The sequence below is a fragment of the Homalodisca vitripennis genome, unplaced genomic scaffold (genome assembly GCF_021130785.1).
Source record: "Homalodisca vitripennis isolate AUS2020 unplaced genomic scaffold, UT_GWSS_2.1 ScUCBcl_9130;HRSCAF=17517, whole genome shotgun sequence".
Lineage (NCBI taxonomy): Eukaryota > Metazoa > Arthropoda > Insecta > Hemiptera > Cicadellidae > Homalodisca > Homalodisca vitripennis.
The window spans coordinates 43,563-107,126 of record NW_025785303.1 but is presented as its reverse complement, the minus strand read 5'-3'; the positions used below and the strand labels follow the sequence as shown (position 1 = coordinate 107,126).

The 63,564-nt window shown below is 31.3% G+C and overlaps 1 protein-coding gene and 1 long non-coding RNA gene across 2 annotated transcripts; one reads left to right on the top strand and one right to left on the bottom strand.

The window, feature by feature from the left end:
* Positions 1-3,470: 3,470 nt before the first annotated feature.
* On the bottom strand, positions 3,471-14,385 carry LOC124374585. The gene is made up of 2 exons (XR_006923575.1): positions 14,103-14,385; positions 3,471-3,553 (listed from the first exon to the last, which is right to left on the bottom strand). It is a non-coding gene; the product is annotated as an uncharacterized LOC124374585 (long non-coding RNA).
* A 143-nt stretch (positions 14,386-14,528) lies between these two features.
* On the top strand, positions 14,529-34,300 carry LOC124374584 (zinc finger FYVE domain-containing protein 1-like). Its single transcript, XM_046832779.1, has 10 exons — positions 14,529-15,332; positions 16,586-16,870; positions 17,703-17,925; positions 24,708-24,916; positions 26,173-26,339; positions 27,050-27,187; positions 28,043-28,160; positions 28,339-28,509; positions 32,418-32,579; positions 34,161-34,300. The coding sequence occupies exons 1-10, from the start codon at positions 15,066-15,068 to the stop codon at positions 34,296-34,298; spliced, it is 1,878 nt and encodes a 625-aa protein (XP_046688735.1). The 5' UTR covers positions 14,529-15,065; the 3' UTR covers positions 34,299-34,300.
* The last annotated feature ends 29,264 nt before the right edge of the window (positions 34,301-63,564 follow it).

Sequence of the window (63,564 nt, the reverse complement as noted above, 5' to 3'; positions counted from 1 at the left end):
CTGTACTACATATCCTGTACTCCAGTCTATCTCCACTGCCTCCTGAATTTTCTGATAACTTGTCACCTTGCTTGAAAATCATTTTGCGTCCACCAGACTTCTTGTCAGAGCGGTTTTAATTTAATAACAGCTTTCAAAGTACCCGTATAATTATCATTAGGCCGCTTGGGTTTTTTCTTCAACACTATGGAGTGATTGTAGTCCTAAGGCACTGAGTAATTCCTTTGAAGGTCTCTCTTCTGTACTTCCTTCAATACTCGATTTCCTTATGAGCTTACTTTGATTAGATTCCCCTATTTGATTTCCTGTCTCTAAATTAAAAGATGCTGTAAAACTACTACACTGAGCTGGAGAACAAGTATTCCTTTCATTCACAGTAACTTTCTGTGCAATTTATAATTTCTTCATCTACCATGCTATTCTTAGGAATGTCTCCAGTTTTAGTCAAGCTTTCATCTTTGGGTTCAGAAATTGTCATTGTTCTTGTCGCTGAATCAGTTTCTAATGATGCTGACATAAGTTCTGACAAATTTGAGTTGCTATCACTTGTCGATGATTCTTCAGTACTTTCTGGCACTTTGTCATGATTATCAAGATCAATTTCCATATTGTTTGTAAAACAATCTTCAATTTTGCTATTTTCAGAATGATTTGACAGGACAGACATCTTTTTATTAATATCAATGGATGCAAAACTTGTTTTAATATTTTCACTTATATCAACAGCCAATTTTTTGCCAGCACTTTCATCTTCTGGTTTCATTATGTAATCCATGTCAACTTTTCCATTTTTCTTCTGTAAGAGTCGATTGGGGTTTGTTATCTAAATTACTCATCTTGGAGTTTTTATCAAGGCAAATAAACTCTTCTGTATTTGATAATTCTTCAAGGCACTTGTTTTCAGCAACCTTATCTTCTGCTGAAAGAGTAACTTGATTGGAAGGACAACTGGATTTTATTTCAATGTTATCATTTACAATGACCGAAGATTTTGCATTCTCTTCATTAACTGGCAAGCTAGAGGAATCGGACTTACAAAAACTGTCAATTAATGATAAAATCTTTTCATCAGATACAAGATCTCTATCATTATACCCTTGCTTGCTCAATTTTTCATCGATTTCGTCAAACATTGAATCTATAGAGTCATCCTTTGTAGTGATACTTTCACTACTGTCCTCATCATTCTTCTTAAGATCTACATTCTTATCAGTTGCATTTACAGAATTACCATCTATTAAGACTTTAGAGTTATTGCTCTGAGAATCACACAATTCTGACTCTTTAACAGAATCTAGCTCTTCATTATTTTGAAGCATTTCTTGTTTCAACATCAGGCTCTTGCAAATCTGATTTAGTAATCAAATTTTCGCTTGATGAATCTATTGTTGGGATTGTAAAAGATATGGGTTCCTTACTGAGTATATTTTCTAGAGGAACTGTACGTATTGCATGGCTTGTTTCTGACGATGATGCTACAGAATGTTCAGGTGAACTTTTCATAGGAGATTCTTCTAAAGCTAATGAAAAATCTACTAATGATTCATTATTTGTATTCACAATTTCACTTTTAACATTACATTGATCATCTGATTTGACAACTATGTCATTTGCAGAATACATACTTTTTTCATTAGTCTCTACAGACCTAGCTAAGGTGCTCAAATTATCACCAACTTCATCCGATTTTCCAGTTGTAGAATTATCTAGTCCATTTTTTTCAGATGTACTAGCAGCATCCTCTAGTTTTACACGTACATCATTGATTGTATCACCAGTATTTAAGGAACTTTTTGAATTACACTCTAAATTTACGGATCCATCTTTCTCTTTCAAAAGCTCTTCAATAGCAACAGCATCAGATTCAGCTTTATCAACATTTTTTCCAATTGACCTTGTTGATCTTCTAACCCATAACCCACCGGCAGTTTTACGTTTGTAACGCTTCATATCTTGTTTAGGAGATTTCGAATTCTCTTCAGTCCAGTCTGATGAGTCTAATGAACAATCTGAATCTTTAACACTTGAGTCAGATTGTGTGACTAGCTTATTGCGTGACAAAACAAGTCTTTTGCGACCTCGCCCAAACTTTTTTGGTCCCAAGTCTAATTTACATTGAGGAGAAGATGAATTATTGCTTTGACCATTACTGTCTGAACTACTGCTTGAAGTTTTTATTTTATTTTTTGTTTTTGTATCATTCTTAAAAACATTAGAATTTGAGTCTCTTGGTTCAATGGTTTCATCTTCAGTCTCATCAATTTCAACTTTTATTTTAATCAATCCTGCACTGACATCCTCATCATCACATTGCTTCAATGAGTTTTCATTTTCATAAAAGCTAAGTTCACTTGTAGTTAAAAAACTAGAATTTTGATCGGAGAAAGAATCATTCATTTCTTTCTTTACCCTTTCCATGCCTCTCTTTTTTTTCTTTATACCATCTAATCCTTCAATTAAACTGGAATCGCTGCATTTCCTACGTTTACCACTTCTCATTAAACCAGTTTGTGAGTCTCTAGTGTTGTATCTTTCTGATCGCAAAGGGCCTCTTCTGATTCCTCCTCTAAAAGAGGCTTTGGTTGAACCTCTTGGTCTTCCACGACCTCTAATTACCATACCCGTGCTTTTCCAACGATCCACAATATTGCTAGGAAATTTTCTAGGTGAGCTCTTGATATCATGTAAAGCTAAAGGATGTGTCTGGGAATTAAGTGGAATTGTATGTGGATTTTTATTTTGAATTAACTGTTGTTTAACATTCTTTATAGTTTTAGTTCTTCCTTTTGCAACAATTGTTTTAACAGATTCACTTACGCTTGGTGATAGACTTTCTGGGGAGTTTTTCTTTCTTTGTTACTGTACGAGAACGCTTTACATTTTCCGTTTATAGGACTCTCACTAGAACTTCTTTTTACTTTTGTGATTGATCGGGACTTCTCTTAAAACCTTTTTTGGAGAACCTGTTTTACTATTGTCTGCCACTTTTTTTGCAGTCACAACTTTTAAAGTACTATTACTCCTTCCAGAAGGTCTTCCAGGTCCCCTTTTTTATAGGGAATTGGGATCTTGATGATACTTTTGATCCCAACACAACTTTTTCACTTCTTCTTATTGGAGCCATTGTTACAGAATGTTGGACAGATGATACGATGTTACTATCTTGACTACTTGAAGAACTTTCTTCACTATCTTCACTCAGTGACCCATCACTGTCTTCGTTTGTATAAAGTAAAGTGTTCTGAATAGAAGATTTTGTTTTTTGAAATTAATTTGTCAATTACTGTAGGCTTGATATTAAAGAATAATGTCTTATTTTTGGAATTCAGCTGAGCTAGCATTGCCTTCCCTCTTTTTAAAATGAATCAGAAGTGATAATTTTTGTTCTATTCTACAAGCCTTCCTGCTGGAAGGCTCTCGTGTTTCAATATTTTCAATCCTATTACTGATAAAGTCTTCATCTGTTTTTGTTTTCTTTCCTCTTCAAACTAAATTAATATTTTGCAACTTAATGCATGTAGAAAAATTGCAGTCGTGCGGATAAAGTTTATACCTAAAACAAACAATCATTTATTACACAATATCATAACATTATGCTAATTTAATTTACTTTTCCTGGATGAGAAATACTTTCATATCTGAAAAACGTTATGCTAATTTTTTATGACTTACTTTTCATTAACCCTTTCCGGGCCAGGCGGCAATTTATTGTCTCCTTAATATTCGTCGTTTTCTTAAATAAATACGACGTCAAATGATTAAAGTTTTATGTTTTTTTATTCCCTAGTATATTTGTAGATAATTAAATATGAATATAATTTTTATTTTGGAAGTCTATGCATTTTTATTTCGTAATTGTCATGTGACATTATCAGCTGACTCGATCTTTCGTTGTTAATTCTTTATGCTTTAGTGTAATCGTACTATTGTATGCTGGATTCTTCTTCATTATTTTATTTTGTGGTTGTAAATATTAGTAGTTTTAGTTGTTATGTGCTTAGCTATTGTGTGTAGTAGTTACAATGACTGACAATTTGCGAAGGAGTGAAATTGTAAATAGCATATTTGTAAATAGAAAAAGTGTAAATAAATTTCAAATAAAATTGTGTAAATATTTCTTGGTAAGTAGTGTTTTTTAACTGTATTGAAACTGTTTATGGATCCTACAATCATCTGTTTACTGGTACATCCATAATGTGAATATTTATTTTAAGTTTCTTGCAGTGTAAGAGTGAGTTGCTTTTACACTTATAAAATGTTGCGAAGTACAATTATGCGTATTTATACAAAATGTGTCATAAAAAATTTATTTATTAGAGAAATAACACAAAATTTTGTATGGTTGTTCCTTTCTAAATGTATAATATAATAAAGTAGCTTCCCACAGTAAAATTATTTTTCCTTTTTCAGTTATTTGCAAAAAAATATAAATTTTTGTAATGTAATCTATTAAAACTTTTTTTTTTAATTTTAAATTACTTAAAAATACAGCTAACATATTTTGTTGTTGTTAGTATAATATATCTATACGAGTAATTTGGTGCAACTTTTAGATAATTCTCTAATTTTTATGAAAACTTATAGATTTTAATATAAGAGACTGCCAATTTTAGCTTGGCACTTTTGACTAGTCACAAGGGGATATGAGATGTGAAAAAATTTTGCAACATCTCATATTTGCTCCTGGCCCTGAAAGGGTTAATAAATTAAAGACAGAAAATGCAGAATAACTTACTATACAACAGAACCGAGAATGTAACTTGTAATCACAATCCTGTAATAATTAAGCGAGCGATAATAAATATGTGGAAGCAAGTATTGTAATTTAGGGTTAAATGGTTATTAATAGAAATGATATTTTAAATTGTGTAACTATTTCTATTTAAAAAAATTCAAATAAATAAATGTTAAAATAAATGTTTAATAAATTGTTAAACTTTACTGTTTTTAGAACTTCAAAATTAACCAAAGCTAAGCTGATATCTAGAATAATACCTTAAATAGGCATTCCACCTGAATAGAAATAAGATTAGTATTTAGTATATGCCAACTTGAGATTTTATTGTAGTATCGATAAATTAATCAGCATAAAAATAGATAGTAAATACAAGTTTAATATACATATAATAACCATAGACGTGTTAGCTAACCAATTTTGGTCTTTCAAACATGCTCTCACATAACTAACTACAGTACACTCCATCAATGTAATGATGTGAACTATGCACCAATGGATCATAGCTATAGTTCTTTCCTCTTTGTTAGTGGAGATGTGACTTATTACGTCGATTGTTGCGAACATAGAAATAGAAGTATTTGTGGTTTCCCTATTTGCTATCTATCTGTACAAGAAATTAAATATTTTGAGGCAGAGTTAAGGAGCGTATAGCCCTCTCTTCCAATCAGCCTAGAGGAAGACACACACAGGTAAGTAGTGTTATAAATGAATTATGAAATTTATTTTATTGTTAGTGTATCATGTATTTCATTCTGATATACAATATAACATATATTCATGTATATTTTAAATAACTTAAACTATTACCAAACATTATGTTTACACCTGTTGTTTATCATCTATATACATATCTGCTTTTTATATTGTAGCTTAAGGTCCCAGGTATATATAATAAAGCGTATATTTCTAGAAATTAGAAGAAGTTAAATATAATATTTCCCACAATAACTTCATTTTATAAGCCTCCAAATGTTGGACATATTTGTCCAAAAATATTTGCATAGCCTATATCATTTAACAAAATATTTGAAACTTCTTTATGACATATGGTAGTTCAATTCCACATATTATTCTTCACTTCATTTTATAAAACTTCATATGTATTGCTCCGTATTTGAATTTGTAGAATTTTCTTTTACCCTGGTGTGATACTCCAGAAGGTCCTGACACTAGACTGCCTCTTAAAGGAGCAATATATAATAAAGGAATTATTTTATGTCTAGAGTATTAAATATTTGATAGGATCACTACTGGTTATTATCTGCTATTTTTCAGTTGGAACAAACTATGCAAAATACAGCTACATAACACACAAAATTAATTATAAACAAAACAAAGTAAAAAAACTTTACTGAACTCCAACCTCCTTGTCTGATATAATGAATCATCTTAGCTGTAAGAAATAAATATGTAGCTGAGTGACTGATCAAGTATTAGCTCAAGAGTGTGTTGAAACTGAAAACTGATATGTCAATATTAGGAATTAAGGAGTCCAACATAAGCAAAACAGTAGATTAGGCATTTATTATTTCTAACTGTAAATACATTTTTTTAATCTGATCCTCTTTATATATTAAAATGTAGTATTTATATATAAACCACCACTCCTTACACTAGAAAAATCCGCACCAACAATTTTTAATTTTTCAATGAAAATTGTATGCGAGTGCTTAGGGTTATTAAAAAAAAATATTAAAACTACCATACAATATATTAAAATTGTGTTTCGTTACTAATATTTCAAATTACTCAACTGTTTCAATTCATGTAACTTATTTCAATTTATATACACCCAAGTTTTAAAGTTAGGCCTTGTCATACGATTTTCTTGAATTTCTTCTTCACCAATTTCACTATTAATTTTGCACAAAATATCATCATCAAATTATGGTCATCAGATCAGACTTCAGTGCCAACCCATACTTCTGGTAAAAAAACAAGAACATCCCTTGTGATAGTACCTAAGTTCAAGTTCAGATCAAATGAGCGCTCCGCAACTATTTAATTTTAATACTAAACAGTAACTATTTCAGCCACAATAATAATACATACACATGTATTTACCTACTTATACAGTCTAATAAATAATAGTAGAAAGAGACAGAGCGACCTCCTTCTCACTGGCATTGCTTCTGTTTGGTAGGCAGAAAACATGAAACTGATCGTCTTATGACACATTAAGTCAAACAAAGTCTGTTCTTTCAGGTCCACAGTAAGAAAAACTTTAAAAAAAATAGTGGCCTCTGGACAATACCAAAGTACCCACACTTCCATAGTTAACCATAAATCTTGGTTACTATTTTGTATTAATTGTAAGGAATGACAAATAAAGCAATCGTAATTAAAACATGGGATTGTTGTCCCATATTTTCGTCAAATTACATTTTTTTTAGCCTCAACATTAGCTATTCTGTCTTGGAAGTACACTGATTTATCATGTCTGTATATGGATTGGATCTCCCCGGGACTTGTACACGTTATTTCTCAGTTACAGAGCTGAGACTACCCATTAGTCTATATGGTGGAGGACATTAGAATTTTAAGACATCAAAATATTAATTTAACGAACAATAAAGATTTTTCAATGTTAAATATTTGAAACAATAAAATAAAAAGCTTTAAACACTACATTCACCTTCCTTAGGAAACTTGGCAGTTATGAAACTGAATTATGATAACATTTTAGTGTTAATAATATAAATAGCCTGTAGGTATTTAATTTTCATTCTTGTCATTTCTTTGCTGTTGTTTATGTTGCAAATATGTAATATTATTTGAAGTTATTAATTAATTAACCCTTTTACTGCCAATGTCCGACATATCGGACGTCGGCATTTTTGCCGAAAACGCCAACGTCCGATATGTCGGACGTCTGTTTTTTTTATTGTTACTGGCTACTGTTATGTTCAAATGCCGAAATATTCGGTATTTTGGTTGTTTAGGAGGAGGAAAGGATAATGAAAGAAGCCATTTGAAGAACTTTGGATTTCTATTTTCGTCGTCTTTGACTAGAATTGACGAACTACCTAGACAGCTGTCAAAACCAGATGATCGGGTTAGATTACTGAAACCTTCGTTCATTGTTGTTGTTTACAATGTTATCGAAAGTTTTTTTGAAGTGTTACTTTTGTTGATCAAGGATAAAATGAGTAAAAGAGTTACATCTAACTCTCCTGTGAGTGAGGGAACAATAATTAACAGTCTAATCGATGGTGGTGTACAAGTGCAAGACGAACTGAGTGACAATTTCCTTCAGAATTTGTCAGATTCAGATGCCGAGAACGATTCTGATATTAGTGTTAGGGCTATTGATGACAATCAAAGTGATGTGGATGACACTGATGACGATCCTGACTTTATCTTACCATCAGATAATGAGGAGTTATTAGATAGTGAGGGGGATGTGGCACAGATAAGTTTACCTTCAACTTCCACTGGTAGGCCTAGAGGAGGCCTACCAGTTTTGGGAAAATCCTCATAGTGCAGCTATGTTTCAAGGTAGCACCTTCAAATTTGGTATATGTTCTAAGCAATTGCTCTAGTTTATAATGATATCATGCTCAAAATTTTAGTATAATTTTAAAAATAAATTATCAGATGCCAAACACAATTTTTATTTTTTTTTATTTATTTTTTATTTACATAATTTTTAAAATTAAATAATGAGTTTGTTTCGAATTAAAATTTCTTTTTATTACTTGAAAAACAGCATTTAAATACGAGTAAATAAAGTAAAAAATTAATGCAAATCTAATGAAAAATAAAAAAGATACAGCATTTTTTGTAAATGAATGCACAACAGCGATTTTTCCCCCCCTTGGCAATTTTGACTGGTACGATAAAAAAATGGCCGGCAGTAAAAGGGTTAAGTGGTATAAACATGTTTTGAAAGTATTTCTTTTCCACAGGAGTGACGTAGTTAAACAAATAATTAGTGTTTTGTTTCAAAATAAACCAAGTTTCGTAATCTATATAGGCCTAGGTTAGGAGTGTTTAGTTTGTATTTTAGCATGTTTTATTTATTTTCTATGCTGAATTTTACCAATATTATATGCATTATAAATGGATAGAAACTATTTAGATCAATCTAGTGATATGCGAGTTGTTACAAAATGAAACAGTAGACCATGACAGCGGTGTGAATCTGATTAGGCCTAGCGTAATATTTCAGTGCCCCAATCAAAACTAGGTTATAATTGTACATTTTTGTAAATGAATACATTTTTATAACAATTAGGGATCTGTTCACAATACAGAATGTTTAGTGGATAAATAAAATTTTATTTTTTCAAATGAGATGAAAATTTGAACATAGGTTCTAACTTTAAAGTTTGACATGTAATAAAATGTATGCTTTCTGGATTCATAAATATGAGTTATGCTACATAATGTTGTAGCTTTACTTTTTATTGATAAATTATATGTTATTGCTAACTCTAGATGTGATATAATACTGTTTCTTGTAAGGAATAACTATTATTGTTGTAATATAGTATGTTACCAAGGTAGGCCCTAATTTAAATTTTCATTAAAATGCTCTGTTGCAAGTTTTACCAATATAAAATTAAAAATTTAATAAATAAGTTCATTGAACTATATATTTTCTTAAACTAAAGAAATAAATCTACTATAATTTTGATTTAGTACAAATACACCACTTCTGTATGTATGGTCCCACCCCCGTAAAACAAAAATATATATAAAAGTTTTAAAAAACAAACAAAAATAAATTTACTTATATAAAAGTAGGCATAAGTTAGATAAAATACATATTTTAATGAAAAAATATTGTATGCCAATGCATAATCAAATAACGGTACTTTGGGATTATACCGACCACACCAGTATGAAGAACACAAAAATATACATTTATAGAAACAAACATGATAGAACGAAAAAAAAAACAACTCTTTAATTACAAAATTACAAGCATTTCCAGGTATTGTGATCGGTATTGTTGTCGCTGTTATCTTATCTTTCTCGAGAATCCTGATTACGGCAGGCCGCGCGGCATCACATGATTTGCACGGTACATAATTGCCTTTCCATTACAATTCAATTTATATTTCTGATTAGACCCTCTAGAATTTGATATTTTACTGATAGGTACTATCTGGAGGGATGTTTTTCTTTCTTTGACATCAGCGCGGGCTTCGGCAGCCCGCGCTGATGGCCGGAGGCACTCGCATTTTGGGTGGCGGAGTGTGATCAATAATAAAAACAAGTTTTTTCAATAAAGAGTTTAGTTTTAGTTTGGTAATGTTTGTTTTTATTGAATTTTTGGTTTTGGAGAAATGTAGAGGTAAAACACAGAAGTACAACAAAGCGACGCACCAGCTGAACGGGCGGCGAGACTCTGCAATCACGTTATCTACTAGACCGCTCGACTTTGACCTCTGTCTGAGGATGGGGAGGGGTTTGCGATAAGACAATTCCAGTTTTATATTGACGAAATATTGTTCTACGCTAATCTAGTAATCAGTAGAATCAAAATGTCAAATAACGATTCATGTCTGGGTGTGGTCGGTATAATCCCAAAGTATCCAAATAACTGTTAGTATTTCTTATATGTTTTATAAAATACCCCTGCAAAACCTAGAAAAGTGGCCTGCCCATAGGCCTAGAGGTAATTTAGTTGCCAGTTCCTGGGTTAAGAGTTCTTTTATGTCTTAGGTAATATGTATAAGTAAATAACAAACAAAACACCTTCTTAACTCTTAGAGTGTTCTGCAACAAAACATAACTGTTAATGTGGGTAGGGTACGATAAGTGGACCCGGTTTTTTATATTGAAATTGGCAAACAATATTATTACTTAATCATAACCATTGATACTGATTTGAACAATTAACTTAAATAATATATATCAACAGCTTTTAACACTCTCAAATAATACACATAGGGTAATATTTCAATTTTACATTTAAGTAACATTTGATTATTAAAAATGCCAGTCAATTAAAAAAAAAAAAATACACAGCATTGCCTAGAAAGATGATAAGACATGATTTTCATGGCTTCAACATGTTGGACTTGTAACGAAAAACTTATTATGTGAAATTTGTGCGAAAGAAACAACTGTAACTGTGAGAGGAGTAAATATGGTCGTCTTCAGTTTTCCTAAATTTGGTTAAGTTATAATAATTTGATCACTGTAAATATTAAATTTGCATATTTTAATTTAAAACACATGATTGTCATTGAGGACTATTGATACTTTTATATCGATTCATAGTCTAGGATTTGAGATGCGAATATTAGGTATCGATAATTACATTCTTCGATATAAAAAACCGGGTCCGCTTGTCGTACACTACCCGTTAATGTGGGGAGACCATAATAAGCGGCCTACACTCGTTATTCGATTGCTATTATCAAACAATTCTATATACCTACTATCTAACTTTTAAATGTAAAAATCATATACAATAAGAGTTATATATAAGCGTAACAAGAAAAATCTCGTACACTGCATTTTTTAAAACATGTTAAATACACGTCAAATACAATAACATTACAAAACAACACAGTAACCGCTTTTTTGAAATGGAGGAATGAATTATCCGGGAACAAATTCACATGTTGAAGCCACTTAAACAGTCACTTGTGAGAAATATCTCACATATTTTCTTCATATTCATCGCTATTTTCAAAGTTTAGAAATATTAGTTACTTCTTGCTGTATTATTGAATTATTCCTTAGGACATAAACAATCAAACCATTCGATAATAGCAATCGAATAATGAGTGTAGGCCACTTATTAAAGTCTACCCGTTAATGTTTTAGCAAAAACTACTTTATAACAATATTTTGTTGAGACATAATTTTGGCTTATTATTAAATTGATTTAATAAAATACTATACCTACTTAACCCTTTGAGTGCCGCAGCGTCTACATAGTAGATGCTGTGAAATGTGCATAAATTGCCGGCATCTACCCAGTAGACGATTTGTATTTAATTAATATCACATATAATTCATTTTTGTTTTGACAAATAACTTATTTCGTTGCAATCTACAAGTTTTGAACAATCAATTGTGGGTAATTTCTAAGCAATATATGGGTCAACCTCGATTTTTCTCATATTACTATATAATGTTCCAATAGTCAATTAGAAAAGGAAATGACTAGAATTTCTTGCCGGAAAGCAGTTATAGGGAGGCAGGCAACCGCCAGACGGTCATATATTGCTTAGAGTTACCCTATTAAGTGATCAGGGGCACTGACGTGATCTGGGCTTCAAATTTGGAACTACTCGAGTTAATTTTTTTTCTAAAAGAGCAAGCAGCGCGAAGCGCTGCGTAGCGGGCCGGCCATCGTGCGTGATTCTTTTTTTTTATTAATAATTTCTGATAAATTGTTATTACATATTACAATATAATGTAGGTAATGTATGTAAAACAATTTTAAACACATAATTACATGCTGGAAAGCAAAGTAAACCAATATAATTCCCCCCAATAAAAAATCTCCGTAAAAATCTGGTAAAGGAATCTGCGTCATTCCTTTGGCCTGAAATCAATTCAGTATATACGAAAGATCACGCACGATGCTTGCCCGCTGCGCAGCGCTTCGCGCTGCTTGCTCTTTTAGAAAAAAAAAATTAACTCGAGTAGTTCCAAATTTGAAGCCCAGATCACGTCAGTGCCCCTAATCACTAATAGGTAGTTCTGGCGGTTGCCTGCTCCTATAAACTGCTTTCCAGCAAGAAATTCTAGTCATTTCCTTTTCTAATTGACACTATTGGAACATTATATTGTAATATGAGTTGCCTGCTCCCTATAACTGCTTTCCGGCAAGAAATTCTAGTCATTTCCTTTTCTAATTGACTATTGGAACATTATATTGTAATTTGAGAAAAATCGAGGTTGACCCATATATTGCTTAGAATTACCCAATTGTGATTGATTTGTATTGTTTACCCGCCTCCTTGTAGTTATTTGCCATAAAAAAAAGAGATGACGCAATAGTTGGTCAGCTGTTACTTGTTGCCATTAACTACACAGTTTGGTTCGTTGGGTGTTTACATTGTGCTAGTTTCGTGTGTTTATGCTGAAAAACTGTTGTTATTACTATTCTGCAACTGTGTTCAGTAAAACTTACAATGCATTTATAAACTTCTTTTTTCGTGTTTATTTGGTTTAGTGATGTGTATTTTATTGTTGGATTGGTGATGAAGTAAAACGCAAAGTTCCAATCAAAACTATTGATTTTAGGTGAAGTAAGGTTATATTTGTAGGCCTGTGTATATTTTTATATACTTTTTATATAATTAGTATTTTTACAGTCGTCTTACTTCATTGAGTGAAATAGGATAGTTATAATATTGTTTCTAAACTTTTGACAAACTTGAACAAAAATTGCTTTCTGTTGTATTTTGTATATATTGCAGTATCTGGTTAAATATTACTGTAAAAAACTATATTATGCATGATTTTTTGTTCAGTTTTTAATGTTCTTATCTAATGGTATAGCTAAAAAAAAATAAAAAAAAATTATTGTATATATAAAAATTTTAGTTCAAACTTAAAATTTATTTTTTTCATTTTTTTAGTTTTTTGTTATAACCTATATTCTTTTTGTGTAAATAAAAATAAAAATTATAATATTATATGGAAAAAATACGTAGTTTTATGACACACAAACTAAAAAAAACACATTATTCAAATCGGTTGAATAGTTTTTTTAATATAGTTTTTTCCCCACACGCTTGCAAAACAGAAGGAAATGCTCCGGCAATTTAAGCGCATTGACTTGGAAAATATGCTGTGGCACTCAAAGGGTTAAAAATAAATATAGATAGTTAAATTCCCTTCATAAAACATTCTTAAATGTTCTGTTTAGTACTGAGCCTTTTGGGACTAACCTAATTCCAATGAGAAGTTTCTTACCTTTAAAGTTAACAAAAAGAAAGGATGAAATATTTTTTTATCTGAATGTTAGAATTGCAACAAAAAGGTTTTACTTAAGTTTTGACTGGCCTTTAACTATGTCAATGTGTAGTCAAATATAAATTTGACAAGCTAGCCTAGAACAGTAAATAGGTTGAGCTAAAAATGTATATTTTCAAATAGACTTACATTATTATTAATTGCCAGTCTACAGTTTAACAGGTCATTGTAGGCTAATTTTACTTACTTCCAATATAATTGTACTTAAATATTAAATAGGTTGATTATTCGTTAGGACTTCTACTATCCCATAACTAAGGCTTTATAGTAGGATAACTTAATATTATTTAAAGGAATTATTAAGATTAACATAACAGAATTTGTTACTTAGCTATACTAAAATTTAAAACCAATGATAAAATCACACATCATTATTTTATATTACATTTATTATGAAGTAAACTCAACTCACCATCTTTCTTTACTATCGCAACAAATTGAAAAAAGGAAAGCTCTATTTAGAGAAATGTCACTATTACTAATACACACTATTTCACTTCAAAAATATTCCTCAAGTACTACACTAATGAACAAGTTTGATATTATTCACTAAAATTAGTACTTTATTAAACTCTATTACACTCACAGTCACTTTATGTCCAAAAATAAACTTTAATATTTGTGTAAAGAACCACAGCCATTACGCTTTGTTACATCCATGTTGTTTAGGGTTATAACGGGACGTGACGACAATCGCTGCCATTTTAAATCTACTGTGTTATACAGAAAGCAGTGATCAAATCAGATGTTTGGGATTCTTACTGCGAAAAACAAAACATATGTTTCAGTGATGTCGGCTGATGGACAGAGATTATAAAATTCTTTGTTTTGGTTTGGTAAAAAAATCGTAAAAATAAATACATTATTCACGTTCAGTCATAATTGGAACGTGCGTTGTGGTGTAGTATTTACTAAAGAATAGTGTAACTCACTCGTGATTTGGTGTTAGTGTGGTTTAGTTATCCTATTTTGTACATTATTTTGTAGTTTAAATAAGTTTTCAAGTGTCTGTAAAACTACTTTAATTTAATGTACATTGTTAGATACCGTGTAATAAGTTAAATTGTGAATGACTCATACGAAATTTCAGATAGTTGCTTTTTAGGCCTATAGTATCTGAATGTATTACGTGCAAGAAAGCAAGGAACTCACTCTGAAATCAAGTGTTAACAAAATTTTTAAACTTTCTAATATTTCTTAGATATGTAGAATCAGTCAAGTGGTTTAGACTAAGTATTATATTATTTCTCTAATTTAAAAACATTAATATAAAATCACCATAGTAAGAAATTTAAAAATTCCCTCGGTTTTTTAAAAATATAAAAATAAAAGTCTAATAATTTATTATGATTTAAGTTATTATTCAGTAGCATTAATGGATCAGACATCAAGAAAGAAGCCTAGTTCCCCTTGGTCACATCAATCAAAAACAACACCAGCAATAATGCAATCTATTGACAATCCATCATTAATCCTAACAAGTAGAGATGCCCGCCGCAATTCAAACGCATTTAATATTGTTCCTCCAGATGTTACATTGAGTAGTGGTTGTGAGTTCCAATCACTTAAATTAGTACCAAGTCTGGATGAAAACATGATGCTCAATAGTTTCCTGTTACTTGATAAAGATGAGAAATTGCAGGTAAGAATATAGCCTACATTTTGTGTAGTGAAATCTTGGGTAGACTTTAATAAGTAGCCTACACTCGTTATTCAGAAGTTTTTATCAAATGTAGCCTATTGATTGTTTCTATTAAATTAAGGGTACAGTATAATAAGCGGCCACCAACACAATCGGATTATGACTATTGATTTTAAATATTGATATTATAGAATACAACATTTGACCTATAGATATTCATAAATAATCATTGCCAGCTTTCTTTATTTAGACTAGTGATGTCATTACCAGCTGTTGTTATTTTGTTTATCTAGGAGAAGACTAATGACAATGACAAGAACAATGATGATGAATATGCAGATATTGGCCCGTAACATTTTTTAACACTGAGTAATGTTCTAAATGGTTACAAGATAATGACCTTGCTCCTTTAAAGCGGAATTGTCCAGATTTTTATTGATGAAATGAAAACTAGAATTAAAGATAGAAATCAAATAATGTTTCGCTGCAAGAAAAGTGTTCAGTACTGAAAAATAAATTATTTTCTTCATTTTTACAATAGTTTTTTCCAGATTGCTTATCTTTGCTGTATATTGTGCTAGCAGTTTAATTTGAGACTGATCATGGTCCTCAAAAATATTTTGTAGCTCTACCTGGTGTTGTTTACTTTTCTCTAGCTGTAGAAGTGTGTCTTGTAGTTTATTTTGAAGCGCTTCAATTTTAGTTATATATTTTTCCTCACTTGTTAAAAGTTCTTCCATTTTGGCTTCCATGCTGGCTAAATTGGCTTCTAGGGTTGTCTTATAATTATGTAGTACTAATGGTATTTTGAAGCTGATGGGAAAAAAGGGTCAACTGGATAAGCTTGATTTAATTTGTTCAAGCTTCAATGGCCAAAAATCATTTATTCATTTAAGTGTTATAATAATACTTATTATTAATTTTATATCTGCTGAAACAACAATACTGATATTTATAAATCTGGTTCAATTTCCACATATATATGATCAGTTTTGGTTACACATTAATAATAATTATAATGAATGAGTGAAAGCTCTATTTATTTTAGAGGTGAAATAAAGAATTATAAAGTATTTGCTTCAACTCAATCTCTTTAAAAATAACAGCAATTTTACAAAATTAAAATTAATTTAACTAAGTATTAAAATAATTTATAGTAAAAACATTTGTAACTTAATTTATATTTATAACTATTATTATAGTAAATCTGTTTAATGTATAGCATTGAAACGTGTCATCATGTGTATTCCCAGGTATCATCTGTTGAAGAGTTTTTGAGAGCCTTGCGCTGTCAAGATCCCCTAACACGTGTTAAGGTTGTCTCTATCTTTGGAAACACAGGCGATGGCAAATCCTACACTCTGAATCATACCCTCTTCAATGGTGAAAATGTCTTTCCTACTTCTAATTCACAAGACTCTTGTACCCTGGGGGTGTGGGCTGCTTTTGACCCACAACTTAAAATTATTTGCTTGGACACTGAAGGACTTTTGGGATCAACAAAGCACAGAAACCAGAGGACACGACTCTTACTAAAGGTATGTAAATAATATTTAAAAATAAAAAACTTCTGGTTATTTTTGGATTATAACAACCCTGGAACTGATATGAATCGTGTATTAAATTTTTGAGTTATAAAGTTTTAAACAAATTGTGAAAATTGCAAGGATTTTTCAGGAAATAAGGAACGTTTTCACCTGATGCTAACACGTGCCAATTGCATTTATATATATATATATATATATATATATATATATATATATATATATATGTATGTATGTATGATAAGTCTATACAAACCCTAAGAGTGATAGAACTGATGGGAATGGTAAAACATTGTTTAGGAACTGACACTATATTGGATTATCATTCTGTTTTCTACTTTGGTTTGGAAAAGAGTCTAAAAATAGACATTTTTTCTTCAATTTTGTCAATGTTGGAACAAAATTTCCTTCTGGACACACTATCCAGGTAATCTGACAGAATGAAATCTTGAGAGGAAAGTAGAAGGTTTGGGTAGTGTTGGAGATCTGTTCCTTTGAATTTTGGAGCCATAATGTGGAATGTCTTTTTTTATGAAAAGAAAAACTTTTTCAACCAGTTTTGGTATGGTACCATTAATATGGTACTAACAGAAAATAATCTGAATACGTAATAAGGATCAGGTATGCCAGTCTGATTTGTAGTTTCTAAGGTTATTGAGTAAAAATCTAATTTAATTTTGTACTAACTGGCTGATTGATATGAAATATTTTTATGTGTAGCACAATCTGAGGATGTACTGGCATTTGTATCCAAAACTATTGCATCGTTATATTTCTCTATAAAATATACCATACAAAATACTTTTAAAAAGAGATTAAATTTCAGGTGCTGGCGGTATCAGACATAGTGATCTACAGAACACGGGCAGAGAGATTGCATGAAGACATGTTCACATTTTTAGGATCAGCCTCACGTGCCTACACCCATCACTTCCAGCAAGCCTTACAGGCTGTTGGCAAGAGAGGGGAGTTCGCTGTCCCTCTGTCTGCACTGGGACCGGCCGTCATCATATTCCACGAGACTCGTAACACTTGCACATTGAATACAGGTCATTTTTACACTATTCTACATGTTTTATCATAGCATAAATGGATTACTTGGTTTTTCATATTTTATGGAAAATTTTATAATTATTTGTATTCTCTACACATTAGGCTTATGGCAGTGAAACTGTACACACGGCAATAGTGTAAACTGTAAGTGTGGTATTTCTATTGTATATTTCATATAAGTATAAAATTTATGATTTTAAATTTATGACTTCTACTATAACTAAATATTGATTTAATGCACATAAAATTTTGTTGCTAAAGTAGGAATGACAATTTATTTGACAACTTCCACTCACTTAACAAAGATAATACAAACCAATTAAATAAATTAAATCGATTCAGTTAAACATTACTAGTAAAGCTTGGTAAAACTTAAAAGTGTATTAAAAATGTGTTTAATTAATTTAAAAATTTCTAGAACTCTTATTTTTTAGATGTTTCCAAAATATATAATGAATATGTCAGCCATACTTTAAATCTTTTTATTATAAATAAGATTCACACAAATCACTGACATTTATTCATGTGGCAAAAAAATCTTGTCGTAAATTGAACCATAAAATATAATAAAACTCAAAAGAATATACGTTATGTAATTTTTTATATTTTCAACAGTTATAATTGTGATTCATGTAAATAATTATTGTCTTTAACTTTATTATATATACCATAGTACATTTTTTTAAACAATTATATTATAAGGAATTTTTAAAAAAGCTAAATTTTAAATTTTTGTTTAATAATTCTGTTTTTGTTCTATTTAAAAAAAGTTTATTAAATTAACTCTCTTAAAAAAGCTTTGAAAAGTTTGCATAATGATTTAATATGAAGTTTTTATTATTGGTGAAGATAATAAAATTGTAAGCTACATGATGGTATAAACATTGGCAACATTGGAACATTTTATAAGAATTTTAAAATTGGCATCAGATAAAGAAAAGCAGCTTGCCAAGCTTAAACATTGCCTTGACAGTATACCACTGCCTGTTTTATGGTCATCAGTACTGAACTGTTGAGGCTTGTTAGTTCAAATATTGACTAAACACATCCCGTATGACTTATTCCATTGTTTTGTTGTTCTTCATTGAACGTTCAAACATCATTATCAAGGTTGACTATGTTATCATTTAGGCAAGACCAAGACCTCTTTACACTCAAGTTCAAACTTAATAAATTTAATACATTTTCTTGTAGTCTTTGATACATTTGAGTTTCAAAATGTTTATTCCATTTTAAGCATTTCCCATGCTTTTATATATTAAAAATATGATCTGCCTAGAAGTTATTATTACAATTAAATTAAATGTTTTGTCATATAATTTATATTTTAGTTATGTTATGGAAAATAATATTTCATAGGCCCTATTTATTGCATAGGAGAATGACAACATAAAATTGTCACAAATTATCGTTCTTCTTAGTAAATATATTTTTTTATTTAATTTCATTTTTTTTAATTATTCAGCAAATGGAAGAACATTGTGAATGTATAGCATTGCTTAAAGTAAACTGTATGAAACTGAACAAATATTAAGTAGCACAGGTTTGTTTGTTACTAAAAATAAGGAAATGAAAATACAATTGTATACAGAATGAAATGTTTTTATATTGTAGAAAACATTGTTTATACTAAAAAACATTACAGTGCTGTTAATATTTTTATCCCTAATCGTAAGGGTTGTAAAACTATATGTACAATAAAATTAAATATTACAAATTATCTAAAAATAACAAAATAAAAAAAGAGGATCCAGACTAAATGGAAAAATATGAGATTTGCTTTTAAAATGAAATGTATATTTTTTGTATAAAAGTAGATAATTCAAGTTTATAATTCTTATTTGTAGTTTATAGAATGAAGAGTCATCATTTGAAGGAGTATTTCATGCAAATAGATATACAAAATGTCAATGAAGAAATAAATTTTTTTAATGTAATACAACATTTCATGTATTTCATTAAACAAACAGGTTGTATTTCATACACACACAACAGGTTGTCTTAAACTATGCCCATATCTATGCAGCAGTAAAGTTATTTAATAATTTTTGTACTAAAATATTAATTCAATATTATTACGTAAGGGAGTTTGGAGTTAATTTCCCTCAAAATAATAATTCAAGAGGTCATGAATGTAAATTTTTAAAACCAAACAGCAAAAATCTATTTACAACACACTAAATTTAAATACAAACAATAATATTGCAGTGGTAAACTCAGATCCACTCAACAAAGGAGATGAGTGCTCACAATTGCATCAGCAAGTACATGATAACTGTTGTGACGTTTGTTTTGTTGTGAGTGGTTATGATTATTCCGCAGAGTTATTGATATCACAATTAGCTTGGTTTATTATGTAATTCTTATCCTGAACATGATTGTTATTATCTGGCCAGTAGACGAGTTGTTGTATAGTACTAGAATTTAAAGAATGTTAGATTTGTTGAGAATGGTATCTGTAATTAGCCTGCCAAACATCACTCGATAATTTTTTAGGTAGAAATAAATAAGAATTGTCTTATAATACTCTAGAATTCTAATTGTATAAACACACAACCTTGATTTTTATGAAATCGATACATGAATTTTCTGTAATAAGAAATTTATCATCAGCCATACTAGTTTGGTGGATGTCAAAATGGAGGTTATATAAAAGGTAAACTACGGGAAAATAGTTAATATTTTCTCAGATCATCTTCTTTTAAGTTGACATACTTTAAACCTACCGTCAGTTAAAGAGATTGAAAGGCACCACTTTCAGTCAAATAGTCGGTCTTCATATGGTTTATTGACATTTCTGAGGTCAGTGTTAAGTGTATCAAGCTACAACATAAGTTTTAAGAAAATGTTATTGTTTGAGTTATTTGTTTTTTCGTACCCTCCCATTTCGTCCTCTACCAAAACTAACAACACTGATGGTCAATATCCTTTTGAGAGAAAATGTCGACTGATTTTGTGAAAAACTATGTAGGTATCTTATATAATACGATTTGGCTCTATGTTCCTGGATTACAAAATATTTTTTCTCGAAAATTGTAGTGTACTTAAAGTGTAAAACTTTTATTGTAAAAATAAAAAAAAAATATTACTGGTTTCACATATGACAACATTTAAAAAAGTCGTGCCAAATTTCACAAAAGATTAAATGTTATACTTAACTTTTTGTGATTGGATTTAATTAAATAACAGGCAAAATGCAATTTCAGAACAATCACTAAATAAACAGAAGTATGCTGATTCCTTCAAAGTAAAAATACACATGAGAAGTAAAAACTTTAGAGCCGTTTTTAATAAATTATATTTCAAATCAACCGTGATTGTTTTTATAAAAGTTATAATAATTTTGTTTGGTAACTTACCTTTTGAATACAAATTTTTCAAGAGACACAGTTTGTGTTAGTGCACAAGCATTTTATCCGCTAAAAATATTGAAAGTTTGATCTCTTCATATGGTTACAATTAATAATTATATACAAATTTAATGTATTTTTTTACTTGTATACCAAAATTCTATTTTTTTACCATATCTACTTTCTTGTACACAATGTGTACAATAGGAAGTGAAAAAGAAACCGGTTAACAGTATAAATGAGTCAACATTGCAATCAATTCTATCCATTAACATATTGATTGTGTGGAACCATTAGAAAAAATAATTAAATAATGTAGTATTCTGTAATTAATCACATATAATAGCTTGTTGGTGTGTTTAGTTAATTTTCTTGCAAGTTTTAAGAATAATGTTTGAAGGTTAAGATTACAGCTTTATTTATTATTAGTGAAGTTGAAAGGGGCTTGTCTGATAATACTATCAATAAAACAACTTTGAACCTTGGGTCACGTTTTGACCAATTGTGATAACTTTAAAGATTGCTTATCTGTAAGTTAAAGTTCAACAGTGGCATGCATGACTAATAAGGATGTCAATAGAATGAAGTGACAAAATCTTGTTGTGTTAGTTTTTCACCAAAATCAATTTAAGATCGTAATCTACATGATAACATAATATACAGTGAACTGTTCATTATTTAGAGCCAGATTTAATTAAGTCAAAGTGCTCATATTACTTCAAACAAGCACTGATTTCATCCCTATTTTAGAGTACCTAGCCATTTCTGTTTTGAGAATCTTACAGTAATGTTTGACCCTCCTGGCATCCATTGTATACATTGTTTCAACAAAATAAATTATGGTCAAAGAAGCTTGCCATTAAAAATAATTTAACATGTACTATTACTGACATGATGGTGTATATATTATATAGATCGAACAATATATACACCCCATTTGTCTGTGGGTTGTTGTTATCCATATTTAGTGAGGTTTGGATTTCTTATTGACTGTTCCAGAGGCAACATTGTTACATTGTTTTCATCAGGTGTTATTTTTTTAGAAGCCTATGTTTTGAAGTGGTTTGCTTAGTGTATAAATATTTTCAATATGTACACACACATTCACCTGGCAAGTGAGATCGGGGTTCGAGTTCCGGCGGAGCAAGTACTTTTTGTGATTCAATGTTTATTGAAATTATATATATAAAAGATTAACAAAAGTTGAATGACCTATGAGACATTTCTTAATCAAATCTGTGTTTCTAATTTTGTGATTTTTTATAAAAAGCAATTTTTAAGCAAGCTCCGGATAATGTTTCTAATATTTTTTTTATTATCTTTGATTTTAACCAATGGCACAGTGTAGTGGGTACGGCGGTTATCGCAAGATAACCAGATCAAGCAACGTCGAGCGTGGCTGCTGCTTGGATAGGTGACCGCTGAGCGATCCTGTCCTTGCAAGCGGCCCGCCTGCCCGGCCATTTGTGGTGGTTTGGAAGTCACCTTATAGCCGTTGGTCCTCAGGTTGTGTTAGAGAGGGCTTCTTAGCCCTAACTTCACCTGGTAAAATAAGACATTCTTCACTTTTTTTAAAAATTTTATTATATACTTATGTGTCTGACTCTTCAATCAGTTATTAGGCCTGTTCATCATTTTCTCATCAATAGGCTTGTGTATATATGATATCCTCCATTTAAACCATTCAACATTTTAAACGTTATCATGTATTATTCACTCTTTTATCACTTTATTCTTTTTTTTTCCTTGTATTTATTTGAACGTATTGGCTATATTGACTTTTATAACAATAAATTTGTGAAAGAAACAGGATTTTCCAGACATTCTTCATTGTTCATCGGTTAAAAAACTATGTATGTCACAAGGCACTTATATGATTTGTTTATTATAACCTATATTGTAGTTATGTGTTAGTTTAGTTATTCATGTGAGGAAGAGAACAAAATGCAAATCTTGTAATGTAGTGTTATTACTGAATAATGGCAAATGTCTGGAAAATCATGTTTTCTTCTCAATCCTTCTATTGTCAAAAACAAACTTCAAACAAAGAATACATTTATTTAATCTTTCACATATATTAAATAAACCGATATAACAGAAAATTTAACAGCCCAATAGAATATAACGAACAACGGAGTGAATAGACAGAAAGACAAACGAACTAATAGCTATTGACGTAAAATCAATAGCATTCATCCTTAAACCAAGAGGTCTAGTTTTTATAAATCAAGTCTCTAGGATTCTAAGGGTTATTGCATTGATGGATGTTTAATGACATGATTTCAAGAAGGCTCTTTTGATTCCTTAATAATTATTATTTTATTAAGTTCTGTTTATTTACAGGTTGTAAATAATAATACGTAAACATACAGAAAAAGTTATTTAATATACAAAATATGATTAATAAAAACAAAATTGGTGAAATATGTAGGTTGTAACTAAAAAGTTTACATGTTAAAGTTATTATATCCATCATAAGTACCAAAACATACATCACATTTGTTAGAGGTTGATGACGTGTGACCTTTACTGTCAGTAATTTTTTGCAATTACCACACTAATGAGGTGGAAATTTGTTTTTCCTCAAGGCATAAAAAATACATTTTACCCCTTGGACACATAGTAAATATTGATTCGGCCAGGGTAGATTATTTTTCATCTATCTTATGTAACTGTTATACTACCAACACAAAAATCACAATTTTGAAAACTGAATAAGGAAAAACCAAACAAATATATAACAAGATGACTCAATGGAGCTTGTTCTTCGATAACATTTAATAATTGCAACATATTACATGTTTTCCTAATTGAGTCTGTTATGGACTAAAATGCACTCAAACAGTTATTCTCAATTTTATACAAATTTTTGTTGTGAGGCTGCTTTTGATAGTTGCAATGTAACGAGAAGCCAGGAAGAAAATTAAGAGAAAAATTACATACAGTAGAACCCTACTAATCTAAACTGGATTGAGAGCGGATCCTGTTTTGAGGACAATATTTTTTTATTGACTGAAGTCATTGCAATAATGTGAAAAAGAATGGAAACTCAGAAAAATCAACACCATTCTAAAGTGAGATAAGTACGTGATAGAGAGTGTATAAATGTTTAAAATAACATAAATTTATAAGAGATTTTTAATATATTTTCCCATGAATTTTAAACATTTTGCCTTTTCTTGCTCAAATAAAGAAGACATGGATTTTTGGCAGTGGTTTCTTGTGAGAATGCTATACGACCTGTATGTTTACATGTGCTTGGTCTATTGACTGGACATTGCTGGTAGTGCTTGTTCTAATTGCTATAGGTTTCCGACATTGCCTACACTACTCCAAGAGGTGAAATTATTTACATTACATTTACAGATTAGGTTTGTAATTATGAGTTAGTGAGAAGTGATGAGTGAGTTGTTTGATGGCTTGAGCAGGTCGTGAGAGCCCCGAAGATGTGATCCGGGCAAGGTTTGCCCAGTATAACTTAGAGATGGATGCCTTCAGCTCAGTCCGTTATATCGGAACACAGACAGTCAACTTGCCCACCAACTTCAAGGACCTGCGGGCTGCCATCACTAGGGAACTGGAGAACACCACAGTGCGTAGTCCCCGCAACCCACAGCTTGTCTTCTCCACACTCAAGGTCAGACATAGTTTTATATTTGTGTCTATGGTAGTTCAGTTTGTGTAAGGTTGAAATGTGAAAGCAGCAGTCAACTACCTAGTAATGTACAGTGTCCCCAACCACATCACTTCAGCATCCTTCCTAGCATTGATTTAGACCCAGCTGTACCATTTTACATTCATACATCCTGTTTTATTAAAACTTCTCCTTATCATATTTAAGTTGTGTTTTTCAAAGTAATATTTCCTAAAAGGAAACCAACTCGAGATTTCAAACTATAGACTACAAGTATTAATCCTATCATTACCCTTTTTTAAGAGTTTAAGATAATAATACATACTGTATTAACCTATGGACAGGCTTTTCTGCCCATGTAGGCTCATTTCCTAGGCCACTTACATGTGTACATATTACTTATGTGTGTAATATTTTTATGTAAACATTTAACTAGTATAGTAATGAGATAATGGAAATTTGATAATAAATTTGTACGCATGTAAATATTTTTGAAAATAAGCTATGATTCTATTCAATTCAATTGTATATTTTTAATGCAAAAGCAGATATATAAATTACATCAACTTTGTATTTTTTATTATTATTTAGTAAGTACAAACTTAGCAAATGTTATTACTTCTCATGCGATTTATTAAAATAATAGTAATGAACTAAATTGTTATTTATTTTCTTGAAACTTTTTTAATTTAGTACTTTTCTCACACAGTATTTATGGTTTCTTGCATCAACTAGAACTGTCAATTTTATTGTCAACTTAAATTCAATTAAAAACTAATATATTGAAATCTTACAGTTTAAAATTTGTTTGCAACATTTGAAGGTTTGTGGATTAACAGAACATTTCAGACGTCTGCTATTGTTTAATAATAAGAATTATATAAAGCAACACTGTGTTTTAAGATCTGTAATATAACCATATAACTACAGATACAGATTATTAACCTAAATGAAAAGAAACTATATTTATGTAATGTTAAAATAACTTAATAGTTCTCTGAAAGTATTTATAAATTTTCTGTATTGATCAAATTTTTACAGCGCGCGCACACACACACACACACACACACACACACACACACACACACACACATATGTAGACTACATTTTGTAAAAATCATATATTCTACTTGGTTGGTTTCTCCCAATTTCTGGACTGTTACAATGCGTTTTCCGTTTACTTGTAAAGTGGAATGTAGAAAGTTGTAATGGTTATATAAAGGAATAAAAATGGATATTCTGCTTTTTGTGTTATTCAGGTGTTGAACGAAAAATTCAGTGGACGTATGAGTGATGAGCAGACCTCACTGTTCCCTGACCAGTACTTCACCTGCTCTGTCGTGTGTCTGGCTTGTGACAGGCGCTGCAATGGCAGTATGGGTCATCTCAACGAGAACTTGCCTCACAGCAACTCCTACAAGTGCAGGTCAGCACTATTATTACAGGTTCTCACCGGTAATGGTTATGTAAATAGTTGTTTAAGCTTTATAATCTGGTACCCTTAACAAAATATTTAATGCTGTTATATTTAAATTATGGAGATAATTTAAAAAAAAAAAAAGTTTTTGGTACTATTTTATTTAACACTTTTAAATCAGGTAGGATATTTATTTATAGCCCACTGAAAATTATATGAAATGTATGAGTGGACGAAATAGTCTGCTACTATTTTAAGCCAAAGTATAGGCTACCAATTTTTCTTGATTTTTCATTTAAATTTAATTATAACAGAGTTGTTTTTAATCTTTTGGTGGTAGCATAAATATGATTTTGAGTCATTTTAAGGGATGCTTCATTTTTTTTAATTGCAAATAGTGGAATTATATTGCGACAAAATGAAACAGCTGTGTTTAGTTATTATACTGAATTGTAAAAGGAACATTTTTCAAGTGAGGGCCGTTTTTCTCTATAGTATTATGGTATGCATGATTGTGGCAACAAGTGTGCACGCCACCCAGCATTCCTTGCAAACACACATGTAGCTCATGTCCGGCATTGTTGTAGCTCTGTAGCTAATCTAGAAACATCACTGTGCTTATTTAACATGTTTAAGATTATTGAATCACTGGCAAGGAGGTGATCATGGTCCCTGAATATCAAATAGAAGAGATTAAATATAATGTTTGATGGTTGCAGATTCCAGCATCAGTTTGGGAACCGAATGTACATCTGTAAGGCCTGTCACGTGAATGGCAAGGAGGTGATCGTGGTCCCTGAATACTATTCTTCAAATGATGCGTCTTGGTTCGGCATTGTCAAATACGCTTGGTCAGGGTACGTTGGCCTTGCCTTCCCTAAGAGTCAAACTGCTTTCTAAATATTAACTTTAAGTTTTAATCGTGAGGACTTGCGTTATCAAAGAAAACATCTTCAAATGCACATAATATTTTCAAACTGTTTTTTGTTCTGTTTATCCTTCCGTTGTCAAAATTATTTCATTAACCTTATTTCTCTTTTTAAGAATGCTGTTATGATTGGACTGCTTTTTATCGTACATAGTATTGCTATCTATTAAACATTGAGATTTAACACTATATATTTTCAATATATCTTTAGTTAACTTAGTTAACAAAATTACTTTAGTATGTTATTCAGTTCACTCATAATGTTTTTGTTATTAGGTTATTGAATAAATTGTATTTGCTTCATTAAAACCATTCATGTGTAATAAATGAATAAAGGTGTTTTTAATTCTCTTCATTTGTCCATAGCATGAACATTTATTTTTCTAAATCTTTATTAATCTTTCTAGCCTTTGAACAATCAGTTGTTTTATATCAAATTTATAAATATTACTTTTTAAAGTAACATCCAATTGAATAAATCTTTTTTCTGTTCTTTGTAGCCACTTTAAAAATTGTATTAATTTTGTTGTGAAATGTAACTGCGAATTTATGCGTTAAATGGTTAAATGTGTTGGTTAAATACGTTAAATGTGTGTGATGGTTAAATTCTCAGTTACATTTAACTTACAAGTTTAGTTACATATATAAAAATATTCTTACTCTTGCCCAATAAAAATGGTATTTCCACTACAATTTAACCATATAACTAACAAAATATTTTTGTCATGATCTGACTACCTCTGCTTTTTATTCTCATTCTTTTGGACTTGGTTTCTGCCTATAGATACGTGATTGAGTGTCCCAACTGTGGAGAGATATACCGCAGCCGTCAATTCTTGTATGGTAACGCCCAGCCAGAGGCGCATGCCGTTCGCACAGAAATACATCATGTTTGGCCTGGGGTAATTTTTATTTGTCTCTGATTATATTCTGATATGTTCATTTAACAATGTAGTGTTACTTTTTATATTCAGTTGATTTTCTCTCAGTGTTTTGTCATTACAGATATTATTAATTACGGATACTCGCTTATGTAACGAAAATAAAAGCAAGTTTTTAAGAAGTAAATATTGTCCGTAGAGTAACTGCAGTGGACTGAGCTCCCAGAATTCTGCCCAACGGGTGGTAGATGGCGTCAGTTATCTATATGACGGAGTCGTCACCATCAGCTCTCAGCCAACCAAGGCCTTCACATCATTCTTAGCAGACCAGATCGCTCCAAAGTACTGGAGGCCCAACAGCGAGATACAGGTATTGGCTGATTTCCCCTTTTAGTTTGTATTTTTCTCTCTAAGCAGCAGACTGTTTAAGGGTAATTTATATAGTATTTGTACAAAATCTGTAAAATATATTTTGTTACTGAAGTTGACCTATCTATATATGCTATAATTCTGTTCACAATGAACTTAAGAACACGTTGACATGTATACCTAACAAAATATAAAAAAGTTGAAACAACGCATCAAGTCAAAATTAAAAATTGTTGTAAAAAAGTGTGGGTCTAGAAAAGATAGTTACACAAACGAATTAAACATTCTAAGATAGCCAAAACATACCAAATTTAATCTAGTATTAGAAAATATATTGTATTGTTTTGGTTGTGTGATAAATACATTTGTTTCAATGCATAAACTCAAAGTTGTACATAAAATAAAATTTTATTAACCAAGGTTAAATTACCTTTTTTTTAATTATATAATTATTTATATCGTCTTCAGAGTAAAATTTTTGAAATAGTTATCTGACTTTGTTAGTAGCCTATAAATAGAATTTTGATCAATATTTTACTTATTTATAGCCATAAAATATAAGTATAAACTTTAAATGCGTAATAAATTTCTAATACTGGATCTAGTGTATATATATATAATTGACTATCCTACAAAAACACTAATAAAAATATGTATCTAACCTGTATTATTGCACAAAACGTCAGAGATCACAACACATTATGTAATAAACACTACACTCATTTCAATATATAATAATAACTATTTATTAAACTATATTTTTCCTTCAAAATATTGAACAATAACAGAAACAAGAACAAGGTAACTGGCACAAATGGTACTGATGATTCATTTCATCTACGTTTTGCATAGCATTTATGTGATTTCACAATTGACATAGAGAAATAAAGCATTACAATATTCAGTGTTTCTTCCTGTTTCCAACAGAAATCATATATCGACATTCAAATGTATAAGCACTAGAGCAATTGACGAGAGCTAGTAATGCATAATTATGGGTGTTCCGTTGATTGCCAGTTGAGACAAGAAATAAACAACTGGAAGTCCACTAATTGCTGGTTGCTGGGTTAAAAAAAATCTTCAATAAAATAGTATGTATAAAAATCTGTAGAAAACACATTAAGGCAACCTTTTAAAAATTGTATGAAACATCACAAAATATGTATATTAGTAACAACTATAATTTGGAACAAGTATGGTCAGTTTTCCTGGTATCCTATGACTAAGGGTGGGCTACTAATTTTAACACCGGAATCAAACCTGTTAACTTTACATGCCACTAATAAATTCCATAATTTTCCTTTAACACTAAGACATCTATAAAATATATTTGTCTTTTAAGTTTTAAGCTAATTTTTATTATAAGTATATTGAAAAAAAAAAACCTAAACAGGTCAATTTAGGTAAAATTACCATATTTAACCCTGCAACTGGCTTTAAGTGATTATTGACGCATTAACTACAGTTTAAAAATGGCACATCGACGCATTAACTATGTCGTAATATGATCTCTCACAGCAAGTCTATTTTTTATTTGTTTGAAGTAAAACATACTCAAATCTAAAGATAAAGATCCTAGGTTTCACATTATATCATAAAACTATCTATAGTTACCTTATATCTTTCATTAAAAAAATTTTAAACTGGGATGTTCACATTTCCGATTGCCATCTGTTTGCGTAATTTCCGAACACGCTAAAATTGCCGTATGTTTGTCAAAATTCCCTATCACGAGTTTACATTCTACACAATCGTAAGTGTCGTCATTTAAAACATTGTATTCTTGACTTTCAGAAACATCTTTTCAATAGCAAGTAGGAAAATAAGTGTTTGAAAAGCTCGTGTTTTTTTAAAATTCCAAAATGCCTAAAGCGTCGAAAATAGCTTCATGAAATTTTAGCTTTTTTTTGCTTTATCATTGTTTGAAAATAGTGAAAATCATATCAAAGCAAAGAAGAAGAACTGCTATAAGCAACAGTATCGTCAACAAAGACTATGAACTAGTGTTTTATATTTGTTCTGTTTCCCAGTAGAGAAGAACAGCGCATCGCTTGGTTGCCATGTTGATTTCTCTGTTGTTATTACGCCATTGCCGGTATTAGTGTATTGTTTGATATTTATTTGGATATTTTAGATTTTTCATTATTCAGTGTGTATAAATAAAAGTTTGTTTTGTGTCTTTTTTTAATTAGTGAAGTGAAAAATGTAAAGGTTAGGTTAAGTTTTAGTGAATTGGTCGGATTTTTGTGAAACTGAAAGTAAGCCTATTTTCACGTAGGTTCAGTGTTTTTATTTTTTTGTTGACAATTTATATTAATTTCATAATGAGTGTTAATTTAGTTAGGTTCAGTTTGTGTTTGATTTAAATTAATGCAAAGGTATTTATTATAAAGCATATTCATGTATTTTAGACAATACAAAATCTTTTACTTTTTCTGAAGGTATTAGTGTTTTATTTCTATGACCATCGCTTGTTTTATTTTTTTTTAGCAAAAAAATAAATAAAGATAAAAATACATTGTTGTAAACTTCTATAAATGTAGTATCCATATAAATAATTTTTATATGAAAAGAAATTGTTACCTAAAAAAAGTTAGACATTTATTTCACAATTTTGACTTGTAAAAATTATAAAAAAGTTTGTTTGCCATAGAAAAATAGTTTATATAATGTAAACTTCTATAAATATCATATTTTTTCTCTTCTATATATATTTATCTCTTAGAAAAAAAATATTTGTTCATCCAATACATTCAAAAATGGCAAAATGGCATACATAATAGTGTTCTACAACATTTTTTCATATTTTGTAGTCATATTTTGTAGTCATAATTATAGATATATTATTCAAAAGTACCAATAAACTTCTTTACCCAAATACTTTTTTGTAATATGTAATTCAGATATATAAGCAAACGATTGTATATTTTAAATTTATTCAAAAAATTTCATATTATCTGAGAGGGTGTTATACATTTGATAAAAAATTATTCTTTACTAATATTTTTATGTTAATCAGTAATTTAAAACAACTACATTGAAATGATTCAAGATTTAATAATTTCTTTTGTAAAACTACGTTTATTTCTAAAGACATTGATGTTTTTAAAATGTTTGTATCTTAAAAAAATAGATGAGCTGTGATTAAAAATACAAAACCCTTACAAAATCACAGTGATCAGACATTAAGAATTTTGTTTTTTTTTTTTTTAGTAACAATTTTTACAAGAGGTCCATTTAAGAAAAAGATTTATAATAAATTGGAAACAGTTTGTACAGCAATGAGAGCATCAAAAATACTTAACAATGATTAACCTAAAATTAAAATAAATAAGGATATGGCTAGATTTTACAGGTTAACCAAAACATATTCAAATAGGTAATGTCTAGAAGAAATTAAAAAAAAAAAAAAAATATATAATATATTATATATATATTATATATATTTACAAGCTTCTAGTACATATAAAGTAACTATAAACACTAACTTTTAACTGTGAGGTATCTGATAGAGCATTTATTCCACAAAATGTCTGTTGACTACACAGAATAAAAACATACAAACATTTTATTAAAACAAGCACTGTGTCCACAATTATGAACAGAAATTATTCAAATTTGGTAAAAATTCAGGGAAAGAGACTATACAGCGTAATTATAAACCCCAACTCTAAACAACTTCCCCTTCCTCTGCCACTGACGCTAGGACCATTGCCGAGTGTGAGGCGAAGTCAATATCTACATAGTCATCTTAATTATAGGACCCAAACTAAGATATGTTACAGGACTGCATAGTCTGTCACAAGGCATTCTCTGCTACTGACACGAAGCACCACTGCCAAGCATATGGCAAATTCAATATCTACATAGTCATCTTAATTATAGGACCCAAACTAAGATATGTTACAGGACTGCATAGTCTGTCACAAGGCATTCTCTGCTACTGACACGAAGCACCACTGCCGAGCGTGTGGTGGTGTGAAGGAGTATGTGAGGATTGCTCCAACCATAACCGTCCAGTTCCAGAAAAAGGGTGGGAGGTGCCTGTTAAAGTCTGTGACAAGTGTTATAGTAAGTAGACAAGAGTATATTGCTGGTTATAAAAATATAGATCATATTTTGTTGTTTAGAGTGTCAAGAGTCCATCATTACAGTATTACCAACTACCTTCCCGCTGTTAAACAGTGGTAGAAGTTAAATAATTTTTTATTCTTCTTACCTCATTAGTAGAATAATGTGCCTGAATAATTTTAAAATTGTTTAAGGGAATAAAACTAACTATGTAGAAATAGCTGTAAATAAAGGTGGTGGGAAATAAAGTTTGTTATGACTGTATTGAAATTGACATAATCAATGTATAATATAAAACATTTAATGAGAATATTTTTACTCTGTGTAAACTTACTTTTTCTAATATAACACTATAAAACAACGTTATACTAATTAATTATTTTTTACAATTATAAGAAACTAGTGATACTTCTGAAAGTAGAAATGGTGGAATTGTTTTGTGATTTTAACTTGTGTTTTGCACAATCCTGTAATTAATTAATGCTTCTTAACTTTGAATTTATATGAGAGTGTTCACAGTATTCTGCATGGTGAAGATACATCTTGAATATGTGTATGCATTGTGTTCTTTGCACATGGTTTCTTTGAACAAAAAAGAAAAAGTCAATATCACAACCAATGTAGGTGACAGATTTTTGAATAAAATTGTAACAGGAATGAGATTTTTGTGTTACCTATAGGTGAAAATGAAATCTGAATGGAAACTAAAAATAAAACCAAAATCCAACAAATAAAGCCATGTCCAAAGGTTGTATTTATGTTTTTGTTATTTTGCAGCTATTTTACAACATAAGAATTTAATAATTGAATTATTTAATTAAATCATAAATATAAATGACATCTTGTTGACTGATTTGTGCTCTACCTCTAATCAACTGAAGACTAATGTGTTAAAAAAATGCAAACTTGTATATAAAGTTGCACACTGTACTTGGCAATCACATGATAATGACTGTGGCTCAGTAGTAGTGGTTTTATCCATGAATGACTGGACTGCGACAACAGAGCAGTTTTGATAAAACTGAAAGGAGATGTTGTAACCTTGATATAGTTGCAAGAAAAGGCTATGCACTTAGTTATTAATACTTAGATAGCTTAGTGTTCCTGCACTGGGTGGTTATGGAGGTGCCCAAGATCAGGATACATTCTGATAGTTTCAGAATAAATGTCTCTTATAACTGTCCTCGAAAGATATTGTTGATAAAAACAACATCTTTTCGGTATGTCTGATCACATAACTTGGTATTAGCTTAGGAATTCTTGGTAAGTTTGGTTTACACACCAGAGGAATCATAACTAGGGTTCTTTGAACTAGTTTGAATACCATAAGAATTTTCCAAGAAGAACGTGATTAGCACTACAGCTATGTGAGCTTTGTGTGGTCAGGTAGTCTGTCCAGTGCCCATTCATTCCCATCTGTGAGTACCAGTACTCATCCTTCCATTCAATTCCTCTCTTATACCTTTTATCGTGTGTTACTTGGCAATGTTAAATATTACCAACTTTTGTTACAGAATTGGGTAGCGGTCATGACTGTTTTTCAGGAAAATCATTTTTCGGTAATGCATGTTTCTTTTGCAGAAGCTGGAGGTGACGCTAGTTCGGAATCCAGTTCCCAGTCTCGGTGCGGACGATGCAGAGGTGCGAGCGCGCAAGTACGGTGAGACTGCTGTAAATGCTGTTAGCTCAGTTATACCAGTATGTTGTGGAGTACCCTAAAGGTGAGTTGGATCAGTGCGATGTAATTGTTATAAATTATAAAATTATTGGCAAGTAAGGTTCCAATTGGTTGAATTAACATAGCCTAAGTAAATTATATGCTATTCTTTTATCACACAACTTGTGTTAACCCATTGACCAACTTTGATGAGACCGTCTTGCCGTTAGCACTATACACTGTGGGGAATACTTTGACGATACCATCTTGACATCAAGTAATTCAGTGTTTTCTCACAAAAATATCAGCACCTGTTCAGTCTTAATTTCATTTCAGTGTTCTATGGATTAATTGGAATGGAATAATTAATTACCCTGCAAACTGGCAGGACTGCAGTTGGGAAGAAGGGGGAAAAAATAAACAGACAATCGGCTCAAGTGACAGCTGACTTAAGTAAACAAATAGTGGAATGTGTTTTAAATGGTACACAATATGAAGCAAGTAGTTGTGGTATTGATAATGACAGAGATATTTTTAGGTGACTGACAATGTTTGTGGTGAAGTGGCATTAGTGTATTCAGTTTTTTAATGATGTTGAGGAAAGAGTTCAAGCTTCATTTTGAATTTAGTGATGGCAAGTCTGACAATGGCAATGCCCACTCTGTTTGATTTTTTATTTTTAAATAAAAATACTATCAAAATGACATTTACTTGCTTTTTTAAATTAATGTCTTGGAAATATTGTAATAAAAAATAAAAATGTTAATAAAAAAACTGTTTATAAACAAAAGATCAACTCTAATTAATAAAATAAATATTAAACTTGTCATTTTTGAGTTTGTATTATCTTTATAGTTATACACATTATAGCAAAAATATAATTTCACAAAATGTTTAAAAATCAAAAAAACTAACATTAACATTTTAAGTTTTATATGATTTTTATAATAAAACATGTACATTAGGATGGATGTATTACAACTCTAAAATCCGTCTCATTGAAATCTGAAAAGCAGAAAGTAAGAAACAAAATTTGAAGAATAAGTCCATTTCCACTAAATTAATTGGATTTACTGTAAGTTTCAGAGGCTGTATAAACTAGTACGCCAATGGGTCAATACAAATTTTTGTAGTAACAAGTAAATTCAGTTGGGTTTGTATTACAGCTGTGATCAAGGATACTGTACGACCTACCTACTGGGTGCCTGACTTGGACATCAAAGAGTGCTGTGTGTGTGGAGTGACGTTCGCCCCACCACGGTCTCAAGCACCACCACTGCCGTGACTGTGGAGGGTGGAGTATGTTCCAAGTGCTCCCCACACCTTCCGCCCAGTGCCTCATCGTGGCTGGCCCAACCCTGTTCGGCGGGTCTGCAACAACTGTGCCAACAAAGAATAACCCCCGGCATTCCAAACAGATGGTTCTTCCCTAGTAACTTTTTCGTTTATTCTAGTTTGGGAAATTTTTACTATTAGAACAAATTGAATGATATTTCCTACTATTTTATGTTTATGTAGTGAAATTATAATGTAATTCACGATTATTCTGTTGTAATATCACGCACAATATCTTTACTATTATGCGTAGCGGGAGAACCTCATTATTTAAAAATATTTTTTTTAGCAATGCCCATTCCTACTAACAGAAGTGTCCATGCCTATTTGAATTACTTGTAACTTTAGTGTTGTATACTATTTAAAATTATACTGAGTTGAATTATAAAAAAAATTAAAGGATCTACGGAAGATGATCCGCCAATTGAGAGATAGATGAAAGGTTTCTCGCTGCAAAGACATTTTATAATGTAACAATTATTGATTTGTATTAATTCTAAGATTTTTAGGTTTAGTAGACAATTCCTTCAATGTTTTTATCCTCATCAGTCCAATTACTTATCTTAGTTTATACTCTGTTACATGATGGTGAGCTGAGAAATCCAGTACAGAAATAAATTTGTGAAGGATTAATCATTATGACTACTCATTGCATATCACTTGACAGTTGTCACATAATTTGCATTGTGGTTAACTCAGTCGTGTGCAGTGGGAGTTTGTTGTTTAATGTTAAGTTGGTACTGACAGAGTTTATATAACAATAATACAACCTTATTTGTATGTAAAACACATTGGAACAAAAGGGAATCCCCCAAATAAGAGAAATATAGTAATGTCCATATTTCATTAAACATAAAATTATATTTAAATGACAGAATTGAACTACATTTTAAAATTTTGAGGATTATTTTTTTTTACTAAAAAAATAATTATTTTTATCCAGCATCTATTATCTTAGCTATTAAATAATTAATGTGAAATACTAGTTATTTTCACTTTTTCATTGTGTTCTTTGATTTTTTTTATTTATGGTAGAACCAACAATTCAGAATTACTTTTTTAATGCTGTGTGGTGGCATGTGTTTTGAAAGATATTGATCTTCATACAATACAGAGAGATAGATGGCTTTGCAATTACTGCATACCAGGGTTTGTATATTTTGTATTTAAATTCTGGATAACTAAATTTAATTTTAGAATACTGTTGATAAACCATGAAATGAACTGTAATCATATTTTATAAATTTCATTTCTATGAATCAGGATACCGTCCGTGCAGTTGTGTAAGTTATGGAACATTTCTGATTATATTCTATAACTAGCAAATAATAATTATTCAATAATTCAATATTGTATATTGTTTCTTTAAACTCTTTTGTTAAATTTAATGTAAACAAGATTATTTTTCTAATCAAGCAAAGCTATCAAAAGTGATATATCTCTTATTATTCCTCATTAGACACATCTGTCTTCTAGTTTTTGAAATTCCTAATTTTGTTTAGTCGTGTTTAATGTATTAAATTTTTAGTTTAATATTTTTAATTTTCCAATCTTACTAAGATAAACCAAAATATAAAAACAGTATTGTTAGCAGTTTGATCTCATTTAAAATGTGTTATGCGGGAAATTAATAATAATCATTCTGTCACATACCCAAACTTAAAATAAAAACATTTAGTATAAATTAAAGATGTTGATTTTCTCCTAATCCCTTACATTTAGTGTTGACTGCACATGTTTTACATTACAACAAGCAGTTTGTACTATTTTTTAAACAATAATATTGATGGAATTTGTTAAAACTAATTTTCATTTCAAGCCGTTAAAAATGAAGGAGGAGGGTGTTTTAAGCTTGAACATTTGTGTGGTGTCATCCATTAGTTTATATTTAATTTTAGGATAAAGTAAATATGTTGTTCAATATATTTACATGTACTGTAAAATGTATGTTTCTTCATCTAAAGAATACTTTTTTTCTTCAAATGTTATGTTACTTTTTGTTAACAAGAATTCCAAATTGCATTTTAATCAGTTAAAAAAGCATTTTTTCATAATAATCAAAACTAGGATTTACAATTTTAATTTATTGTCACCATAAAATTCTAACAATTATGTAATGTAATTTTCTTCGTCCGTGATAGTTGAGAATTTATCACAAGAGTTTGTTATTTCATTATGTATGTAGAATATATCATAATATCTGTAATGTAACATGATTTTAAATTGCATATGAGAGTAACTGTGACAAGTTTATTTTAATACTGAATTTACTTTTCAAATAAAATAAGCTCTTAGCACTTCATTTAAAATCTGTATCTCTGTATTTTGTCAATTTTATTCCATGCCAATGCTCAGAACAACTCATTCTGAGGCAATCAGTAAATTACAGTTTTACTTGACCTATGGATCACATTTTGGCACTTTTCATGTAAAAGATCACAATTTGCTAGAAACATTACTTCACCAAAAATGAGGAGACAATAACCATTAAGTTTGTTTGGTTACTAACACATTTTTGTGATTAAAATGTGTTTTTTTGGCCTCAGAAGTTATTAAAACAGATTTAATAAAACATATTCTTTGTTTGTCCTAATTTTTAAAGAATTTGTACTGCAATTCAGAAGGGCTTACCTAATTAGAATAAATTTCTTAATGTATTTAGAGTTTGTGCTTTCAAACACGTTTACCTGGCTTTGATATTATAAAGTTGTAATCAGTTTAAAATTCCTTTTTTATTGAATTATTTTATCTTGAAAGCTAGTTGAATTATAAATTCAATATGTATGGCAAAAGCTTTAATTTTTGAGCAAACAAAAAAATATCAATTTTTAGTTGAAATCGGTAAACCAAAGAAATGCAAAATTTAAAAAGTTCAGTTCAAAAATATGTGATAGAAAATGTTTTTACACTTACGTATATACATATTGTTTTTAATAACTACTCCAAAACATGTTCTAGAGGCTAACATTAATGAATAGTTTATGCTTCCAGGATTAGGTTTTTCCTACACGAGAAATTGGGAATAATTCAATTTTGCATATGGAATTCATAAATAGGATTAGTTGTGACAAACTCTGCAAATTACAAAATGAAAAACCTTTCCATAATCAAACAGGTTGAAAGAGATTTTGGTTTATATATTAAAACGTTTCTTTAGAATAGAGTCATAACAGTGCTTTGTTGTTCAAAAATCACTTGTGCTCCTTTATACTAACAGCATTACAAAAACAACAACTTATAGTTCTTGCACTATAAATACTAAATATACTAAAAAAAACATTTGGAAACTAAAATTTACATCTAAAATATTTAAATTAAATTTTCTAAAAAAACTGAAATATTAAAACCTATTGAGCCTCAAAAAATCTTCACAAAAATAACTAACATAGAACAGAATAGAGTAATTTTTGTAAGACTTCAATAATATTAATATTATATATGACTTACTTGATATTAATAGTAACCTTTAAGAATATAGATCTTGTGAAAACTTTCTTACTGAATTTTTTTTATGTTATGAATTTTTTTTATAAGAATTAACTGCATGGCCTGTTAAACAATACAAAAACACTACCTTATTGTAGTGGCATCAAATATAATATACATATTGTTTACTAAAAGATTAATACATTTATTGTAAATGATTTTACATACAGAATCTTGGTTTGATTTCTCTGTGCTGATGTCCTCTACAGGAAAAGTGATGGCTGCCTGTTATTTTTCAAGTTCAGAATCAGGAAAAATTCATATTTTAGTATATGTTGTATCTCACTGTATTTGAGGCTGGTAAGCTTCATTTTTTGAAGTAAACATTACCTTCTAATAAACAACAAATCTTTAGAACTTGTCTTCTTCAAAACATAGGAATATTCGATTTTACATTATATTATTTTAGAATTGTTTTTGTGCATTGTTCTCAAGAAATTGTTACCAATAATTATAGCTCAGTATAAAAATAAGCTTTTAGCACCAAAATTTACAAAATTGTCATTACCCTTGTTAGCCCTGTCAGTTTATTCTTAATTTTTTGAAGTGGTACATCAACATGTATACATCTATAGTACTGATCACCAAAGATAATGCAAAATCTAATTGTATATTAATTTAATGATTTCTGATGTTTTATAATAATTATTATTATTAAAATAATATTACTTGTACATTTAATCTTTTAAAATATGTAGCTTAATATTTTATATATGGTATATAACCAAAAAACTATATATAGAGTCTGCCTTTGTTAATACAAGTTACATATACCTTATTTTGTAATAAAGTTAAGCAACTGTATTTGATTTTGTAATTAATCTGTATTTAGTGTAAATACAAGAATTCAACAATGTACAAATTAGTGAGCGTTTGAACTAACTGCCATCAGTGTTAAAATCAAACTTACTACTTTTGAAATGAAAATTCCAACTACTGTTACTTACATATTAAATTGGGCTTAAATTAAATAGGCAATCTAGTTTCTTATAAATCTGTGTGTGTGTTATTATGAAATGTAACGTTTATTGTGTGACAATCCGTATTATATTATTGTTTGGTGTGCATTTATTATGAATTTATTACTTTTTTAATTTTTAAAGCAAAACCCCAAATTTAAGATCAAAGTATGTTCATTATTTATGACATCAATTTATTTCAACTGTTATTATGTATAAAACGTGGTGTACAAATGTTATAAGATTAATTTTAAAGGGCATCGTTTATTTATCTACGCCCGTTTACCCTTTATATTTGCAATAAACCCCAAGCATAATTCTGAAATGGAAAAGGTAAAAATACATTTTAAAAACCACATTTATAAGGCAAAAACCACTTGTTTACATAAGTATAAAAAGTAAGGAGAAAACCTATCCGTAAATTATAAATGATTTTTTAGACCATCCATCAAATGCTAATTCCATAAATGTTAATTGAAACTTGTCCGCTTTATGATGGTGAGAGAAAATTAATAATTTACAGATATTGGATCACATGCACATAATATTTAAATTGATTGAAAACATTGTGTACTATCAAGTTATATATTCTAACAAAATTCAGAAATATATATGGTTGATTCCACCTTACAACGTAATCGGTTCTTCTCATATTTTTTATCACTTCTCAACAGGACCAGACAATAGTAATATTGTTTTTAATTTTGTATTTACCATGTGTATACTGTTTTTCATGCTGCTAGTAAAATATTAATTTTATATAATATTTCCATATTGTTTTTTTCAAACTGTCAGGTCAATACAGTGTAAGCCAACATTGTAAATAGTAATAAAGAGTTGAGCTGTGATAACCAAATATTTTAAAATGGACTCATACCCAAGCAACCAATGTTTACTTACAACAATATAATTCACTTATTAATATCAGATTTGCTTTGTTATATACAGTCTCTATTAATTGTTAGGGCCTTAAGTTGTTTTTTTTATAAGAATAATGGTGGTAGCCAACGTTTAGTGAATACGTTAGATACATGAGCCGTTTTACTGGAGTACTTTAAATACACAAAATCTCATTTAATACATAATTATGAACTTGATGCCAATATATTGGTAAACTTTAAATATTTATTTGTAATGCTAATTTTAATCATATACACATTTTTAATTGCACCATGCAGACTCATTAAATTGAATTAAAGATCCTTTTCTTGTGTACAAGTTTTAAATACTGCTTAAGAACTTGTACAAAGTTATATGCATAGCTTGCATTTTGTCAAAGATCACAATATTGCAAAGCATATAATGTACAACTAAGTGTTTTTTTTAATGGCTCACTCATCTGTTTCTGGCCCATTCCCTAAATAAAAGTAAAATCAATTCTTTGCAGCCTCCATTAGAAAAAATGGCTGTAGTAATGTAATTTTTTATGTTGTGTAAGAGATTTGTTTGCTATTTTTGTATAAACATATTATCCAAACTTTTAGAATTAGTTTTTGCATTATTAGTAACCCTTATTTTATGTAATCGATGAAAAATGTTATTCTTACAACTACTGATTTGTAATAGTTTTTGTTGTACAAAGTACTCTATGTATTGTGTTAGGCTGTGATTGGATTGGTAAAAGGAGCTGTGACGCACATACTCTTATATTTGTATGTTGAGAGATGTGCAACTTGGTTTGTAATTGAATAGTTTAAATACATGTATACTTTTGAAAAATACTTGTTTTTTTATTAAATTGCTTCCTTAGTACTAAATGTCAGGTGTTTTTATGACATATAATGGCAGTAATCAAGTCATAATTCCTTTTCACTGCATGAATAAAGCAACAAATTAAAAAGTTTCAAAAATTAATTTGAAAGATTGTTTACTCCTATCCTAATGTTCTACACAATTCTTCATTTCAATTTTATTGCTGGCAATCAATATTTTCAAAGAATAACATGTTTTTGGACATTTTTTCCATCATTATATATTATAAAAAATGGAACACTTTGTTACAAAGATCACAATCTTTGATCCCTTCTTCGTCAGAAAAACCATAAGGTTTAAGCATATCAATTAGAAAAAGAAACTAATCAATAAGTGGCAATGAACTTCCCCACATCATAGTTGACTACAGAGCAAGTTGTACAATAAAAAAAACTGAAAACATATAACCTAAGGGTCCAGAGGTTAGGAGAACAATTACCAATTCCACTGCACTGACAGCATATACGGAGAGGCAGAATCACATGTATGTAGAAGTTTAGTGTGGTGTCTGTTTTTGTTTTTGTCTATTTTTTCTTAACATTCATGGTTTTTTACATAATATTACATTATAGTGCGTATAAAACATGCACTACTGGCATAACATTACCCAGCATGTGGCGTAATGATGGCATGTCAACCCGTCCTGGAGTATTTTTAAAGGTTTTATTTCTAGTGTTTATTGCACCATGAAATATCCTACGTACAAATAGCCAAATTAGCCTTGTTGCGTGATGATGACAGACATGGATAGAGAAAAAAGGGCTTAGTGGAAGATATTATAAAAAATAACAAAACTTTTAAATAAGACACACAAAATAAACTTTTTTGTAAATAAAAGTAGATATATCTAAAACTCTACAAACCTGTCTTTTAAAGAACGGGAACAAAATTCAATTAAAACTATAATTTTAGGTTAAAAAATAAAACTGTTGAGAGGTTAAAAATACTTTATTTTAAAGTATTTATTATTTCTGTTGCCATAAAGGTAACTCATAAAATTTAATATTTTATTATTATATGCATTTGTAAATATAAAACTTACAAAAATGAAATTTTAGGTAATGCACCACTTAAGATCTTTATATTGAAACTCAAGCATTACATTTGTTTAAGAATTTAATAAGATTTCAAGTCTTACTAATAACTTAATTTTCCATTATATGTTTACCGACACAAAGTTTGTGGTAAGAAGAAATAGAAATCTGGTAACATTACCCAAAATTTGGGAAGGACATTTTGTGCTGACTGTCAACCACTGTGAGATTCAATTTCAAGTTTCCAGTGTTACCAAAATTTTTCGTAAAAGAAGAGATTACACTTTATTAGTTTCGTTAGACGTTTAATAAATCTCCCATAGTCATTAATTTCCCAAATAGCTAATTTATTTAATGATTTTTTATTAATGTGAGGAAGTGTTTTCACATTCAAAAATTTTCAAATCATGTGGATGGGATGAAGTTCTAAGTCACATGTTAAAAGTTATCATCCTCACTTATATCAAAAGGGTTTAGCTCTTTTCATTAATAATTGCTTTTCAAATGGTATATTTTACCTGAAAAAAACTAAAAATACTAATTAAACCTATCCATAATAAAATGGACAAAACTGATGTGTCAAATACCTTCCTATAGCCCTTCTTCCAGTGATTTCCAAAAATTTTGGAAAAAAGTAATAACAGTCAGAATTTTTAAACATTTTTACTAAATATAACATTTTTGTATAAAAATTAATTTGGTTTTAAAAACCTAACTCATAACAGCCTCTGCAGTATTGTGAACTAATTTTACACAATTTTCAATTGACAAAAAACATCATTACTACATATCTTTACTGTGAACCTTTCAAAAGCTTTTGACTGTGTTGAACACAGTATATTGTTCAAGAAATTAGGAATTTTATGGTTTTTTAAGAGGCTCAGTTCACAGTTTATTATCTTCATATTTATCAAATAGGAAACAAAAGGTTACAATTAAAAAAATAGGTCTTCGGTCAAGCTTTTCTTCTCACTGACAACTCAATGATCATTGAGTTCTCCAGGGCTCAGTGCTAGGTACACTACTTTTTTCTAATCTTATGTGAACTGTTTTCCACATATCCTAACTATAAATCATCTGTAGTTCTATTTGCTGATGACTCCACTCTTACTATAAAACAGAATCTCTTGATGATTTAGAGAATAAAATTAATCAAGCAACTGACGAAAGCAGGACAGTGGTTCTTCAGCAAATGGGCTATTGCTTAATGAAAAATAAAGCCAATTAATATTCTTATCACACCAATCGGCAAAAAACACATATATCAAATTTTAACCTAACTAATATTAAAGTAATATCGTCAGGTAAATTTAAAACAATGCAATATCACTGATAGAACACACAGCCTTTTACAGAAAAGAAGTTATATTCAGTCTCCTTCGCATTGAGAAATATCTCACAATTAAAGCAGTTTACTATGGTTATGATTACTCGCATCTAAGATATGGGGTGGCATCTTTGGGGAAATTCTGTAGTTATCAAAACAAATTTTCAAAAACTCAGAAATCATTAGAATTATGTTGAAACTTAAAAAAGGGACAAATCCTGCAAACCACTTCTTAAAAACCATAACATTCTCACTTTACCATTTCTATTATATTCTTGAAACCCTATTACTGTTTAAAAATCATAACAACTCTGTTTAAAAAAATCAAGTATTGCACCATTATACAATCAGAAATCAACCCTTACAATACTCCATACACTGATTAATAATATTTCGAGCATAGGTTCTTATTATTCAAACTGTCAAAATTTTATAATAAATTGCCTCCAAATTCTAAAGAGGGAGAATTCCATAAATGCATTTTAAAAAATTTTCCCTAAAATGCTACCTCATTAACCGAGAATACTACTTAGTTGATAAATACTTAAATAAATCACATTTTTTTTGGAGTTACTTAATTATTGCATTTTTAGACTAAGCTCACTAAGTTTATTTTAAAATATTGATAATTCACATGATTATCTTTAGCTATGCTGAAAATTATAAACCTATGCGAGGTTCTTATAATAACTTTAAATGACGTGTCAGTGCCGAATTTTGTGAACTACCCAGGTTAAGATAAAAAGATAAGATGGTAATTCAATATAAACTTTATTTTCATATTATGATAAATTCTAAAATTACATATTCAATTAGTATATCTAATTATACACACTTGTATATATCTTGTATATAACATTTGGTATTAATCAGATCAGAAGCTTCAGAATATTTTTTATTTTTAAAGTTGCCTGGTTTTGGTTTAAAAGCACCAAAACCCGGTATATTTTCGTTGTTATAGATAAACAAGCTGGAAGTTACTTTTGGGTGAACAGTTTTCATATGTAGAAAAAACCAGAAATAAAGGAACTAAATTTTTATATAACTCCCGTTATTGTAGCCTATCAGGTAGTTTGTGGTCAACTTTCAAATCAGGTAGCCTAAGCTTTTCGATCCGAGAGTAGACATCGAATATTAAGCATTGGTCTTGAATTTGTGATTTAAAATAAAACTATTTTTGTTAATGTTACATTTAAATTTTTGTTTTAGTTAAATATGCTTCATATAAAACTGTATTTGTATCGAATATTTAATTATCCCTGTATAAATTTCCTGGTGATTGGTGGTAGAGGTGGGTTTACTGTTAAACTATACACGGTGACCTGGTCTTTCCCTCCTTTTATTAGTTCAGAAGTCACCGCTCAGCATTCACCGTCGCTACATGCTGACTCCCCTACCTCCTTCATTTGACACTAATGTAAGTAGATGAAATACATTTTTTCTAAGAACCATATTTATTATTTTGTTTATTTTTAAACAAAATTTGGATTACAACTTTTTAAAATGGCGGTAGGTTCCTTTTTTAAGACAAAATGGTAACACTTCTTATTATTCTTTAAAAATTTGATAGGGATTTGTTTGGAGAGTTTGTTTTATAATCAGGCCTTAATTGAAGATAACACAATGTGAAAAATTGTATGTACATGAAAGATGACAGTATGAAATTATATGATTTTAATTGGAGGAATTATCTAATTTCCTTTAGAAAGAATTATTAAAAAGTACATGTCATTTTTCCTACGCTATATTTTCAGAATATTAAATATATATTGTAACTTTATTTAAAAAATATCATTCATGAAACCATTAGTACTTTATGCAGTTTTTGTTAAAAATTGTTACGAAATTCCATAATATAAATGCCTTTAATTCCATGTGAGCGATAAAAAATATTTTTTCTGCATTTAGGGAAAGTTGCCTAAAAGGGGTTATAACATTTAAATAACCATAATCAGACAAGAAGTACTTTTGGCCACGTTTAAGTGTGTTAACTCCACTTTGTGGCGCAGCAATTGAACATAAGTAAAACATTTAATCACAATTTATTCGGTAAACATACAATACACCATGTCGTATGGACCATAGAGTAATTCCTTACTTTTTTCCTAAATCTTAGCTGTGTTAAGCTTAATTAGTTCACTTATTATTATTATTATTCGTATTTTGCTATTTACTGTTTATTTATCCTTCTATAACACCTGTATTCATCTGTTATTTTATTAGTCTAGTAACGGTTATAATTTCTTATTGTGAATACACAGTATGTTTTGTTAAATTGCCTATGTCTATTGTAACTTATAATCAAAACAGTTCTGCCCTGCTAAGGATGAAAAGGGTATCTGACATCTGGCCTATTTTGAGCTAGGCTGACTTTACTCTTTTGCTCATTAGCCAAACAGTAGATTTAAAAATATTAAGTTCTGTTTTTTTTGAGGCAATTTGTAATATTTGTATCCAGAATCTATAAAATATAGTTTATGAAGTAAAAAAATTCATTTATCATTTAAATACTTGTAGTTACATAAGTGTACCTTAAGCGATTCTAAGCCAAAAAAGCGGTTATCTGCCACATACGCGTTTTTTGGCTTCTTGTTTCTATGCGATTTCAACAGCATGAATTGTAGGGCTAAACACAGTAACAAAGTCACATAATATTTATCTAGTGTTAGTTTTAATGATTAAAATGAGACTTTCTCTAATTACTATGATGACAAAGTTACACACATTTTTTAGAAATTTACATGAATATTGTCTATACAACTCAGTCAATGTCATGTTCTGTGATTAGATCAGGCTCCTCACTCACTGCTAGATCAAACCAAAAAGCCATGTCTTGTTGGGAGGCATCAAAGGCACAAGTTTTTTAATTAATGTCTTGTTTCTTTTCTTTGTTCACAACTTCTGGGGGCTGGTTCTTGTATTTGGTTTTGGAACTTCTCTCTTCTCGTAAATCCTGCTTTTTAAAAGGACAATTGAAAGACTTCCCCACCTGAATGATTTTCTGTAGAACATGTCAAAAGATCCTCTTTGGAAAAGAACATGTACCATTTCACTAAGATATGGACGAGGAACTTTATGCATAATTTTATACTGTGAAGAATAGTTAAATTCTGTGAAAAAGTCCTGATGCTCCATGCTCCTTTACAGTAACCTTTCCAGAGTTACTAGCTTTGGACAGCATCTTTGAAGTCTTCAAAATCATACATTTTTCCTTTTGACTTTATCTGAAACAATACAAAAATTTAAAATTGATAAACTTAAGGAAAAGAAACAAATAAAAAGCTGCGCCGCGAAAAGTGGAAAACGTAAAAGATTACTTAATTTTTATAACATTTACATTATAAAAGTAGAGGGTACTTGTAATATAATAGGTTCTAAATTCAAATTTATCATTGCTTACCTGTTTATTAACTTGGTGATGGAAATGGTCTGCAAGACATAAATGTATGTCCTGTCTCTAGATTAGTTTAAAACAATCTCATTAGCTTCAATATCATTGAATTTACCAATCCTGTCAGGTAGGAAAACAAAGCCCAATTTTTGTTCTGGGCTGCACAATTGTCCATCCAAATGTGTATTTTTTTTGCATCTCTTTTGTGCATGATAAAAAGAATTTAATGCACTCGCAATGTCCTCCTTTTTCCTACCGGAAATTCCCTCATGCCAGATGCATGCAAAAGGATCATGGTTGGTTTTTTTTCCAACAGGCACAAATGATTCATTGAAAAGGACAATTCTACGAGTAAACACTGCTTCTTTGAAACTGTTCAATGTGAGGCAACATTATTACTTCTCTGGCAAGTCCATTGTGTAGGACAACTGTACCAGAAGGCCTATAACTATCTAAATTGTCTTTATCAATTGATTTTTCATATGCTTTCTGGGCTTTAAGTATATTTCTTTTTATGATCTTTCCATTCATTGCCATTCCGGACACAAAAGTTCATCGATTTGGCATGATCTCTTGTTTGTGTAGATTGTACTTTTCACATCTTTTCGCATTCCTCGTGGCCCAATTTTGCAAAGGAAAATGTTCATTTCTGATATTACATTTTCGATACAAGTGTCTATGAACAATGAAAGTTTTCTTTCTGCTTCGTGATCTTTCATTAATTCTTCGTGCATTTTTGCTATTGACAGTTCACAGGGCAAATATTTCCTGTTTAGGAGCATGTTCTCCTCCTATAATGTGATATACATGGATAGTATTTTAAAATTGATCCTTGATAATACTCCTATCCACAAGGTTATGTGGGGGGTGGTCTTCCCCGTTGATTCGCGTTTCGGTAAAACGCCAATCAGTTTGATTTGTTCAAAATTAGTAATGAACATGTCATTGTTTTTTTTTGGTAGCCGAGTGTGGATAAGAAAAATGTTTTACAAACCATCTTTCTTGCTCGTCACTGTCTGTAAGGAAGTAAAAGAATGTTTTTCCCCTCCTTGATTCTTCCTCTGGGTGGCGTTTTCCTTTTAACTTTGCTTTTATCAATGTGCCCTAAAAATAAAAACTTTTCTCTCATTTTCCTCCATAGCCCAAAAGTGTTCGTGGATTTTCATTCTTCCTGTGTTCTGAAGTTTGGTCGTGCATTTTCTTTTACATGTATTATTACATGGGGGCCTGAAGTGCATGTTTATCTTTATTTTTTTTCACGTTTTTGATTTAATGTCTTCTTTACACCTCGGCGCAGCTCTTTTCCTTCAGGTGTTCCATTTTTGGTGAACCCCTTTAGGTGCTTCATCTGTTTCCTCGAGCAAAGCAGCTGTATTATTATGTTTCTAAGTTCGACTCTGCTGTCTCCATCTCGCTGGTGTTCCTCTGTTGGCGCTACTTCTATTGGGTTGACTTGTTCAACTACAATGGCAACATTTTTAACCAACCAAATCTGGAGCTATGTCAAACAGCACGTCGACATTCTGTAGCTGTTGTTCTTCTGCCGCTTCAGGCAATAAATCAAACAAATCTTCAATAAAAATCACTGGCATTGTCTTCATTTGATTCATAGCTTCTGCAAAAAGTGAAATAAATGAGTTTTTTCATTAATGCTATATTTTATATATTTTTTTCATGTTGGCTATATTTTCATCCTATGCAATTTACATATTTGGTAATTCAATGAGTTATGGACAGTAGTAAGATATAAATCAAACATAAAAAGTTGCCTATAGACAACATTGCCATAACCCTACAAAAGCTAACAAAATTATGAGCGTTGGGTCGGCCTACATTCAACTAGTTCGCTTATTTATTTTTATTTGCTGAATTAAATAAATATATATTACCGAATATTTTTTAGGCTATCAGTTTGATAGGGCATAGTAGATTAAGCAAATTACCTTTTTATTATCTGTAGTTGTCGTTAGACTCTTCATGTCTGATATCAACTTCTGTTAAATTAGCATAAGGCCTACTACGTGTTTTCCTCCATTGTTCAAGTGGACGACCATAAAAAGTGATCCGTTTTGAAGAACTGTAGGAGCGCTTGGGCTGAAAAAAATAATAATTTTGTAAATAATTTTTGCAGGGACCCAGCAAACAAAAGCATTTAGGCTACAGTGGCTTAATCTAGACTAATTATGCATATTGATAAATTAAGTTTGTTTTAAAAGCTCTATTTCTAGGCTTGGATTAAAATATATTATGGTAGGCCTAATCAATTATTGCTACTTACATCTGCATTACTAGAAGTAGATGGCAGAGACTGTTTCTACTTGCTCAAACGATGTTGATGTACTAGGCCTAGGCCTAACTGGCAAAACTTCCTTAGGGGCAGGATTGCATTTGCTGTCAGAGTTTATGAAACTAAAAATGCGCATCTAGAAAGAAAATGATTTTCTTACACACATTACATGTATAACCCATTTTAAACCATCCTGAATCAAACACTTCTTCTCAAGGTTTCAAACTCACAGTCCAATCACAAATTCAGAGTTATAAAGAAATTCACTTCAAAACCTAACACAATTTTGTTTTGAGGTTATATTTTACGGCTTAATCAGCTGAGGTATAATAGTTTATTAGTTATTCATTTTGCGTTTTTTCTTGATGTCATTTTTACACTGTAATGTTACACTATTAACAAAGTCAAGCTTAATTGCACACGTCTCAAAAGTTAATCCAAATGGGTAACTACATGTGACGTAATAGAATATTCTAAGCAAGAAAACAGTATCTGCACGAGACCTAAGCAAAACAACCGTATCTGCACCGCACCATACGTTTATTTTGCTTAGACATAGTAGATACGGTGTTTTGGCTTAGAAAATTCAGAATTTGAAGTGTAGTTACGGTATATTTCATATTGATTATCTCAAAAACTGTTGTAGATACGGTCTTTTAGCTTATTTTTTTGGATTCCTCGTTGTTCTCAATAACATAAAAATCACCTCTAACCTCAAATTCCTTAATTTGTTCAGTTACGGTCTTTTCGCTTAGCGAGGGCAGAGTTGTAACTAAAGGCATTTTTAATACCATGAGCGAAATTGACGAAGAATGCTTGGCTCAGATAGGAGTTCCATCTTCTTACTTGTATTTTATGAAGCTGAGATATAACAAAATTGCAAAAATTACAATAGGCTAACAGTATTTCTCTGCCAACGAAAGAAAAATAAGAAAAACCTGAATTTTGAATATTTAGTGAAATGAAGGCAGTTATTACGATTATTGAAGGCAAACTTATGAGAAAGCAAAAGTTGTTTGCTGATTATATGAAGATTTTTCTCAAGAGTTGGGACTACGCCCATATGCAAGGAAGAACTTCAGAATACACTTTAAAATGTCTTCATTTGGTGTACGTACAAACAATATTACGTATTTTACTACCAGCGTTTTAGGTTCATACATAATGTTACCTTACCAATTTATATAATGTTCACAATGTCTGTTAAACGGGGTAAATCTCACTTCTCATTGTATATAAAACTAAGATTCCGTCATTACAATAATATTAGTTACAAAGATTTAGGCGTATTTATTATGTACCCTACACTCACAATATCCCATGGTTCAGTGGGGGCTCTCTTTATTCCCCGGGGTTCTAGCTCCTGTAATTCTTTCTAAGAAATCTGTTCAAAATTTGGTTACCAATTATATGATTCTGATTCGGCCTCTAATAGCATATGAGTATGTATGCCCATTAAGGAGTTTTTTCAACAAATGAATATATTATTTATTTATTTTAAAATATCAATATGAATTCTCTTCAGTGAAAAAATAAAAATAAAACCCAAAATATTGGTAAACTCTTTATAAATTTCCGTACGTCTAAGCGTACTTCTTTAGACGTAACATTGAAAATATAGTATAGAATATTTACAAAATTAAATTAGAAACTAACTAGAAATATATTTTTTATCCAAATGCCTACGGCTGACTTGGAATTACACCATGAAGTCAATTTTCACTAAAAGTACTTTTGCACTGATTTTCATCTGCGATTGCCTTCGATCATATTTCCTCGATTAGGCTATATGTTTTCTTTTTATGGTTATCAGAAATCGACTTATTCCTTATTAACAATGTTGTGTTCAAAACTGGATAAATTTTTTTATATTTTTTCTGGTTATCGATCATCCGGTATTCTTCTAATTTGGAGTTGGAACACATGGAGTTTCCCCTTGCATAGCCGAAATGTGTGACATTTCTAATTAGTACATGATACGTAGTCTCATTCACTCATGCAGTGCAATTTAAGCACAGAGGAGTGAAATAAAGTTTCATTAGATGAAGAGTTCTTGTTCACTGTTGACATGTCCCCTATTTCTTTAGTCTTGATTATCTTTACTATATTGCCCTACTCTACTGCTGTCTCATATTCTTGGTACCATATGTAATGGTAGTAGATAGGTTTGTTATACTCCTATACCACCTGGCCTTTTTTGTTTGTATTTTCCAGTTAACAAGTTGTTTTTTTTCTTCACGTAATTAAATAAAGAAAAAATATCTTCCCTCTTTTGGAACGATTTGAAGGCCAGAAAATGGGGAAAGGGGTCCCATGGTCTTGACAAGAACATTCGCATTCATCACTAACATGACTCTTTTGCGAGTTGTCATCCATTTTGCTACTACAGGGTATCTACTGAAAGGATTACTTACTCTGTTCTTGGAGATATACACAGTTTTTTTATTTATTTTTCTAGGGACATGGTTATCTTCTATTATGCCCATCACATGTATCTTGTTGTAGGTCGATTGTAATAAGCTCGAAAGAGAATTCAGTAGCATGATTAAACATTCACAGTTTGGCGGAGATTATTCCATAAGCGAAAGCAACAAGTTAGCCAAAAAAGCTTCAGCTGTATAAAATCGATACATTTAGTTAAAAAGATTTATATTTCTTTTTCCCCACATACATTTCTAGTATCAAAATTGCTGCTCCTGCGTGAAAAAAAGAACTGAAATAGAATAATAAAAACAGTGGAAAATAACCGTCACAGCTGAAATTAAAACCCCAATGTTCAACATCTCAAAATCAAATTTATTTTAAAACAAGGTGTTGATAAGTTTCGCTCCTTCATCAAATTAAATCTGCTATTTATAATTTCATTGGTATGCAATGAAACATTATTCATGACCTTTTAAGTTATAACAGTTTTCAATTTTGCCCTGATTATATACCCCTGGTATGTACCAGCGCGGGGGCATGTCGATTCTCCGAATGAACAATACTATGACGGTGACCTGTTCATTACTGACTACGAAAGGGGGGGTTATGAGGTTTGGGCCAAGAATATATGCTTATTACAAAAATTACAATTTAGGATGATATATTATGCTTTTGCTTTTAAATTAACAATCAATAGTTCCTGTTGAATGGGAATACGTTTTATTGGTTATGTTACTACTGCTAAAATTTGAGTAGAAAGACATAATTTTGCACGTAGCAACATCACGTGGTGGGTTTTTGTCAGGGTTTTAAACCGTTAAAGTTGCCCCCCGATTTTTTGTTTTGAAAGATTGGTTTTGGACTTTAACATATCTGTGTGTATGATGGTATGTGTTTTTGTGTATTTATATACATACATACTTATGATAATAGGAACTAGGACTAAATTTCGCCTCGCGTATGGGCAGTTAGTCAATTGTTCCCCGTCCGAGGTGTTTCTGTGGCTTTGTCAATTAATTGAAACAATAAATCTAATCAAAAGATGAGCTAATAAAAAACTTTTGGGACTCTTTTGGAGGACAAATGTTTTGAAGTGTTGAATTTCTTGGGTAACTACCGCGGACCTGCCAGAGTTTGAAGTTGGGCTTATTTTATTGGATATTTTATCTACTTTAAAAAAAGTACAAAGTAATTTTTTGAATGCAAAATTTTTACGAGTTAATTAAACCAAAACAAGAAAGGAAAAAAAATTTCTGAAAAAGTACGTAGGGGTTTTGGACTCTCAAAAGTTAAGACATAAAAGGATTATAAAAGCTGCTCAGTTTGGTGTAATAACTATCTTTAATATATCCTAACAACATTACCAAAAATTTAGCTTCATGCAGTATTTTTCAACCTTCACGTACCTGACGACTTATCTATAGGATTCACATTCAACTAAAAATGGCTCTACTTGCATATATTTGCTGTGCTGATTGTGTTCAAGATTATATGATTTTCTTCTTCTGCAGTTATTACGTTATTGATATATTATTGCAAGCTTATAGTTGGTCAATGTGTTTATTACATCGTCAATTGGTGTTTCGTTTGCCCAACCAAGATAACTTATTGTTTTATAGCCTGTCAACATTGTCTTAATGTTACACTGGCTTGTTTTTATGAAAACTGGATTGTTTGATTTTTTTTTTAATTGCTGCAGCTAGTTGTATGTGTTGGATGGTTATGTTGTCTCAAATTTTATATGTTGTTGGGCAAATTTTATAGGTCCAGCATTAATATGTTTTATATTTTCTGAAAAAAAAAAATATATATAAAACCTTTGAGCAAATATTATAACATATATATTGCCCCGGCTACGCATATTTCAATTTTACAAGACGTGTACAAGCTTTACTTATAAATAAATTAGTATTGTAATTATTCCGAGGAAAATATGTTTTTATATAAATATGTATTAAAATATTATGATATTCTGTATATAGTGCATAGATCTTTTCTATAAAATGGACAATCGCATTATTCAAGGGTGTTGCTTTAGGAAAAGGGGTTTTGCTCAGCATTGTTTACAAGAATATAATTTTAATCAACAATCATATGTAAAAACCCTTCATATGATGTGTGAACTCCCAGCTGTGCAGGTTTTCAGTGTTGTTGTCCCTATTTATTTTAAAATTTAAAATGTAGTTTTTATTTAACCCAAATTAGTGAGTTAAAATAATTATAAACAGCACTTTTAAAAAAATTTTTGTTCATAATTTACATAAAAATGAATTTAGTATTTTTTTTCGTAAATCTTTTTTTTCCAGTACTTTTCCTAAATAAAACCTTAAACCCGTTAACTTTAATTGTTTTCCAGTGTTTGTTTACTATTAGTTGTTTTATCAAGTCGAGAAAAGGTAATGGACGAACTTAAAATTTGCCCCTTCAAACAACCTCAAACTGTTTTTGGGATTTTGATACCAAAGACTAATTGATCAACAATTATTGTTTAAATAAGCAAACAATGAACATCATTTCAGGAAAAATGATTTCTAAATTGGAAAACGAGTGTCCAATAATTTCAAAACGAGTGGCAAATCGAAACAACTAGAAACAAAAGACCATTTGTTCAACAGCCAACCGTTTCAGATGTTAAGAAACCTTGTTAGAGCCTACAGAGTAACGTTGCAAAAACTGCTAGAACCCTATTGAATTGTCACAACAGATTTGGAAAATGCTGAAGTACACGCCAACCTGGCTCTGTGAAGAAGAAACGATGAATGACGGACATATGTAGGACGAAGTGGAGGACCTCCAACCTTTATTTTGTACCCAAACATTTGTGTCAACATAAGTAAAATGTGGTCAAACATTGCACAAGTAATTAAACAAAAGAGTCATATTCAATTTTTTAAATGCATAGCTAGAGATAAAGGTTAAAAAAATTTAACATGATACTATTGAAAGCTACGTCGGCATTAGTCAAACAAATTTTAACTAACATATGAAAGGTATTAAACTTCCATTACATACCCAAATTTAAAACGGGTGACAGAGCTTATAGAGTAGTGCTTAAGAATATGCCCTTCTCTACGGAAAACCCCGGAAATTAAAACAGCTATAGAAGCTTATAACCACAAAGTTAGGAAGTGTCGAAAACCCTTAGATGTAGCAAATCTAAAGATCCACTGTCCCAAATTTTTTTTGGTAGACTTTGAGGCCAGCATCAAACAACAAAGGACCTTTTTAAAATTGAATTCCTACTAAATGCCCAAAAAATTGTACTTGGGAGCCCTCCTTACAACGTAAATGTTGTGGTGAGTGCAATAAAGTGTCAAAGATATGAGGCACACCAAAGGCTTAATTGCTGTGGTACCCAAAAACCGCTGATGTAAAAAATTTTTATTTTTCTTTTTTTTTTTTTTTTTGGGGGGCCCCGGTCAGTTCATGATACTAGCAGCTGTAATAAATCTGTAATGTCTCCCAAAATGTGTATTATGTGGTGGTGAGCACCCAGCCAACTATATAAAAAGGTTGCTCTTATACAAAGATATTTAATGAAAAAGGCTTTTCAACCTCTAAGACCAGCGTTAAAAAAGAACACTCCTCCTCCAGTGCAAGATCGGAAGAAGTAGATAGAAACCTATATCTGTTCGTACTCAAAAATTTCACACAGGTATCTTGTCCTTCAACCAGTATCACCAAACCCTTATCTTATGTAGAGTGGTATCTGGTCAAATCCAAATGTAGAAGCAAATACAATCTGAATCAATAAATTGATGGATTTTTAACTAAGATAAGTTCGAAATTATGATGGTCTCAACAAGCCCAGTCAAAATTTAGGTACATTGATTAACCTATTGACAACTGTCAATATCCCAAAACTAAAAATGAATAGATTTTATAGGATTTGGGACTCTGGAAATGCCAATGGCTTGGCCCGACATGGCCAAGATATTAAACTTTTATTTTCAATACACAAAAATAGATTTATTGTTTAAATTTCTGAGACCCACTTTACAAACTTAAAATTTTTTCAAAATTCCCCAAAAATTTTTACCTTTTTTTATTCTACAAAACCACCCTGACAATACGGGCGCATGGATAGGTAGCGCTGTGCAATCAGAAAACAAAATAAAACATTATGAATTAATAGATTTCAAGAAAAGGTTCATATTCAAATCTACAAAGCCATAGTGAGTTGAGGACTGGATGGGACCACTTACATTATTCTGGTGTTTACTGTCCCGAGGCACAATATTACCAAACTTTCAATTCAACGAATTTTTCGAAACTTTAGGGGGCCTCGTTTTGTTGAGGTTTTTGGGGGGTGACCCTTTAATGGGCCCAAACATGTCATGTGGGGTTTCAAGGTTGATTTTAAACCCTAGAGGTAGAAAATTTGTTTTAAAATTGCTATGAATGACAATCACTTGCGTACGTATTCTTTAAAGGGGTTTCCAACCTAATTTGGGCCCTTCAAGGAATCCCCAAACAAAAATTTCCAGATCCCTTTCTGATTTCTTTTGTTACGGAGGGAAAGGTATTTTCTCCTAACTATTAAATGGAGGCTGTTTCATCCTTGATTTGTCGTCCGGATCACTCTCCGGTCATCCTATCAATTTAAGTTCATCATTTGTATTGAAAGAAAAAGGCAGGTCCTTATCGCAATAAAGGCACAATGGAGTGAAGTTTCGTGAAACGTTAAATGGGAAGTTTACAGTCTTTAAAATTATCACTTAAAACAAGAGAGGAAAATAGACAACGCTGTGGAAATTTTTAAATTATACTTGTTCAAGAAATCTGACTTGGGGTGCAAACGCCTGAACTTAATAATACATCGTGTGGCATTATTAATTACCCAATATTATTAAGCAAGGCACATTGCTCAAAAATCGTCGTTACGAAGAATATGGCACAAAATTCTAGAAATGTAAGAGATAAAAACAATGTTTACACAGAGCATTAAAGACAGTTAATGATTTTTGCTTAAAACTAAAAAATACATATGGTTTCAAGAATTCACTTCAAATCTCTCCCCAACTTTAAAGCAACAAAGACTAAATTCTTTATGGAAAGTAACACAAAAGCACAAAGAAACCGCAAGTGCCCATTTCCCTCAATATCTAAACCAGGATGGTTCTTGTGCGAAAAGTAACAGAAGAAAACTGATTTGGGTTTGCTGAATATTTTAGTAATGTTTTCAAACCATACCCTGTAGATATCAACTTTGATAATAGACTTGTTGTAAAGAGGTTTCTTGATTCACCTAACCAAAACTCTCACTACCTATTGGCTCCTTTAAAAACCATCTGAAATATTGATGAGGATTAAAAATTCTTAAATCCCCAAAAAAGGCCCCTGGTGTGAGGTTTAATTTACAAGGTAAGATACTACAAGAGCTTCCTTGGAAAGACCAATACTCTTTCTTTACCTTCGTATTTAATGCTATTTTGAGGGCCCTTGAATACTTCCCATCACAATGGAAGGGGCCTAAGTTATTTGTTGTTCCTAAGCCAAAGGGGGGGGAAAAACCTCAAAACGAAGTTTAAATGTCCTACAGGCCAATCAGTCTATAAACCTATTACCTTCTTAAAAATTATTCGAAAAGTTGATTTTTAAAAACGACCCTTCGGTTATTATAACTGATGCAATTTAATTCCAATCATCAGTTTGGTTTCAGAAGTGCACCACTCCACTATCGAACAAAGTCCATAAGAGTAGCTAATAATTTACATAAGCAAGATTTGGGGAATCAAGAAAATTTTGTTCTGCAGCATTCTTCGATGTGAGTCTAAGCTTTTGACAAAAGTGTTGGCCATGAAGGGCTTCTATTTTTTTTAAAATAAACAAGTCATCTACTCCACACTGTTTTAAAATTATAAAATCTTATTTTTGAACGAAGGTATTTTCAATCAAAGTTTGATGATGTTCTTTCAGATCTGAATGAAATAAACTCTGGTGTTCCTCAGGGAAGTTCAGTACTTTGAGACGTTTCTGTTGCTGTACGTAATTTTCACGGCAGACATTCCAACTAATCAAAAAATTCTTTGGACGCAACATTCGCGCATGACACTGGCGTACTGGCCCATCCCCACTCCATACCATGTTGTCGCATCACAAAATTCTTCAAAACTAACTTACATTCTATCACAGTTTGGCTTAAAAACTTGGAGAATTAAGTGAATGAATACTAAATTGTCCACGGGTTCCATTTACGATGAACTGACACCTTGGTCCACCAGGGGTTTTTTAAAACAACATCAAATTTCCCTCAAAGAATTGAAAGCTAAGTATCTGGTGGTACATCACGATAGGAAGCTGGACTTTGGGAACACCAAACTTATGGAACAAAAAGGCTCACATTAAATTCCCAAAAATTTTCAAAACTTTAAAATTTGGCCTTTCTTGGGAACAAATCCCATTTATCAATAGAAAGCAAACTGTTGTTTGTACAAGACGTTCTAAAGCCCATCTGGGACGTACGGAATTCAACTGTGGTGGGAGTTGCTTCTACATAAAATATTGAAATTATACAGCGTTTGTCCAATCTAAAGTTTTTCCCGAAAGATATTACAGGCCCATGGTCATGTTCGTTTAATTGAAATTCATTCACAGCGACACGGGAATATCCATTTTGTTATGAAGAAATTCCCAAAAGTTCTGCATCAAGTATCAAAACAAATTAAACTTCATCCTAATACTTGGCTATTAATTCCTGCTGCGGACAAACAGTGACCAATTTCCGGGCTAAAAGAAATGGATTTCTTTAAACTTAAGTGTTCGATTTTATAGATGAACAATCTCTTAAATGTTTATGTTTAATTAAGGTTAATGGGAACTTTGATTAACCATGTCCTTAAGATTTATCACCAAATTTACATTATTGGGTTTGTTGTATATAAACAGATTGGAAATTTAAAATTAAGTCAAAAAAAAAAAAAAAAAAAAAAAAAAAAAAAAAAAAAAAAAAAACAAATCATATCTGGACCAAAAACAGCTTGGTAAGCTTTTCATGTTTACGACGTGAAGTAGTCAGTTGAGCTCTTTTTTGAATTTTATATTATTTGAAAAACTGTTATATTTCTATTTTATATATTTAATTTCAGAAAGGAGTGTTTTACATAATTAATGATGAAATTTAGTTATTATTTTATTAATTTTTTATTTTAAGAAAATACAATAACAGTTTATTAACTGTTTTGGACGTATTATATTTAACTTGAACTTTGTCGTATACAGTGAAAATAATTCCAAGGACTTTATTTTATTTGTATATGTGTTCGGGGTGCTTGTGGCATGTGTTGTGGTTGTTATTTCCCAAATTTTTAAAAAATATAGGATTTAACACTAATCAAGGTATAAATTACACACTTTTATTTCTCATTTATTTAGATTATAACCCATATGGTTTTTTTCGCTGAGTAATATCTATAATAATGTAAACCTCTGTTAAAGTGAATTTCATAAAGCATGGAATCTGACCTACATTTCCAACTCCTATAGTCTTGATTACTATAACATACATAATAAAAAAATTGTCATTTGCTTCATTAATTTTTTAAATAAAACAGTTAATTTAAAACCTAGTACTAATAAATATTATATTAGTTGAAAAATTTTGAACAGAAGAAGAAGATATCCCCAAAACAAGGTGATTAGTATGTAGGTAGGTTAATAAAAATTTTTAAAATGTTTTTACTGAATGATTTGGGAAAAATAATTTTTTCCAAAAATGCCCTTTATACATTCTTGTAATTAAATATGTTATTTTTTTATTTGGTAAACTGGTAGCTACAAAATAAATTTTAAAACCCTCAAAGCATCCTTTTTAATTTTTTTATGAATAACCCGGAACACCAGCCTCGATTACTACGATCTTAGCTGCTCGACAAGTTTTCCCCTATCCAGCTTAGCCAGATTCCAGCCAAGAGTGTTTCGGGTATTCGCTAGCCGCGGCAGCCGATTATCGATGAGATGGAAAAGCGATGAACTCGTGGTCACTAGCAGTGTAGACGTCCATCACTCGCCATTTCCGCTACTAAAGGAAACAAATCGGCCGATTACCATCGTAATGTCTGGTATTGGACTCACCGAGAGTGCTTCGGAAGGTCGGCCTTGTCCCTCTATTCGCGACTTCCAAATCGAGTCTCGAGACCATCTCCAAAATATGTCTTCCCCTCACGTTAGTCACGGGCATACCCCATTCGACCGCACGGGCGTTGAAGTCACCCGCCACTATAACACGCCCAGAGACGCTTCGGAGACTGTCTTCCAGCGCTTCCAACCTTTCCAGGTACTCTCGGCGGGAGTAATTGGGGGAGAGGTACACACTGTAAATGGTAACGCTGTTCAACTTAACCCAGACATAACCGTCACCGGAACCATGACTCAGTACGCGGACCCCACGACTGTCTGCGATCCAAACAGCCGCAGTGCCGAGTCCATCGTAAAACCAAGATGAGCTGGTTTTTGGTTCGGACGGGTTCACTGACGATCACTATCTGGGCTTTGGTCTCACAGGCCAGCTGTTCAAGGATTGCGTCCCGCAGCGTGACATCTCTGCAGATTGGCCTGGATAAATCGGATCATTTTCGTGGCCTAGCACGGGCTTTCCTGTCGTCCAGGGCTTTCTTGAAAACCCCGCAGGCACCTGATCCTGGAACATGATCTGTCTTTTGATCCAGGGTTTCCGGTACATAAGACGCAAGAAAGAGCCCCCGGTGCAAACCGCCGCCTTGTGTTCGGCGCTGCCGCATTTCCAGCAGTTACTGCTCCTATCCGGTCCGGAACAATTCCTCCTAGTGTGACCGTAGCCGAGACAGCGGAAGCATCTGTCCACCTCCACACGGCCCCGAATCCGGCAGACGACCCACCCGACCTTGATCTTCCCCTTTTGGAGTACTGTCAAGGAGTCACTCTCGAGCAGCTCAACCACGGCCTTCCTCTGTTCTTGCCGGTTAGGCAAACAAACAGTAACGCACTAACAGAACAGTTCTAGATTTGTGCTTCATCTCATCGGCACATTACAGTACACTTTAAACTGAATCGTAGTTTCAAGTTGCGTAATAAAAACTAACCTCTGTTGTGAGCGCTTGGTCACTCATTATGACGGTACAGACTACAGAGGCTGAATCTGACTATTGAGAGTGCGCGGCCTTCGATATAACGAAAACAAACAGTACGCACTAACAGAACAGTTCTAGATTTGTGCTTCATCTCATCGGCACATTACAGTACACTTTAACTGAATCGTAGTTCAAGTTGCGTAATAAACTAACCTCTGTTGTGAGCGCTTGGTCACATCATTATGACGGTACAGACTACAGAGGCTGAATCTGACTATTGAGAGTGCGCGGCTTCGATATAACGAAAACAAACAGTACGCACTAACAGATACCAGTTCTAGATTTGGTGCTTCATCTCATCGGCCACATTACAGTACACTTAACGGAAATGCGTAGTGTCAAGTTGCTTGTAATAACGAACCTCGGGTTGTGAGGCTTGTGGTCACTCATTAGTGTGGTAAACAGAATCACAGAGGCTGAATTCTGACTATTGAGAGTGGCGGCTTTCGATATAACGTAAACTTAACAGTACGCACTAACAGAACAGATTTCTAGATTTGTGGCTTTCAAATCCTCATCGGCTACATTACTGTACAAACTGTAACTGAATCGTAGTTCAAGTTGCGTAATAGAACTAACCCTCGGTTGTGAAGCGCTTGGGCACTCATTATGACGGTACAGTCTACAGAGGCTGACTCTGACTATTGAGAGTGCGCGGCTTCGATATAACGAAAACAAACAGTACGCACTAACAGAACAGTTCTAGATTTGTGCTTCATCTCATCGGCACATTTACAGTACACTTTAACTGAATCGTAAGTTCAAGTTGCGTAATAAACTAACCTCTGTTGTGAGCGCTTGGTCCACTCATTATGACGGTTACAGACTACAGAGGCTGAATCTGACTATTGAGAGTGCGCGGCTTCGATATAAACGAAAACAAACAGTACGCACTAAACAGAACAGTTCTAGATTTGTGCTTCATCTCATCGGCACATTACAGTTACACTTTAACTGAATCGTAGTTCAAGTTGCGTAATAAACTAACCTCTGTTGTGAGCGCTTGGTCACTCATTATGACGGTACAGTCTACAGAGGCTGACTCTGACTATTGAGAGTGCGCGGCTTCGATGTAACGAAAACAAACAGTACACACTAACAGAACAGTTCTAGATTTGTGCTTCATCTCATCCGCACATTACAGGACACTTTAACTGAATCGTAGTTCAAGTTGCGTAATAAACTAACCTCTGTTGTGAGCGCTTGGTCACTCATTATGACGGTACAGGACTACAGAGGGCTGAATCTGACTATTGAGAGTGCGCGGCTTCGATATAACGAAAAACAAACAGTACACACTAACAGAACAGTTCTAGATTTGTGCTTCATCTCATCCGCACATTACAGGACACTTTAACTGAATCGTAGTTCAAGTTGCGTAATAAACTAACCTCTGTTGTGAGCGCTTGGTCACTCATTATGACGGTACAGACTACAGAGGCTGAATCTGACTATTGAGGAGCGCGCGGCTTCGATATAACGAAAACAAACACGACGCACTAACAGAACAGTTCTAGATTTGTGCTTCATCTCATAGGCACATTACAGGACACTTTAACTGAATCGTAGTTCAAGTTGCGTTAATAAAACTAACCTCTGTTGTGAGCGCTTGGTCAACTCATTATGACGGTACAGACTACAGAGGCTGAATCTGACTATTGAGAGTGCGCGGATTCGATATGACGAAAACACAAACACGACGCACTAACAGAACAGTTCTAGATTTGTGCTTCATCTCGTCAGCACATTACAGTACACTTTAACTGAATCGTAGTTCAAGGAGCGTAATACAAACGACCTTGCATATACACGGCATAAGTTAACAATACTGGCGTTTTAATTTCATATATTCATCGAAACTTTATTAAACTTATATTGAAAGAAGTGTTCAAGTTTTTTTGTTGACATAAGTGTGACAAAACCTCTCACTCTTTTTATGTCTTTTGACCTGGCAAGGTATAGTGTAATTAAAAACAAATCATTTTGACACGACACTTCTCCTAATGTATGATTCAGTTATTAGCTGAGAAATTACAATGGAACTGAAATAATTTCTTTTGTGTCTGTCCGTCTGTTCGCACGATATCTCGAAAACGGAATTTGTAGATTCTTTAAAGTTTTTTAACTATGGAAGGATTGTGAAGGAAAACGGGATATTTCGAGTTCTTTGCCATCATTTCGGTGATATAACAAATCAGTAACATTACGTTTCGAGATTCTGTAATC

Bases quoted from the DNA above. Each gene is read 5' to 3' on its own strand.
- LOC124374584 (XM_046832779.1), top strand. From the start codon at position 15,066: ATGGATCAGACATCAAGAAAGAAGCCTAGTTCCCCTTGGTCACATCAA. The intron at 17,926-24,707 runs GTCATTTTTACA...TGGCTTGAGCAG, and splicing joins CACTTGCACATTGAATACAG to GTCGTGAGAGCCCCGAAGAT. The intron at 27,188-28,042 runs GTACGTTGGCCT...TTCTGCCTATAG, and splicing joins GTCAAATACGCTTGGTCAGG to ATACGTGATTGAGTGTCCCA.